General features: G+C 32.8%; 1 protein-coding gene across 1 annotated transcript; it reads left to right on the top strand.

The window, feature by feature from the left end:
• Positions 1-31,191: 31,191 nt before the first annotated feature.
• LOC143226951 (protein HID1-like) lies at positions 31,192-66,183 on the top strand. The gene is made up of 14 exons (XM_076458506.1): positions 31,192-31,213; positions 31,994-32,048; positions 33,956-34,142; positions 37,983-38,180; positions 44,315-44,405; positions 44,895-45,046; positions 45,893-45,971; positions 48,533-48,594; positions 48,950-49,052; positions 49,859-50,098; positions 60,016-60,221; positions 60,914-61,146; positions 62,812-62,970; positions 63,873-66,183. The coding sequence occupies exons 1-14, from the start codon at positions 31,192-31,194 to the stop codon at positions 63,934-63,936; spliced, it is 1,851 nt and encodes a 616-aa protein (XP_076314621.1). The 3' UTR covers positions 63,937-66,183.
• Positions 66,184-72,089: the final 5,906 nt, after the last annotated feature.

Genomic DNA, 72,089 nt, shown 5'->3' with positions numbered 1-72,089 from the left:
ACTACAAATTAGATGAAATACTACAGTCTTACTCACACTACAAATTAGATGAAATACTACAGTCTTACTCACACTACAAATTAGATGAAATACTACAGTCTTACTCACACTACAAATTAGATGAAATACTACAGTCTTACTCACACTACAAATTAGATGAAATACTACAGTCTTACTCACACTACAAATTAGATGAAATACTACAGTCTTACTCACACTACAAATTAGATGAAATACTACAGTCTTACTCACACTACAAATTAGATGAAATACTACAGTCTTACTCACACTACAAATTAGATGAAATACTACAGTCTTACTCACACTACAAATTAGATGAAATACTACAGTCTTACTCACACTACAAATTAGATGAAATACTACAGTCTTACTCACACTACAAATTAGATGAAATACTACAGTCTTACTCACACTACAAATTAGATGAAATACTACAGTCTTACTCACACTACAAATTAGATGAAATACTACAGTCTTACTCACACTACAAATTAGATGAAATACTACAGTCTTACTCACACTACAAATTAGATGAAATACTACAGTCTTACTCACACTACAAATTAGATGAAATACTACAGTCTTACTCACACTACAAATTAGATGAAATACTACAGTCTTACTCACACTACAAATTAGATGAAATACTACAGTCTCACTCCCACTACAAATTAGATGAAATATTACAGTCTCACTCACTACAAATTAGATGAAATACTACAGTTTTACTCACACTACAAATTAGATGAAATACAGTCTTACTCACACTACAAATTAGATGAAATACTACAGTCTCACTCACACTACAAATTAGATGAAATACTACAGTCTCACTCACACTACAAATTAGATGAAATACTACAGTCTTACTCACACTACAAATTAGATGAAATACTACAGTCTTACTCACACTACAAATTAGATGAAATACTACAGTCTTACTCACACTACAAATTAGATGAAATACTACAGTCTTACTCACACTACAAATTAGATGAAATACTACAGTCTCACTCACACTACAAATTAGATGAAATACTACAGTCTCACTCACACTACAAATTAGATGAAATACTACAGTCTCACTCACACTACAAATTAGATGAAATACTACAGTCTCTCACTCAAATTAGATGAAATACTACAGTCTTACACAATTAGATGAAATACTACAGTCTTACTCACACTCAAATTAGATGAAATACTACAGTCTTACTCACACTACAAATTAGATGAAATACTACAGTCTTACTCACACTACAAATTAGATGAAATACTACAGTCTTACTCACACTACAAATTAGATGAAATACTACAGTCTTACTCACACTACAAATTAGATGAAATACTACAGTCTTACTCACACTACAAATTAGATGAAATACTACAGTCTTACTCACACTACAAATTAGATGAAATACTACAGTCTTACTCACACTACAAATTAGATGAAATACTACAGTCTTACTCACACTACAAATTAGATGAAATACTACAGTCTCACTCACACTACAAATTAGATGAAATACTACAGTCTCACTCACACTACAAATTAGATGAAATACTACAGTCTCACTCACACTTTAGATGAAATACTACAGTCTCACTCACACTACAAATTAGATGAAATACTACAGTCTTACTCACACTACAAATTAGATGAAATACTACAGTCTCACTCACACTACAAATTAGATGAAATACTACAGTCTTACTCACACTACAAATTAGATGAAATACTACAGTCTTACTCACACTACAAATTAGATGAAATACTACAGTCTTACTCACACTACAAATTAGATGAAATACTACAGTCTTACTCACACTACAAATTAGATGAAATACTACAGTCTTACTCACACTACAAATTAGATGAAATACTACAGTCTTACTCACACTACAAATTAGATGAAATACTACAGTCTTACTCACACTACAAATTAGATGAAATACTACAGTCTTACTCACACTACAAATTAGATGAAATACTACAGTCTCACTCACACTACAAATTAGATGAAATACTACAGTCTCTCACTCACACTACAAATTAGATGAAATACTACAGTCTTACTCACACTACAAATTAGATGAAATACTACAGTCTTACTCACACTACAAATTAGATGAAATACTACAGTCTTACTCACACTACAAATTAGATGAAATACTACAGTCTTACTCACACTACAAATTAGATGAAATACTACAGTCTTACTCACACTACAAATTAGATGAAATACTACAGTCTTACTCACACTACAAATTAGATGAAATACTACAGTCTTACTCACACTACAAATTAGATGAAATACTACAGTCTTACTCACACTACAAATTAGATGAAATACTACAGTCTTACTCACACTACAAATTAGATGAAATACTACAGTCTTACTCACACTACAAATTAGATGAAATACTACAGTCTTACTCACACTACAAATTAGATGAAATACTACAGTCTTACTCACACTACAAATTAGATGAAATACTACAGTCTTACTCACACTACAAATTAGATGAAATACTACAGTCTTACTCACACTACAAATTAGATGAAATACTACAGTCTTACTCACACTACAAATTAGATGAAATACTACAGTCTCACTCACACTACAAATTAGATGAAATACTACAGTCTCACTCACACTACAAATTAGATGAAATACTACAGTCTCACTCACACTACAAATTAGATGAAATACTACAGTCTCACTCACACTACAAATTAGATGAAATACTACAGTCTCACTCACACTACAAATTAGATGAAATACTACAGTCTCACTCACACTACAAATTAGATGAAATACTACAGTCTCACTCACACTACAAATTAGATGAAATACTACAGTCTCACTCACACTACAAATTAGATGAAATACTACAGTCTTACTCACACTACAAATTAGATGAAATACTACAGTCTTACTCACACTACAAATTAGATGAAATACTACAGTCTTACTCACACTACAAATTAGATGAAATACTACAGTCTTACTCACACTACAAATTAGATGAAATACTACAGTCTTACTCACACTACAAATTAGATGAAATACTACAGTCTCACTCACACTAGATGAAATACAAATTAGATGAAATACTACAGTCTTACTCACACTACAAATTAGATGAAATACTACAGTCTTACTCACACTACAAATTAGATGAAATACTACAGTCTCACTCACACTACAAATTAGATGAAATACTACAGTCTCACTCACACTACAAATTAGATGAAATACTACAGTCTTACTCACACTACAAATTAGATGAAATACTACAGTCTTACTCACACTACAAATTAGATGAAATACTACAGTCTTACTCACACTACAAATTAGATGAAATACTACTTACTCACACTACAAATTAGATGAAATACTACAGTCTTACTCACACTACAAATTAGATGAAATACTACAGTCTTACTCACACTACAAATTAGATGAAATACTACAGTCTTCACACTACAAATTAGATGAAATACACAGTCTACACACTACAAATTAGATGAAATACTACAGTCTTACTCACACTACAAATTAGATGAAATACTACAGTCTTACTCACACTACAAATTAGATGAAATACTACAGTCTCACTCACACTACAAATTAGATGAAATACTACAGTCTTACTCACACTACAAATTAGATGAAATACTACAGTCTTACTCACACTACAAATTAGATGAAATACTACAGTCTTACTCACACTACAAATTAGATGAAATACTACAGTCTTACTCACACTACAAATTAGATGAAATACTACAGTCTTACTCACACTACAAATTAGATGAAATACTACAGTCTTACTCACACTACAAATTAGATGAAATACTACAGTCTTACTCACACTACAAATTAGATGAAATACTACAGTCTTTACTCACACACACAAATTAGATGAAATACTACAGTCTCACTCACACTACAAATTAGATGAAATACTACAGTCTCACTCACACTACAAATTAGATGAAATACTACAGTCTCACTCACACTACAAATTAGATGAAATACTACAGTCTCACTCACACTACAAATTAGATGAAATACTACAGTCTTACTCACACTACAAATTAGATGAAATACTACAGTCTTACTCACACTACAAATTAGATGAAATACTACAGTCTTACTCACACTACAAATTAGATGAAATACTACAGTCTTACTCACACTACAAATTAGATGAAATACTACAGTCTTACTCACACTACAAATTAGATGAAATACTACAGTCTTACTCACACTACAAATTAGATGAAATACTACAGTCTTACTCACACTACAAATTAGATGAAATACTACAGTCTTACTCACACTACAAATTAGATGAAATACTACAGTCTTACTCACACTACAAATTAGATGAAATACTACAGTCTTACTCACACTACAAATTAGATGAAATACTACAGTCTGACTCTCACTACAAATTAGATGAAATACTACAGTCTTACTCACACTACAAATTAGATGAAATACTACAGTCTTACTCACACTACAAAGTAGATGAAATACTACAGTCTTACTCACACTACAAATTAGATGAAATACTACAGTCTTACTCACACTACAAATTAGATGAAATACTACAGTCTTACTCACACTACAAATTAGATGAAATACTACAGTCTCACTCACACTACAGTGAAATACTACACTCACACTACAAATTAGATGAAATACTACAGTCTTACTCACACTACAAATTAGATGAAATACTACAGTCTTACTCACACTACAAATTAGATGAAATACTACAGTCTTACTCACACTACAAATTAGATGAAATACTACAGTCTTACTCACACTACAAATTAGATGAAATACTACAGTCTCACTCACACTACAAATTAGATGAAATACTACAGTCTTAGATGAAATACTACAGTCTCACACTACAAATTAGATGAAATACTACAGTCTTACTCACACTACAAATTAGATGAAATACTACAGTCTCACTCACACTACAAATTAGATGAAATACTACAGTCTTACTCACACTACAAATTAGATGAAATACTACAGTCTTACTCACACTACAAATTAGATGAAATACTACAGTCTTACTCACACTACAAATTAGATGAAATACTACAGTCTTACTCACACTACAAATTAGATGAAATACTACAGTCTCACTCACACTACAAATTAGATGAAATACTACAGTCTCACTCACACTACAAATTAGATGAAATACTACAGTCTTACACTCACACTACAAATTAGATGAAATACTACAGTCTTACTCACACTACACTACAAATTAGATGAAATACTACAGTCTTACTCACACTACAAATTAGATGAAATACTACAGTCTTACTCACACTACAAATTAGATGAAATACTACAGTCTTACTCACACTACAAATTAGATGAAATACTACAGTCTTACTCACACTACAAATTAGATGAAATACTACAGTCTTACTCACACTACAAATTAGATGAAATACTACAGTCTTACTCACACTACAAATTAGATGAAATACTACAGTCTCTCTCACACTACAAATTAGATGAAATACTACAGTCTCTCTCACACTACAAATTAGATGAAATACTACAGTCTTACTCACACTACAAATTAGATGAAATACTACAGTCTTACTCACACTACAAATTAGATGAAATACTACAGTCTTACTCACACTACAAATTAGATGAAATACTACAGTCTTACTCACACTACAAATTAGATGAAATACTACAGTCTCACTCACACTACAAATTAGATGAAATACTACAGTCTTACTCACACTACAAATTAGATGAAATACTACAGTCTTACTCACACTACAAATTAGATGAAATACTACAGTCTTACTCACACTACAAATTAGATGAAATACTACAGTCTTACTCACACTACAAATTAGATGAAATACTACAGTCTTACTCACACTACAAATTAGATGAAATACTACAGTCTTACTCACACTACAAATTAGATGAAATACTACAGTCTTACTCACACTACAAATTAGATGAAATACTACAGTCTTACTCACACTACAAATTAGATGAAATACTACAGTCTTACTCACACTACAAATTAGATGAAATACTACAGTCTTACTCACACTACAAATTAGATGAAATACTACAGTCTTACTCACACTACAAATTAGATGAAATACTACAGTCTTACTCACACTACAAATTAGATGAAATACTACAGTCTACAAATTAGATACTACAGTCTTACTCACACTACAAATTAGATGAAATACTACAGTCTTACTCACACTACAAATTAGATGAAATACTACAGTCTTACTCACACTACAAATTAGATGAAATACTACAGTCTCACTCACACTACAAATTAGATGAAATACTACAGTCTTACTCACACTACAAATTAGATGAAATACTACAGTCTCACTCACACTACAAATTAGATGAAATACTACAGTCTTACTCACACTACAAATTAGATGAAATACTACAGTCTCACTCACACTACAAATTAGATGAAATACTACAGTCTCACTCACACTTACAAATTAGATGAAATACTACAGTCTCACTCACACTACAAATTAGATGAAATACTACAGTCTCACTCACACTACAAATTAGATGAAATACTACAGTCTCACTCACACTACAAATTAGATGAAATACTACAGTCTTACTCACACTACAAATTAGATGAAATACTACAGTCTTACTCACACTACAAATTAGATGAAATACTACAGTCTCACTCACACTACAAATTAGATGAAATACTACAGTCTTACTCACACTACAAATTAGATGAAATACTACAGTCTTACTCACACTACAAATTAGATGAAATACTACAGTCTTACTCACACTACAAATTAGATGAAATACTACAGTCTTACTCACACTACAAATTAGATGAAATACTACAGTCTTACTCACACTACAAATTAGATGAAATACTACAGTCTTACTCACACTACAAATTAGATGAAATACTACAGTCTTACTCACACTACAAATTAGATGAAATACTACAGTCTTACTCACACTACAAATTAGATGAAATACTACAGTCTTCACACTCACACTACAAATTAGATGAAATACTACAGTCTTACTCACACTACAAATTAGATGAAATACTACAGTCTTACTCACACTACAAATTAGATGAAATACTACAGTCTTACTCACACTACAAATTAGATGAAATACTACAGTCTCACTCACACTACAAATTAGATGAAATACTACAGTCTTACTCACACTACAAATTAGATGAAATACTACAGTCTTACTCACACTACAAATTAGATGAAATACTACAGTCTTACTCACACTACAAATTAGATGAAATACTACAGTCTTACTACACACTACAACTACAAATTAGATGAAATACTACAGTCTTACTCACACTACAAATTAGATGAAATACTACAGTCTTACTCACACTACAAATTAGATGAAATACTACAGTCTTACTCACACTACAAATTAGATGAAATACTACAGTCTTACTCACACTACAAATTAGATGAAATACTACAGTCTCACTCACACTACAAATTAGATGAAATACTACAGTCTCACTCACACTACAAATTAGATGAAATACTACAGTCTCACTCACACTACAAATTAGATGAAATACTACAGTCTTACTCACACTACAAATTAGATGAAATACTACAGTCTTACTCACACTACAAATTAGATGAAATACTACAGTCTTACTCACACTACAAATTAGATGAAATACTACAGTCTTACTCACACTACAAATTAGATGAAATACTACAGTCTTACTCACACTACAAATTAGATGAAATACTACAGTCTTACTCACACTACAAATTAGATGAAATACTACAGTCTTACTCACACTACAAATTAGATGAAATACTACAGTCTTACTCACACTACAAATTAGATGAAATACTACAGTCTTACTCACACTACAAATTAGATGAAATACTACAGTCTTACTCACTACAAATTAGATGAAATACTACAGTCTTACTCACACTACAAATTAGATGAAATACTACAGTCTTACTCACACTACAAATTAGATGAAATACTACAGTCTCACTCACACTACAAATTAGATGAAATACTACAGTCTTACTCACACTACAAATTAGATGAAATACTACAGTCTTACTCACACTACAAATTAGATGAAATACTACAGTCTTACTCACACTACAAATTAGATGAAATACTACAGTCTTACTCACACTACAAATTAGATGAAATACTACAGTCTTACTCACACTACAAATTAGATGAAATACTACAGTCTTACTCACACTACAAATTAGATGAAATACTACAGTCTTACTCACACTACAAATTAGATGAAATACTACAGTCTTACTCACACTACAAATTAGATGAAATACTACAGTCTTACTCACACTACAAATTAGATGAAATACTACAGTCTTACTCACACTACAAATTAGATGAAATACTACAGTCTCACTACAAATTAGATGAAATACTACAGTCTCACTCACACTACAAATTAGATGAAATACTACAGTCTTACTCACACTACAAATTAGATGAAATACTACAGTCTTACTCACACTACAAATTAGATGAAATACTACAGTCTTACTCACACTACAAATTAGATGAAATACTACAGTCTTACTCACACTACAAATTAGATGAAATACTACAGTCTTACTCACACTACAAATTAGATGAAATACTACAGTCTTACTCACACTACAAATTAGATGAAATACTACAGTCTTACTCACACTACAAATTAGATGAAATACTACAGTCTCACTCACACTACAAATTAGATGAAATACTACAGTCTCACTCACACTACAAATTAGATGAAATACTACAGTCTTACTCACACTACAAATTAGATGAAATACTACAGTCTTACTCACACTACAAATTAGATGAAATACTACAGTCTCACTCACTCACTCACACACTACAAATTAGATGAAATACTACAGTCTTACTCACACTACAAATTAGATGAAATACTACAGTCTTACTCACACTACAAATTAGATGAAATACTACAGTCTTACTCACACTACAAATTAGATGAAATACTACAGTCTTACTCACACTACAAATTAGATGAAATACTACAGTCTTACTCACACTACAAATTAGATGAAATACTACAGTCTTACTCACACTACAAATTAGATGAAATACTACAGTCTTACTCACACTACAAATTAGATGAAATACTACAGTCTTACTCACACTACAAATTAGATGAAATACTACAGTCTTACTCACACTACAAATTAGATGAAATACTACAGTCTTACTCACACTACAAATTAGATGAAATACTACAGTCTTACTCACACTACAAATTAGATGAAATACTACAGTCTTACTCACACTACAAATTAGATGAAATACTACAGTCTTACTCACACTACAAATTAGATGAAATACTACAGTCTTACTCACACTACAAATTAGATGAAATACTACAGTCTTACTCACACTACAAATTAGATGAAATACTACAGTCTTACTCACACTACAAATTAGATGAAATACTACAGTCTTACTCACACTACAAATTAGATGAAATACTACAGTCTTACTCACACTACAAATTAGATGAAATACTACAGTCTTACTCACACTACAAATTAGATGAAATACTACAGTCTTACTCACACTACAAATTAGATGAAATACTACAGTCTCACTCACACTACAAATTAGATGAAATACTACAGTCTTACTCACACTACAAATTAGATGAAATACTACAGTCTTACTCACACTACAAATTAGATGAAATACTACAGTCTCACTCACACTACAAATTAGATGAAATACTACAGTCTCACTCACACTACAAATTAGATGAAATACTACAGTCTCACTCACACTACAAATTAGATGAAATACTACAGTCTTACTCACACTACAAATTAGATGAAATACTACAGTCTTACTCACACTACAAATTAGATGAAATACTACAGTCTCACTCACACTACAAATTAGATGAAATACTACAGTCTTACTCACACTACAAATTAGATGAAATACTACAGTCTTACTCACACTACAAATTAGATGAAATACTACAGTCTTCACACTACAAATTAGATGAAATACTACAGTCTTACTCACACTACAAATTAGATGAAATACTACAGTCTTATGATGAAATACTACAGTCTTACTCACACAAATTAGATGAAATACTACAAATTAGATGAAATACTACAGTCTTACTCACACTACAAATTAGATGAAATACTACAGTCTTACTCACACTCTTACTCACAAATTAGATGAAATACTACAGTCTTACTCACACTACAAATTAGATGAAATACTACAGTCTTACTCACACTACAAATTAGATGAAATACTACAGTCTACAGTCTTACTCACACTACAAATTAGATGAAATACTACAGTCTCACTCACACTACAAATTAGATGAAATACTACAGTCTCACTCACACTACAAATTAGATGAAATACTACAGTCTCACTCACACTACAAATTAGATGAAATACTACAGTCTTACTCACACTACAAATTAGATGAAATACTAGTCAGATCTACTACAGTCACACTACAAATTAGATGAAATACTACAGTCTCACTCACACTACAAATTAGATGAAATACTACAGTCTCACTCACACTACAAATTAGATGAAATACTACAGTCTCACTCACACTACAAATTAGATGAAATACTACAGTCTCACTCACACTACAAATTAGATGAAATACTACAGTCTTACTCACACTACAAATTAGATGAAATACTACAGTCTCACTCACACTACAAATTAGATGAAATACTACAGTCTTACTCACACTACAAATTAGATGAAATACTACAGTCTTACTCACACTACAAATTAGATGAAATACTACAGTCTTACTCACACTACAAATTAGATGAAATACTACAGTCTTACTCACACTACAAATTAGATGAAATACTACACACTCACACTACAAATTAGATGAAATACTACAGTCTCTCACACTACAAATTAGATGAAATACTACAGTCTTACTCACACTACAAATTAGATGAAATACTACAGTCTTACTCACACTACAAATTAGATGAAATACTACAGTCTTACTCACACTACAAATTAGATGAAATACTACAGTCTTACTCACACTACAAATTAGATGAAATACTACAGTCTTACTCACACTACAAATTAGATGAAATACTACAGTCTTACTCAACCTACAAATTAGATGAAATACTACAGTCTTACACTACAAATTAGATGAAATACTACAGTTTTACTCACACTACAAATTAGATGAAATACTACAGTCTTACTCACACTACAAATTAGATGAAATACTACAGTCTTACTCACACTACAAATTAGATGAAATACTACAGTCTTACTCACACTACAAATTAGATGAAATACTACAGTCTTACTCACACTACAAATTAGATGAAATACTACAGTCTTACTCACACTACAAATTAGATGAAATACTACAGTCTTACTCACACTACAAATTAGATGAAATACTACAGTCTTACTCACACTACAAATTAGATGAAATACTACAGTCTTACTCACACTACAAATTAGATGAAATACTACAGTCTTACTCACACTACAAATTAGATGAAATACTACAGTCTTACTCACACTACAAATTAGATGAAATACTACAGTCTCACTCACACTACAAATTAGATGAAATACTACAGTCTTACTCACACTACAAATTAGATGAAATACTACAGTCTCACTCACACTACAAATTAGATGAAATACTACAGTCTTACTCACACTACAAATTAGATGAAATACTACAGTCTCACTCACACTACAAATTAGATGAAATACTACAGTCTCACTCACACTACAAATTAGATGAAATACTACAGTCTTACTCACACTACAAATTAGATGAAATACTACAGTCTCACTCACACTACAAATTAGATGAAATACTACAGTCTCACTCACACTACAAATTAGATGAAATACTACAGTCTTACTCACACTACAAATTAGATGAAATACTACAGTCTTACTCACACTACAAATTAGATGAAATACTACAGTCTTACTCACACTACAAATTAGATGAAATACTACAGTCTTACTCACTACAGTACAAATTAGATGAAATACTACAGTCTTACTCACACTACAAATTAGATGAAATACTACAGTCTTACTCACACTACAAATTAGATGAAATACTACAGTCTTACTCACACTACAAATTAGATGAAATACTACAGTCTTACTCACACTACAAATTAGATGAAATACTACAGTCTTACTCACACTACAAATTAGATGAAATACTACAGTCTTACTCACACCTACAAATTAGATGAAATACTACAGTCTTACTCACACTACAAATTAGATGAAATACTACAGTCTCACTCACACAAATTAGATGAAATACTACAGTCTCACTCACACTACAAATTAGATGAAATACTACAGTCTTACTCACACTACAAATTAGATGAAATACTACAGTCTTACTCACACTACAAATTAGATGAAATACTACAGTCTTACTCACACTACAAATTAGATGAAATACTACAGTCTTACTCACACTACAAATTAGATGAAATACTACAGTCTTACTCACACTACAAATTAGATGAAATACTACAGTCTTACTCACACTACAAATTAGATGAAATACTACAGTCTCACTCACACTACAAATTAGATGAAATACTACAGTCTTACTCACACTACAAATTAGATGAAATACTACAGTCTTACTCACACTACAAATTAGATGAAATACTACAGTCTTACTCACACTACAAATTAGATGAAATACTACAGTCTTACTCACACTACAAATTAGATGAAATACTACAGTCTTACTCACACTACAAATTAGATGAAATACTACAGTCTTACTCACACTACAAATTAGATGAAATACTACAGTCTCACTCACACTACAAATTAGATGAAATACTACAGTCTTACTCACACTACAAATTAGATGAAATACTACAGTCTTACTCACACTACAAATTAGATGAAATACTACAGTCTTACTCACACTACAAATTAGATGAAATACTACAGTCTTACTCACACTACAAAGTAGATGAAATACTACAGTCTCCCTCACCCTACACATTAGATGAAATACTACAGTCTTACTCACACTACAAATTAGATGAACTACTACAGTCTCTCTCGCACTACAAATTAGATGAAATACTACAGTCTCTCTCACACTACAAATTAGATGAAATACTACAGTCTCTCTCACACTACAAATTAGATGAAATACTACAGTCTCTACTCACACTACAAATTAGATGAAATACTACAGTCTTACTCACACTACAAATTAGATGAAATACTACAGTCTTACTCACACTACAAATTAGATGAAATACTACAGTCTCACTCACACTACAAATTAGATGAAATACTACAGTCTTACTCACACTACAAATTAGATGAAATACTACAGTCTTACTCACACTACAAATTAGATGAAATACTACAGTCTTACTCACACTACAAATTAGATGAAATACTACAGTCTTACTCACACTACAAATTAGATGAAATACTACAGTCTTACTCACACTACAAATTAGATGAAATACTACAGTCTTACTCACACTACAAATTAGATGAAATACTACAGTCTTACTCACACTACAAATTAGATGAAATACTACAGTCTTACTCACACTACAAATTAGATGAAATACTACAGTCTCACTCACACTACAAATTAGATGAAATACTACAGTCTCACTCACACTACAAATTAGATGAAATACTACAGTCTTACTCACACTACAAATTAGATGAAATACTACAGTCTTACTCACACTACAAATTAGATGAAATACTACAGTCTTACTCACACTACAAATTAGATGAAATACTACAGTCTTACTCACACTACAAATTAGATGAAATACTACAGTCTTACTCACACTACAAATTAGATGAAATACTACAGTCTCACTCACACTACAAATTAGATGAAATACTACAGTCTTACTCACACTACAAATTAGATGAAATACTACAGTCTTACTCACACTACAAATTAGATGAAATACTACAGTCTTACTCACACTACAAATTAGATGAAATACTACAGTCTTACTCACACTACAAATTAGATGAAATACTACAGTCTTACTCACACTACAAATTAGATGAAATACTACAGTCTCACTCACACTACAAATTAGATGAAATACTACAGTCTTACTCACACTACAAATTAGATGAAATACTACAGTCTCACTCACACTACAAATTAGATGAAATACTACAGTCTTACTCACACTACAAATTAGATGAAATACTACAGTCTTACTCACACTACAAATTAGATGAAATACTACAGTCTTACTCACACTACAAATTAGATGAAATACTACAGTCTCACTCACACTACAAATTAGATGAAATACTACAGTCTCACTCACACTACAAATTAGATGAAATACTACAGTCTCACTCACACTACAAATTAGATGAAATACTACAGTCTCACTCACACTACAAATTAGATGAAATACTACAGTCTCACTCACACTACAAATTAGATGAAATACTACAGTCTCACTCACACTACAAATTAGATGAAATACTACAGTCTTACTCACACTACAAATTAGATGAAATACTACAGTCTTACTCACACTACAAATTAGATGAAATACTACAGTCTTACTCACACTACAAATTAGATGAAATACTACAGTCTCTACTCACACTACAAATTAGATGAAATACTACAGTCTTACTCACACTACAAATTAGATGAAATACTACAGTCTTACTCACACTACAAATTAGATGAAATACTACAGTCTTACTCACACTACAAATTAGATGAAATACTACAGTCTTACTCACACTACAAATTAGATGAAATACTACAGTCTTACTCACACTACAAATTAGATGAAATACTACAGTCTCACTCACACTACAAATTAGATGAAATACTACAGTCTTACTCACACTACAAATTAGATGAAATACTACAGTCTTACTCACACTACAAATTAGATGAAATACTACAGTCTTACTCACACTACAAATTAGATGAAATACTACAGTCTTACTCACACTACAAATTAGATGAAATACTACAGTCTTACTCACACTACAAATTAGATGAAATACTACAGTCTTACTCACACTACAAATTAGATGAAATACTACAGTCTTACTCACACTACAAATTAGATGAAATACTACAGTCTTACTCACACTACAAATTAGATGAAATACTACAGTCTTACTCACACTACAAATTAGATGAAATACTACAGTCTTACTCACACTACAAATTAGATGAAATACTACAGTCTTACTCACACTACAAATTAGATGAAATACTACAGTCTTACTCACACTACAAATTAGATGAAATACTACAGTCTTACTCACACTACAAATTAGATGAAATACTACAGTCTTACTCACACTACAAATTAGATGAAATACTACAGTCTTACTCACACTACAAATTAGATGAAATACTACAGTCTTACTCACACTACAAATTAGATGAAATACTACAGTCTTACTCACACTACAAATTAGATGAAATACTACAGTCTTACTCACACTACAAATTAGATGAAATACTACAGTCTTACTCACACTACAAATTAGATGAAATACTACAGTCTTACTCACACTACAAATTAGATGAAATACTACAGTCTTACTCACACTACAAATTAGATGAAATACTACAGTCTTACTCACACTACAAATTAGATGAAATACTACAGTCTTACTCACACTACAAATTAGATGAAATACTACAGTCTTACTCACACTACAAATTAGATGAAATACTACAGTCTTACTCACACTACAAATTAGATGAAATACTACAGTCTCACTCACACTACAAATTAGATGAAATACTACAGTCTCACTCACACTACAAATTAGATGAAATACTACAGTCTCACTCACACTACAAATTAGATGAAATACTACAGTCTTACTCACACTACAAATTAGATGAAATACTACAGTCTTACTCACACTACAAATTAGATGAAATACTACACTCACACTACAAATTAGTCTACACTCACACTACAAATTAGATGAAATACTACAGTCTTACTCACACTACAAATTAGATGAAATACTACAGTCTTACTCACACTACAAATTAGATGAAATACTACAGTCTTACTCACACTACAAATTAGATGAAATACTACAGTCTTACTACACTACAAATTAGATGAAATACTACAGTCTCTCACTACAAATTAGATGAAATACTACAGTCTTACTCACACTACAAATTAGATGAAATACTACAGTCTTACTCACACTACAAATTAGATGAAATACTACAGTCTTACTCACACTACAAATTAGATGAAATACTACAGTCTTACTCACACTACAAATTAGATGAAATACTACAGTCTTACTCACACTACAAATTAGATGAAATACTACAGTCTTACTCACACTACAAATTAGATGAAATACTACAGTCTTACTCACACTACAAATTAGATGAAATACTACAGTACAAATTAGATGAAATACTACAGTCTTACTCACACTACAAATTAGATGAAATACTACAGTCTTACTCAAATTAGATGAAATACTACTCTTACAACTACAAATTAGATGAAATACTACAGTCTTACTCACACTACAAATTAGATGAAATACTACAGTCTTACTCACACTACAAATTAGATGAAATACTACAGTCTTACTCACACTACAAATTAGATGAAATACTACAGTCTTACTCAACTACAAATTAGATGAAATACTACAGTCTTACTCACACTACAAATTAGATGAAATACTACAGTCTTACTCACACTACAAATTAGATGAAATACTACAGTCTCACTCACACTACAAATTAGATGAAATACTACAGTCTCACTCACACTACAAATTAGATGAAATACTACAGTCTTACTCACACTACAAATTAGATGAAATACTACAGTCTTACTCACACTACAAATTAGATGAAATACTACAGTCTTACTCACACTACAAATTAGATGAAATACTACAGTCTTACTCACACTACAAATTAGATGAAATACTACAGTCTTACTCACACTACAAATTAGATGAAATACTACAGTCTTACTCACACTACAAATTAGATGAAATACTACAGTCTTACTCACACTACAAATTAGATGAAATACTACAGTCTTACTCACACTACAAATTAGATGAAATACTACAGTCTTACTCACACTACAAATTAGATGAAATACTACAGTCTTACTCACACTACAAATTAGATGAAATACTACAGTCTTACTCACACTACAAATTAGATGAAATACTACAGTCTTACTCACACTACAAATTAGATGAAATACTACAGTCTCACTCACACTACAAATTAGATGAAATACTACAGTCTCACTCACACTACAAATTAGATGAAATACTACAGTCTTACTCACACTACAAATTAGATGAAATACTACAGTCTTACTCACACTACAAATTAGATGAAATACTACAGTCTCACTCACACTACAAATTAGATGAAATACTACAGTCTCACTCACACTACAAATTAGATGAAATACTACAGTCTCTCTCACACTACAAATTAGATGAAATACTACAGTCTCTCTCACACTACAAATTAGATGAAATACTACAGTCTCTCTCACACTACAAATTAGATGAAATACTACAGTCTCACACTACAAATTAGATGAAATACTACAGTCTTACTCACACTACAAATTAGATGAAATACTACAGTCTTACTCACACTACAAATTAGATGAAATACTACAGTCTTACTCACACTACAAATTAGATGAAATACTACAGTCTTACTCACACTACAAATTAGATGAAATACTACAGTCTTACTCACACTACAAATTAGATGAAATACTACAGTCTTACTCACACTACAAATTAGATGAAATACTACAGTCTTACTCACACTACAAATTAGATGAAATACTACAGTCTTACTCACACTACAAATTAGATGAAATACTACAGTCTTACTCACACTACAAATTAGATGAAATACTACAGTCTTACTCACACTACAAATTAGATGAAATACTACAGTCTCACTCACACTACAAATTAGATGAAATACTACAGTCTTACTCACACTACAAATTAGATGAAATACTACAGTCTTACTCACACTACAAATTAGATGAAATACTACAGTCTTACTCACACTACAAATTAGATGAAATACTACAGTCTTACTCACACTACAAATTAGATGAAATACTACAGTCTTACTCACACTACAAATTAGATGAAATACTACAGTCTTACTCACACTACAAATTAGATGAAATACTACAGTCTTACTCACACTACAAATTAGATGAAATACTACAGTCTTACTCACACTACAAATTAGATGAAATACTACAGTCTTACTCACACTACAAATTAGATGAAATACTACAGTCTTACTCACACTACAAATTAGATGAAATACTACAGTCTTACTCACACTACAAATTAGATGAAATACTACAGTCTTACTCACACTACAAATTAGATGAAATACTACAGTCTCACTCACACTACAAATTAGATGAAATACTAGTCTTACTCAGATGAAATACTACAGTCTCTCACACTACAAATTAGATGAAATACTACAGTCTCACTCACACTACAAATTAGATGAAATACTACAGTCTTACTCACACTACAAATTAGATGAAATACTACAGTCTCACTCACACTACAAATTAGATGAAATACTACAGTCTCACTCACACTACAAATTAGATGAAATACTACAGTCTTACTCACACTACAAATTAGATGAAATACTACAGTCTCTCTCACACTACAAATTAGATGAAATACTACAGTCTCTCTCACACTACAAATTAGATGAAATACTACAGTCTCTCTCACACTACAAATTAGATGAAATACTACAGTCTCTCTCACACTACAAATTAGATGAAATACTACAGTCTCTTTCACACTACAAATTAGATGAAATACTACAGTTTTACTCACACTACAAATTAGATGAAATACTACAGTCTCTCTCACACTACAAATTAGATGAAATACTACAGTCTCTCTCACACTACAAATTAGATGAAATACTACAGTCTTACTCACACTACAAATTAGATGAAATACTACAGTCTTACTCACACTACAAATTAGATGAAATACTACAGTCTTACTCACACTACAAATTAGATGAAATACTACAGTCTTACTCACACTACAAATTAGATGAAATACTACAGTCTTACTCACACTACAAATTAGATGAAATACTACAGTCTTACTCACACTACAAATTAGATGAAATACTACAGTCTCACTCACACTACAAATTAGATGAAATACTACAGTCTCACTCACACTACAAATTAGATGAAATACTACAGTCTCACTCACACTACAAATTAGATGAAATACTACAGTCTTACTCACACTACAAATTAGATGAAATACTACAGTCTTACTCACACTACAAATTAGATGAAATACTACAGTCTTACTCACACTACAAATTAGATGAAATACTACAGTCTTACTCACACTACAAATTAGATGAAATACTACAGTCTTACTCACACTACAAATTAGATGAAATACTACAGTCTTACTCACACTACAAATTAGATGAAATACTACTCTTACTCAACTACAAATTAGATGAAATACTACAGTCTTACTCACACTACAAATTAGATGAAATACTACAGTCTCACTCACACTACAAATTAGATGAAATACTACAGTCTCACTCACACTACAAATTAGATGAAATACTACAGTCTTACTCACACTACAAATTAGATGAAATACTACAGTCTTACTCACACTACAAATTAGATGAAATACTACAGTCTTACTCACACTACAAATTAGATGAAATACTACAGTCTTACTCACACTACAAATTAGATGAAATACTACAGTCTTACTCACACTACAAATTAGATGAAATACTACAGTCTCACTCACACTACAAATTAGATGAAATACTACAGTCTCACTCACACTACAAATTAGATGAAATACTACAGTCTCACTCACACTACAAATTAGATGAAATACTACAGTCTCACTCACACTACAAATTAGATGAAATACTACAGTCTTACTCACACTACAAATTAGATGAAATACTAGTCTCACTCACACTACAAATTAGATGAAATACTCACTCACTCACACTACAAATTAGATGAAATACTACAGTCTCACTCACACTACAAATTAGATGAAATACTACAGTCTTACTCACACTACAAATTAGATGAAATACTACAGTCTTACTCACACTACAAATTAGATGAAATACTACAGTCTTACTCACACTACAAATTAGATGAAATACTACAGTCTTACTCACACTACAAATTAGATGAAATACTACAGTCTTACTCACACTACAAATTAGATGAAATACTACAGTCTTACTCACACTACAAATTAGATGAAATACTACAGTCTCACTCACACTACAAATTAGATGAAATACTACAGTCTCTCACTCACACTACAAATTAGATGAAATACTACAGTCTCACTCACACTACAAATTAGATGAAATACTACAGTCTTACTCACACTACAAATTAGATGAAATACTACAGTCTTACTCACACTACAAATTAGATGAAATACTAGTCTCACTCACACTACAAATTAGATGAAATACTACAGTCTTACTCACACTACAAATTAGATGAAATACTACAGTCTCTCTCACCCTACAAATTATATGAAATACTACAGTCTCTCTCACACTACAAATTAGATGAAATACTACAGTCTCTCTCACACTACAAATTATATGAAATACTACAGTCTCTCTCACACTACAAATTAGATGAAATACTACAGTCTCTTTCACACTACAAATTAGATGAAATACTACAGTTTTACTCACACTACAAATTAGATGAAATACTACAGTCTTACTCACACTACAAATTAGATGAAATACTACAGTCTTACTCACACTACAAATTAGATGAAATACTACAGTCTTACTCACACTACAAATTAGATGAAATACTACAGTCTTACTCACACTACAAATTAGATGAAATACTACAGTCTTACTCACACTACAAATTAGATGAAATACTACAGTCTCACTCACACTACAAATTAGATGAAATACTACAGTCTTACTCACACTACAAATTAGATGAAATACTACAGTCTTACTCACACTACAAATTAGATGAAATACTACAGTCTTACTCGCACTACAAATTAGATGAAATACTGCAGTCTTACTCACACTACAAATTAGATGAAATACGACAGTCTCACTCACACAACAAATTAGATGAAATACTACAGTCTCACTCACACTACAAATTAGATGAAATACTACAGTCTTACTCACACTACAAATTAGATGAAATACTACAGTCTTACTCACACTACAAATTAGATGAAATACTACAGTCTTACTCACACTACAAATTAGATGAAATACTACAGTCTTACTCACACTACAAATTAGATGAAATACTACAGTCTTACTCACACTACAAATTAGATGAAATACTAGTCTCACTCACACTACAAATTAGATGAAATACTACAGTTTTACTCACACTACAAATTAGATGAAATACTACAGTTTTACTCACACTACAAATTAGATGAAATACTACAGTTTTACTCACACTACAAATTAGATGAAATACTAGTCTTACTCACACTAGAAATTAGATGAAATACTATAGTCTTACTCACACTACAAATTAGATGAAATACTACAGTCTCACTCACACTACAAATTAGATGAAATACTAGTCTTACTCACACTACAAATTAGATGAAATACTAGTCTCACTCACACTACAAATTAGATGAAATACTACAGTCTCACTCACACTACAAATTAGATGAAATACTACAGTCTTACTCACACTACAAATTAGATGAAATACTACAGTCTTACTCACACTACAAATTAGATGAAATACTACAGTCTCACTCACACTACAAATTAGATGAAATACTACAGTCTTACTCACACTACAAATTAGATGAAATACTACAGTCTCTCTCACACTACAAATTAGATGAAATACTACAGTCTCTCTCACACTACAAATTAGATGAAATACTACAGTCTCTCTCACACTACAAATTATATGAAATACTACAGTCTCTCTCACACTACAAATTAGATGAAATACTACAGTCTCTTTCACACTACAAATTAGATGAAATACTACAGTTTTACTCACACTACAAATTAGATGAAATACTACAGTCTCTCTCACACTACAAATTAGATGAAATACTACAGTCTCTCTCACACTACAAATTAGATGAAATACTACAGTCTTACTCACACTACAAATTAGATGAAATACTACAGTCTTACTCACACTACAAATTAGATGAAATACTACAGTCTTACTCACACTACAAATTAGATGAAATACTACAGTCTTACTCGCACTACAAATTAGATGAAATACTGCAGTCTTACTCACACTACAAATTAGATGAAATACGACAGTCTCACTCATACAACAAATTAGATGAAATACTACAGTCTCACTTACACTACAAATTAGATGAAATACTGCAGTCTTACTCACACTACAAATTAGATGAAATACTGCAGTCTTACTCACACTACAAATTAGATGAAATACTACAGTCTTACTCAACCTACAAATTAGATGAAATACTACAGTCTTACTTACACTACAAATTAGATGAAATACTACAGTCTTACTCACACTACAAATTAGATGAAATACTAGTCTCACTCACACTACAAATTAGATGAAATACTACAGTTTTACTCACACTACAAATTAGATGAAATACTACAGTTTTACTCACACTACAAATTAGATGAAATACTACAGTTTTACTCACACTACAAATTAGATGAAATACTAGTCTTACTCACACTAGAAATTAGATGAAATACTATAGTCTTACTCACACTACAAATTAGATGAAATACTAGAGTCTCACTCACACTACAAATTAGATGAAATACTAGTCTTACTCACACTACAAATTAGATGAAATACTAGTCTCACTCACACTACAAATTAGATGAAATACTACAGTCTCACTCACACTACAAATTAGATGAAATACTACAGTCTTACTCACACTACAAATTAGATGAAATACTACAGTTTTACTCACACTACAAATTAGATGAAATACTAGTCTCACTCACACTACAAATTAGATGAAATACTACAGTCTTACTCACACTACAAATTAGATGAAATACTACAGTCTCTCTCACCCTACAAATTATATGAAATACTACAGTCTCTCTCACACTACAAATTAGATGAAATACTACAGTCTCTCTCACACTACAAATTATATGAAATACTACAGTCTCTCTCACACTACAAATTAGATGAAATACTACAGTCTCTTTCACACTACAAATTAGATGAAATACTACAGTTTTACTCACACTACAAATTAGATGAAATACTACAGTCTCTCTCACACTACAAATTAGATGAAATACTACAGTCTCTCTCACACTACAAATTAGATGAAATACTACAGTTTTACTCACACTACAAATTAGATGAAATACTACAGTTTTACTCACACTACAAATTAGATGAAATACTACAGTCTTACTCACACTACAAATTAGATGAAATACTACAGTCTTACTCACACTACAAATTAGATGAAATACTACAGTCTCACTCACACTACAAATTAGATGAAATACTACAGTCTGACTCACACTACAAATTAGATGAAATACTACAGTCTCTCTCACACTACAAATTAGATGAAATACTACAGTCTCACTCACACTACAAATTAGATGAAATACTACAGTCTTACTCACACTACAAATTAGATGAAATACTACAGTCTTACTCACACTACAAATTAGATGAAATACTACAGTCTTACTCACACTACAAATTAGATGAAATACTACAGTCTTACTCACACTACAAATTAGATGAAATACTACAGTCTGATGAAATACTCAGTCTCACTACACAATTAGATGAAATACTACAGTCTTACTCACACTACAAATTAGATGAAATACTACAGTCTGACTCACACTACAAATTAGATGAAATACTACAGTCTTACTCACACTACAAATTAGATGAAATACTACAGTCTCTCTCACACTACAAATTAGATGAAATACTACAGTCTTACTCACACTACAAATTAGATGAAATACTACAGTTTTACTCACACTACAAATTAGATGAAATACTACAGTTTTACTCACACTACAAATTAGATGAAATACTACAGTTTTACTCACACTACAAATTAGATGAAATACTACAGTCTTACTCACACTACAAATTAGATGAAATACTACAGTCTCACACTACAAATTAGATGAAATACTACACTACAAATTAGATGAAATATTACAGTCTCACGCACCCTACAAATTAGATGAAATACTACAGTCTCACTCACACTACAAATTAGATGAAATACTACAGTCTCACTCACACTACAAATTAGATGAAATACTACAGTCTCACTCACACTACAAATTAGATGAAATACTACAGTCTCACTCACACTACAAATTAGATGAAATACTACAGTCTCACTCACACTACAAATTAGATGAAATACTACAGTCTCACTCACACTACAAATTAGATGAAATACTACAGTCTCACTCACACTACAAATTAGATGAAATACTACAGTCTCACTCACACTACAAATTAGATGAAATACTACAGTCTTACTCACACTACAAATTAGATGAAATACTACAGTCTTACTCACACTACAAATTAGATGAAATACTACAGTCTTACTCACACTACAAATTAGATGAAATACTACAGTCTTACTCACACTACAAATTAGATGAAATACTACAGTCTTACTCACACTACAAATTAGATGAAATACTACAGTCTTACTCACACTACAAATTAGATGAAATACTACAGTCTTACTCACACTACAAATTAGATGAAATACTACAGTCTTACTCACACTACAAATTAGATGAAATACTACAGTCTTACTCACACTACAAATTAGATGAAATACTACAGTCTTACTCACACTACAAATTAGATGAAATACTACAGTCTTACTCACACTACAAATTAGATGAAATACTACAGTCTTACTCACACTACAAATTAGATGAAATACTACAGTCTTACTCACACTACAAATTAGATGAAATACTACAGTCTTACTCACACTACAAATTAGATGAAATACTACAGTCTTACTCACACTACAAATTAGATGAAATACTACAGTCTTACTCACACTACAAATTAGATGAAATACTACAGTCTTACTCACACTACAAATTAGATGAAATACTACAGTCTTACTCACACTACAAATTAGATGAAATACTACAGTCTTACTCACACTACAAATTAGATGAAATACTACAGTCTCACTCACACTACAAATTAGATGAAATACTACAGTCTTACTCACACTACAAATTAGATGAAATACTACAGTCTTACTCACACTACAAATTAGATGAAATACTACAGTCTTACTCACACTACAAATTAGATGAAATACTACAGTCTTACTCACACTACAAATTAGATGAAATACTACAGTCTTACTCACACTACAAATTAGATGAAATACTACAGTCTCACTCACACTACAAATTAGATGAAATACTACAGTCTTACTCACACTACAAATTAGATGAAATACTACAGTCTTACTCACACTACAAATTAGATGAAATACTACAGTCTTACTCACACTACAAATTAGATGAAATACTACAGTCTTACTCACACTACAAATTAGATGAAATACTACAGTCTTACTCACACTACAAATTAGATGAAATACTACAGTCTTACTCACACTACAAATTAGATGAAATACTAGTCTTACTCACACTACAAATTAGATGAAATACTACAGTCTCACTCACACTACAAATTAGATGAAATACTACAGTCTTACTCACACTACAAATTAGATGAAATACTACAGTCTCACTCACACTACAAATTAGATGAAATACTACAGTCTTACTCACACTACAAATTAGATGAAATACTACAGTCTTACTCACACTACAAATTAGATGAAATACTACAGTCTCACTCACACTACAAATTAGATGAAATACTACAGTCTCACTCACACTACAAATTAGATGAAATACTACAGTCTCACTCACACTACAAATTAGATGAAATACTACAGTCTCACTCACACTACAAATTAGATGAAATACTACAGTCTCACTCACACTACAAATTAGATGAAATACTACAGTCTCACTCACACTACAAATTAGATGAAATACTACAGTCTCACTCACACTACAAATTAGATGAAATACTACAGTCTCACTCACACTACAAATTAGATGAAATACTACAGTCTCACTCACACTACAAATTAGATGAAATACTACAGTCTCACTCACACTACAAATTAGATGAAATACTACAGTCTCACTCACACTACAAATTAGATGAAATACTACAGTCTCACTCACACTACAAATTAGATGAAATACTACAGTCTTACTCACACTACAAATTAGATGAAATACTACAGTCTTACTCACACTACAAATTAGATGAAATACTAGTCTCACTCACACTACAAATTAGATGAAATACTACAGTCTTACTCACACTACAAATTAGATGAAATACTACAGTCTCTCTCACACTACAAATTAGATGAAATACTACAGTCTCTCTCACACTACAAATTAGATGAAATACTACAGTCTCTCTCACACTACAAATTAGATGAAATACTACAGTCTTACTCACACTACAAATTAGATGAAATACTACAGTCTCTCTCACACTACAAATTAGATGAAATACTACAGTCTCTCTCACACTACAAATTAGATGAAATACTACAGTCTTACTCACACTACAAATTAGATGAAATACTACAGTCTTACTCACACTACAAATTAGATGAAATACTACAGTCTTACTCACACTACAAATTAGATGAAATACTACAGTCTTACTCACACTACAAATTAGATGAAATACTACAGTCTTACTCACACTACAAATTAGATGAAATACTACAGTCTTACTCACACTACAAATTAGATGAAATACTACAGTCTTACTCACACTACAAATTAGATGAAATACTACAGTCTCTCTCACACTACAAATTAGATGAAATACTACAGTCTCACTCACACTACAAATTAGATGAAATACTACAGTCTTACTCACACTACAAATTAGATGAAATACTACAGTTTTACTCACATTATAAATTAGATGAAATACTATAGTCTTACTCACACTATAAATTAGATGAAATACTACAGTCTTACTCACACTACAAATTAGATGAAATACTACAGTCTTACTCACACTACAAATTAGATGAAATACTACAGTCTGACTCACACTACAAATTAGATGAAATACTACAGTCTGACTCACACTACAAATTAGATGAAATACTACAGTCTCTCTCACACTACAAATTAGATGAAATACTACAGTTTTACTCACACTACAAATTAGATGAAATACTACAGTTTTACTCACACTACAAATTAGATGAAATACTACAGTTTTACTCACACTACAAATTAGATGAAATACTACAGTCTTACTCACACTAGAAATTAGATGAAATACTACAGTCTCACTCACACTACAAATTAGATGAAATACTACAGTCTCACTCACACTACAAATTAGATGAAATACTACAGTCTCACTCACACTACAAATTAGATGAAATACTACAGTCTCACTCACACTACAAATTAGATGAAATACTACAGTCTCACTCACACTACAAATTAGATGAAATACTACAGTCTCACTCACACTACAAATTAGATGAAATACTACAGTCTCACTCACACTACAAATTAGATGAAATACTACAGTCTCACTCACACTACAAATTAGATGAAATACTACAGTCTCACTCACACTACAAATTAGATGAAATACTACAGTCTCACTCACACTACAAATTAGATGAAATACTACAGTCTCACTCACACTACAAATTAGATGAAATACTACAGTCTCACTCACACACTACAAATTAGATGAAATACTACAGTCTCACTCACACTACAAATTAGATGAAATACTACAGTCTTACTCACACTACAAATTAGATGAAATACTACAGTTTTACTCACACTACAAATTAGATGAAATACTAGTCTCACTCACACTACAAATTAGATGAAATACTACAGTCTTACTCACACTACAAATTAGATGAAATACTACAGTCTCTCTCACACTACAAATTAGATGAAATACTACAGTCTCTCTCACACTACAAATTAGATGAAATACTACAGTCTTACTCACACTACAAATTAGATGAAATACTACAGTCTCTCTCACACTACAAATTAGATGAAATACTACAGTCTCTCTCACACTACAAATTAGATGAAATACTACAGTCTCTCTCACACTACAAATTAGATGAAATACTACAGTCTCTCTCACACTACAAATTAGATGAAATACTACAGTCTCTCTCACACTACAAATTAGATGAAATACTACAGTCTTACTCACACTACAAATTAGATGAAATACTACAGTTTTACTCACACTACAAATTAGATGAAATACTACAGTCTTACTCACACTACAAATTAGATGAAATACTACAGTCTTACTCACACTACAAATTAGATGAAATACTACAGTCTGACTCACACTACAAATTAGATGAAATACTACAGTCTCTCTCACACTACAAATTAGATGAAATACTACAGTCTCACTCACACTACAAATTAGATGAAATACTACAGTCTGACTCACACTACAAATTAGATGAAATACTACAGTCTGACTCACACTACAAATTAGATGAAATACTACAGTCTCTCTCACACTACAAATTAGATGAAATACTACAGTCTCACTCACACTACAAATTAGATGAAATACTACAGTCTTACTCACACTACAAATTAGATGAAATACTACAGTCTTACTCACACTACAAATTAGATGAAATACTACAGTCTTACTCAACCTACAAATTAGATGAAATACTACAGTCTTACTTACACTACAAATTAGATGAAATACTACAGTCTTACTCACACTACAAATTAGATGAAATACTACAGTTTTACTCACACTACAAATTAGATGAAATACTACAGTTTTACTCACACTACAAATTAGATGAAATACTACAGTCTTACTCACACTACAAATTAGATGAAATACTACAGTCTCACTCACACTACAAATTAGATGAAATACTACAGTCTCACTCACACTACAAATTAGATGAAATACTACAGTCTCACTCACACTACAAATTAGATGAAATACTACAGTCTCACTCACACTACAAATTAGATGAAATACTACAGTCTCACTCACACTACAAATTAGATGAAATACTACAGTCTCACTCACACTACAAATTAGATGAAATACTACAGTCTCACTCACACTACAAATTAGATGAAATACTACAGTCTCACTCACACTACAAATTAGATGAAATACTACAGTCTTACTCACACTACAAATTAGATGAAATACTACAGTCTCACTCACACTACAAATTAGATGAAATACTGCAGTCTCACTCACACTACAAATTAGATGAAATACTACAGTCTCACTCACACTACAAATTAGATGAAATACTACAGTCTCACTCACACTACAAATTAGATGAAATACTACAGTCTCACTCACACTACAAATTAGATGAAATACTACAGTCTTACTCACACTACAAATTAGATGAAATACTACAGTTTTACTCACACTACAAATTAGATGAAATACTAGTCTCACTCACACTACAAATTAGATGAAATACTACAGTCTTACTCACACTACAAATTAGATGAAATACTACAGTCTCTCTCACACTACAAATTATATGAAATACTACAGTCTCTCTCACACTACAAATTAGATGAAATACTACAGTCTTACTCACACTACAAATTAGATGAAATACTACAGTCTCTCCTCACACTACAAATTAGATGAAATACTACAGTCTCTCTCTCACACTACAAATTAGATGAAATACTACAGTCTCTCTCACACTACAAATTAGATGAAATACTACAGTCTCTCTCACACTACAAATTAGATGAAATACTACAGTCTCTCTCACACTACAAATTAGATGAAATACTACAGTCTTACTCACACTACAAATTAGATGAAATACTACAGTTTTACTCACACTATAAATTAGATGAAATACTACAGTCTTACTCACACTATAAATTAGATGAAATACTACAGTCTTACTCACACTACAAATTAGATGAAATACTACAGTCTGACTCACACTACAAATTAGATGAAATACTACAGTCTCTCCTCACACTACAAATTAGATGAAATACTACAGTCTCACTCACACTACAAATTAGATGAAATACTACAGTCTCACTCACACTACAAATTAGATGAAATACTACAGTCTCACTCACACTACAAATTAGATGAAATACTACAGTCTCACTCACACTACAAATTAGATGAAATACTACAGTCTCACTCACACTACAAATTAGATGAAATACTACAGTCTCACTCACACTACAAATTAGATGAAATACTACAGTCTCACTCACACTACAAATTAGATGAAATACTACAGTCTCACTCACACTACAAATTAGATGAAATACTACAGTCTCACTCACACTACAAATTAGATGAAATACTACAGTCTCACTCACACTACAAATTAGATGAAATACTACAGTCTTACTCACACTACAAATTAGATGAAATACTACAGTCTTACTCACACTACAAATTAGATGAAATACTACAGTCTCACTCACACTACAAATTAGATGAAATACTACAGTCTCACTCACACTACAAATTAGATGAAATACTACAGTCTTACTCCCACTACAAATTAGATGAAATACTACAGTCTTAATCACACTACAAATTAGATGAAATACTACAGTCTTACTCAACCTGCAAATTAGATGAAATACTACAGTCTCGCTTTTGAAATGTGGTTCCTTAGAAGGATGCTAAAAATATCATGGACTGAATGAAAAAATGTGGAAGTCATGGAACTGGCAGTTTACAAAAGGTCCCTCATGAAAACTATAAGAAAGAGACAAATGGTATTTCTAGGACACAATTGTAGGAAGAATGGGATAGAGAAACAGATGCTATGTGGAAAAATAGAAGGGAGGAAAAGCAGAGGGTGTCAAAGAACTAAATATATCGACAGCCTGAATAACTATGTCACCAAGAACTCAATGAGCAACATCGAGTTGATTAGGAGGATTGACAACAGAGAAGTCTGGCATTCCATGGTCGTCAATGTCTGCCGCAGATTTGACACATGAAAAAGACTACAGTCTCACTCAACCTACAAATTAGATGAAATACTACAGTCTTACTCACACTACAAATTAGATGAAATACTACAGTCTCACTCACCCTATAAATTAAATGAAATACTACAGTCTTACTTACCCTATAAACTAATAATTGTAGGGTGTATTTAAGTCTTTTGTGATTGAAGTTTTTCAATACCATGTTGATTGTTGTGAAAGTTCTAATTTTTTTGATGTTTAATTCATGAGAATAGTCCTTCATAGTAGTTTGAAAATAAAACAGATTATGTATTTGTAAATGTCTTCTTTTATATCAAATTTTAACTTTTGACATAAAAATATTCTGACCAATTAGTAAATCATAATGAAAAATTTAAATTTGTTGAATCAGTTTATTTTTTGGTTTTAATTGAGGCTTAAATAAAGGTAACTGATGATTTTCAAAACAACTGGATATAATTCTGTTTTTTAGATAGGAGAGTAATGTTTGTTTTTTGTAACTCTTCTTCCAGTTCATAATGGAATATTGTTTTTTGTAACTTTTCTTCCAATTCATAATGGAATATTGTTTGTTTTGCAGATGCTCATGATACCTCAAACAAATGGATTCAGTTTTTTACTTCTGCTGACAACAGGTAGGCTAAATAGGTGAAGTGATTTATTTTAACATAATTCAAAACATTTGATTTATTGAACTTATTAATCACAATTTGATATCATATTACTGTTTAATTAACTTGCAACTTTCATTACTGATTTATCTAACTAGTAACATTGATTCGGTACTGCTATTACTTTTGTAATTAACCATCCTTTGTTGTTGTGTGTGTGTGTTAATATTTTTGTTCAAAACTAAAGATGTCTTCCATAATTAGTTATATAACAGTAAACTTGTGTCTACTAGCTTCATCCCTGGAAGATTTTCACACAGAATAAAATGTTCAAAAAAATGGTACAGGTTTCAAAATTATTGTAGAAATTACATTAATGTTTAGCTTGGTGTACTTTCATAATATGTACAGTAATAGGGAGCTTATGTTTTATAGTATATATAGTAAAAGGTGTGGTAAAAGGCTTGGCACCCCGAGTACCTGGTGATGAATAAACACTGTTAATTACAGACAAGCTAAACATTATATTGTGTGCAGAATGGTAAATAAATTATACCTTATTTTGTCATTAAATGGAAAAAGGAATCTTTGTTTCTCCTCCTCTGTGGTGGAGTGGTGCATTGTATGTTTGAATTAACATTGAATATGTAATGATACACACTATTCCTTGTTGTTCAAATTATAGTAACCATTATCACTCTTATCTTGTGGTTAACTTTAATGTTATTTCAGGCAAACTTTGTTGTTAAACAGATTCCAAGATTTTTCTGCAATGCCTTAATTTGTAGTTTGTGGTTCTGTAGATCTGTACATTAATTTCTTATAAGTTATGTAAAATTTGTGAATAAAGTTAATATTTTTCAGTTACCTGAGGTCTACAGTCGTGATAAACTTGTTTACTCTTCTGTATTTATCTGAGGCCTACACTAGTAATAAACTTGTTTACTCTTCTGTAGTTGTCTGAGGCCTACAGTATCAATAAACTTGTTTACACTTTTGTAGTTATCTGAGGTCTACAGTAGTAATAAACTTGTTTATTCTTCTGTAGTTATCTGAGGCCTACAGTAGTAATAAACTTGTTTACTCTTTTGTGGTTATCTGAGGCCTACACTAGTAATAAACTTGTTTACACTTTTGTGGTTATCTGAGGCCTACACTAGTAATAAACTTGTTTACTCTTCTGTAGTTATCTGAGGCCTACAGTATTAATAAACTTGTTTACTCTTCTTTTTAGTTATCTGAGACTACAGTAGTTCTCAACATCATTGAGTAATAAACTTGTTTACTCTTCTTTTTAGTTATGTGAGACTACAGTAGTTCTCAACATTACTGAGTAATAAACTTATTTACTCTTTTTAGTTATCTGAGACTACAGTAGTTCTCAACATTACTGAGTAATAAACTTGTTTACTCTTCTTTTTAGTTATTTGAGATTACAGTAGTTCTCAACATCACTGAGTAATAAACTTACTTACTCTCTTTTTAGTTATCTGAGACTACAGTAGTTCTCAACATCACTGAGTAATAAACTTACTTACTCTCTTTTTAGTTATCTGAGACTACAGTAGTTCTCAACATCACTGAGTAATAAACTTGTTTACTCTTCTTTTTAGTTATGTGAGACTACAGTAGTTCTCAACATCACTGAGTAATAAACTTGTTTACTCTTCTTTTTAGTTATGTGAGACTACAGTAGTTCTCAACATCACTGAGTAATAAACTTGTTCACTATTCTTTTTAGTTATGTGAGATTACAGTAGTTCTCAACAACACTGAGTAATAAACTTACTTACTCTTCTTTTTAGTTATCTGAGACTACAGTAGTTCTCAACAACACTGAGTAATAAACTTGTTTACTCTTCTTTTTAGTTATGTGAGACTACAGTAGTTCTCAACATCACTGAGTAATAAACTTATTTACTCTTTCTCAGACATGCTCTGCCATTATTCACTTCCCTTCTGAATGTTGTGTGTGCATATGATCCTGTAGGCTATGGTCTACCTTTTAACCATCTGATTTTTAATGATTCTCGAGAGCCCCTGGTTGAAGTTGCACTGCAGGTATTGATTGTATCCTTGGATCACAACTTCAAAGAACTACTTGATGATGTGAATGGGGTAAGTCAACATATATTAACACATTAATAACATCAATGTTACAAGTCAACATGTATTAATACAGTGATGACATCAGTGTGATGAATCAACATATATTAACACATTAATAACATCAATGTTACAAGTCAACATATATTAATACAGTGATGACATCAGTGTGATGAATCAACATATATTAACACATTAATAACATCAATGTTACAAGTCAACATGTATTAATAGTGATGAGTCAAGGTATATTAATACAGTGACAACACCAGTGTGATGAGTTAAGGTATATAAATACAGTGACAACACCAGTGTGACGAGTCAAGGTATATTAATACAGTGACAACACCAGTGTGATGAGTTAAGGTATATAAATACAGTGACAACACCAGTGTGACGAGTCAAGGTATATTAATACGGTGACAACACCAGTGTGACGAGTCAAGGTATATTAATACAGTGACAACACCAGTGTGATGAGTCAAGGTATATTAATACAGTGACAACACCAGTGTGACGAGTCAAGGTATATTAATACAGTGACAACACCAGTGTGACGAGTTAAGGTATATTAATACAGTGACAACACCAGTGTGACGAGTCAAGGTATATAAATACAGTGACAACACCAGTGTGACGAGTCAAGGTATATAAATACAGTGACAACACCAGTGTGACGAGTCAAGGTATATTAATACAGTGACAACACCAGTGTGACGAGTTAAGGTATATTAATACAGTGACAACACCAGTGTGACGAGTCAAGGTATATAAATACAGTGACAACACCAGTGTGACGAGTCAAGGTATATTAATACAGTGACAACACCAGTGTGACGAGTCAAGGTATATTAATACAGTGACAACACCAGTGTGACGAGTTAAGGTATATTAATACAGTGACAACACCAGTGTGACGAGTTAAGGTATATTAATACAGTGACAACACCAGTGTGATGAGTTAAGGTATATTAATACAGTGACAACACCAGTGTGACGAGTTAAGGTATATTAATACAGTGACAACACCAGTGTGACGAGTTAAGGTATATTAATACAGTGACAACACCAGTGTGACGAGTTAAGGTATATTAATACAGTGACAACATCAGTGTGACGAGTTAAGGTATATTAATACAGTGACAACACCAGTGTGACGAGTTAAGGTATATTAATACAGTGACAACACCAGTGTGACGAGTTAAGGTATATTAATACAGTGACAACACCAGTGTGACGAGTCAAGGTATATTAATACAGTGACAACACCAGTGTGACGAGTCAAGGTATATAAATACAGTGACAACACCAGTGTGATGAGTTAAGGTATATTAATACAGTGACAACACCAGTGTGACGAGTCAAGGTATATTAATACAGTGACAACACCAGTGTGATTAGGTAAGGTATATTAATACAGTGACGACACCAGTGTGATGAGTTAAGGTATGTTAATACAGTAACGACACCAGTGTGATGAGTTAAGGTATGTTAATACAATGACAACATCAGTGTGATGAATCAACATATATTAATACATTAATAACATCAATGTGACGAGTCAACATATATTAACACAGTGATGACACCATTGAGATGAATCAACATATATTAATAAATTGATGACATCAGTGGGATGAGTAAACATATATTAATAAATTGATGACATCAGTGGGATGAGTAAACATACACTGCTGGCCAAAATCTTAAGGCCAATGAACATGAAGAAAAAATATGCATTGTGTGTTATTAGACTCAACCACTTACCTGAGTAGAGCTTTGAAAGATGAAAATAAGAAAATAAAAAATAAAAATAAAAAACATTTTTAGCATTTAATAGCGAAAATGTGAACATTATGAAATTAACCTAAATATTAGCTGGTCAAAAGTTTAAGACCATACCAAAAAGATGTCCTAAACAGGGTAGGAAATGCCCAACAAGAGGTCTCAGTATAGAGTTGCACAGCTGTCATTACGAATAACTTCAAACATTCGCTTTGGCATGGTTGATATAAGCATTTGCAGAAGGCTGGCTGAAACGTTATTCCAAGGGGTTGAATATGGCTTCACGAAGATCATGCACTGTTTGAAATTGACGTCCATTTCTATAGACTTCCCTTGCCATTCACCCTCAAACATTTTCAACGTGGTTCAGTTCGGGCGAACACGCTGGATGGTCCAAAAGAATCGCGTCATTCACCATGAAAAAGTCCTTTGTCCTGCAGGCATTGTGGATTGCAGCATTGTCCAGTCATTTCTACACAAGCAAGAGCCTTCAGTCAATAAGGATGCTCTCTCCAACATGTCAGTGTAGCCAGCTACTGTTTGACACCCCTGTATAACCTGAAGCTCCATTGTTTCATGGAAGGAGAAAGCACCCCAGATCATGATGGAACCTCCTTCACTGTGTCGTAGAAAATGTCTCTGGTGGGATATCCTTATTGTGCTAGTAACGTTGGAAGCCATCTGGACCATCCAGGTTAAATTTTTTCTCATCAGAGAACAAAAGCTTCATCCACTTTTCTACGTCTCATGTTTGTTGCTTCTCAGCAAAGTTTAATTGAGCTGTTTTGTGGTGTGGAAGGATACATGGCTTTTGAAGACGTTTACAGTTTCTAAAGCCTTTCTCTCAGATGCTGTCTTGTTGTCTTGAGCTGCATTCTGCATCCGTAGGGCCTTAATCTGGTTCAACAATCGGCTGGTGTCTTGGTGGACAACCCATCGAATCCTCCTGCTCAACGCCAGCAAAATTATCTTGGGCTGACCACTTGAAATTCTTGTTACGTGTCCCTCAGGGGCTTTTAAGAAATTTGCAACAGCAGTTTTACTACGCCCAATCTCGCCAGTGATGGCACGTTGAGAGAGACCTTGCTTTTGCAGCTCAACAATTCTGCCACGTTCAAACTCTGTCACCGTTTTAGCCTTTGCCATGTTTTTACCCAATGTAACACAGGAGATGTCAGTGGGAGATGTTGACAACGCTAATGCTTGAACACAAATGACTAAATTTCTTTATGTGTTTACCGATTAACGCTTCATTTCAGTATGGTTTTAAACTTTTGACCAGCTAGTATTTAGGCTAATTTCATAGTGTTCACATTTTCCCCATTAAATGCTAAGAAGTTTTTTATTTTTATTTTCCCTTTTCTTATTTTCATCTTTCAAAGCTCTACTCAAATAAGTGGTTGAGTCTAACAACACAAAATGCATATTTTTTCTTTATGTTCATTAGCATTAAGAATTTGACCAGCAGCGTATGAATACAAAAATGGCATCAGTGGGATGAGTCAACATATAATAATACAATGATAACATCAGTGGGATGAGTCAATTTATATTAATACAAAGATGACACCAGTGGGGTGAGTCAACATATATTAGTACAATGATGAGATCCCAGTATGTTTTTATTTATTTTTATAATATACTAGGTTTACTAGATGCTATATTATTTAAGAAAAAAGGTTTTTTGATTACAGGAGTGTAGTTATGATACAAAAACAGTTGTATAATTACCAAACTTTCTACCATGTCTTTTCCACAAATACCCACATATGTGTTTGTTAAAGTAACTTTCTTTCAGATCACTAAATCTAAAACAATAAATTAAGATTAGGTGGAATCTATTTATAAATATTTAATATCTAGAATGGAACCACAAGAAAATTTTAACATAATTTTTATTTAATTTAGTCCGTACCTTGTTTTTGTTATTTATAATAACATTCAGAGATGCATGATAAACATAATACATAATGATTTTGGTGCTTTATTCAGGTGTAGCATTTTTCTATTAATTGTATCTTTTATTGAACAGATAACACTAATATTTAATACATTTTTAAATTTCAGAGTGCCATGTTTGATAACCTGTTTGTAAACTATCTTTCTCGAATACACCGAGAAGAAGACTTTGCATTTATCTTGAAGGGGTTTACTCGCCTTTTGAACAATCCACTAGTCCAAACATATTTACCCAATTCTTCAAAGAAGATCCAGTTTCATCAGGAACTGTTGGTGTTTTTTTGGAAAATGTGTGATCACAACAAGGTATCTTTATATATGTAAAAATGTGTGATCACAACAAGGTATCTTTGTACATGTAAAAACTGCTGGTATGGGTAGAGAAAGCACTATGTAGAGGAGCGAACAACCTTTTGACCTTCTTCGGTCATCGTCAGGTTCACAAAGAAAGAAAGAGGTAACTGACCGATAGCTGACCACATGTTTGAAGGCAGTTGTGTAATTGAGTGTAGGAATGTGAAGGGTGTGCTTAGATGTTTGAATATATTTATTAATATAGGTATGAAGGTGTTCCTTTATATTGAGTTGTTGGGCTTCTTTAATTTTGCATTTGTTCATGTTTGTTCATTTATTATTTGGGCGTTTTCTATGGTTATGTTGTGTTTATTTGATTTGCAATGTTTGAAAATATGTGAAGGCAACTTTTTTATGTTCTGTGAAACTGGTTTCCATTTTTCTACTTGTTTCTCCAATATAGAAGAAGTGGCAGTTATCACATTGTATTTTATAAATAATGTTGGTGTGGTGTTTGTCAGTGTAGTCAGACCTTAGTTTTGTGACTAGTTTTTGAATAAATTTGGTATTAACTGGAATGTCATACTTTGTTTCTAGTTTTTGCCAAATGTTGGTTATTTTTCTGCTGATGTCGGAAATATATGGTATGCAGCAGTATATGGTTTTGTGATTTTTTTTAAATCGTGGCGTAGATTTACTTTTGTCAATTGATTTTGCTTTCTCTCTAGGTGTGTGCGTATAATGTTTTCTACAGTTTGTGGAGAAAACTTATTGGTGTTGATGAAGTATTGTTTTATTTTGTCTAATTCGTCGTTAATTTTATCTGGTGAACGTAGTTTTATGGCTGTGTTTATTAGGTTTATTAGTATGTTGAGTTTTTTTTATTTTTTTCATGTGCTGAGTCCCAAGGAATGTGTAGTGTAGTATGGGTGATTTTTTGGTGGATTCCTGTTTTAAATTGTGTATCTGTTCTTGTAATTTTGAGGTTAAGAAATGATATTTGATTGCTTTCTTCCTGTTCAACAATGTAGAAAGGAACAACTAATCCCTAATTTTGTAAAGGTAAAACTATCAAAAAATCTTAATCAATGCACAAACATTATCCAAAATTTACAGACAAAACTACTTAAAGCCATGTTGAACATGAAATACAAAGAACTACAGAAACAAAAAATGAACCTAGAGCATCAACTGGCATGTTGCATTAAACCAGATATTTACAGAATTATACAACAAAAACATCAACCAAATCAACATGAGGAACGACGGAGATCAAAATATCTGCCATAAGAAAAAACTGGAGAAACTAAGATGCAAACAACAGAAAAGACACCACCATGACAAACCATTGAATAACTTCATAATTAACAGATCCAACTGACAATTAAACACAGACAAGCTACACCTACTTAACAAAGCATTCAACTTTGCAATAGCACCTAGGTACATTCCAACCTCAGAAATTAAAGTATGTTTAGAAGACCTAGCCAGGAGACTTGTGATACTTTCCACAGAAAACAAAAACAACAGAAAGAAGACAACTTCGACAATTCTGTTGACATCTTTCAGCCATACTTTCCAGAAAAAAATCGAAAATGTATGTATTCCAGAAACACCTAAAAACAACATCTTAAACGATTTTTTCAAAGAATTTTCTCACAGAACCATCAACATAATTTCACAAAACAGAAAACTAAAACATAACCTTATAAAAAGACATTAATTCCATTAAAAACCTAAAACAAGACAAAAACATAAATTCTAAAAGCAGATAAAGGACACACTATAATCATAATGAAAACGAATGAATACATCCAAAAAATGAAGAACATCCTATCAGACAAACAAATTTAAACCAATACACACAAATCCAACAAAGACACATGAAATGCAACTAAACAAAATACTACTACAAATGAAAAAAGCCAACACAATTTCACAAACACTTTATTCCTACCTACGTAAAACCGACTCACGCACACCACAAATATACGGCATCCCCAAACCTCATAAACCAGATTGTCCATTACAACCAATAATGTCCACATATGAATTGTTTAATTACAATCGTGGTAAATACATAGCATGAGCATTCTCCAAATATGTAACATCAGCCAGCTCATTCATCAAAGACTCTTTTAATTTCAAGTCTAATCTAAATCAACTTAATCATAAAGCCTTAATGGCCAGTTTCAATGTCATATCCCTCTTTACAGAAGTCCCAACCACTGAAACCAGCAAAATAGCCTTAGAACTATCTGAGACCATCACCCATCAATAGACATTCCCAGCAACCAATTAGCAACCCTCATAGAATTCACCACAATGAAGACAAACTTCCTGTTTAACAACCACAACTATATACGAACAAATTACCTAAGCATGGGCAATCCAGTATCACCAGTTTTAGCCAATATTTTTATGACACAAGTTGAAACACAAGCAATTAACACAGCATTACATCCACCACTATACTGGTACAGATATGTAGGCAACATGATTGTGGAATTCAAATATACTGAACACATAATTAATTTTTTCAATCACATTAATGCTATACATCACAACATTAACTTCACATGTGAACAGGAAGAAAATAATCACATATCATTTCTTAATTTCAAAATTACAAGAACCGATGCACAATTTAAAACAGAAATCCACCAAAAATTCACCCATACTGGGACTATACATTCCTTGGGAGTCAGCACAAGAAACAAAAAAACTCAACATACTAAGAAACCAAATAAACACAGCCATAAAACTATGCTCGCCAGATAAAATTAATGATGAATTAGACAAAATAAAACAATACTTCATCAACGTCAATGAGTTTCCTCCACAAACTGTATATAACATTATATGCACACGCCTAGACAGAAAGCAAAATCAGCTAACAAAAGTAAATATACCTCACGATTTAAAAAAATCCTGAAACCATATAATGCTGCATACCATATATTCCCAACATCACCAGAAAAATAGCCAATGTTTGGCAAAAACTAGCAACAAAATATGGTATTCCAGTTAATACCAAAATTATTCAAAAACCAGGCACAAAACTAAGGTCTATACTATGTAAAAGCTATACTGACAAACACCACACCAACATTATTTATAAAATACAATGTAATAACTGCCACAACTTCTATATTGGAGAAACAAGTAGAAAAATGGAAACCAGATTCAAAGAACACATTTATGAACACTGGAAATCAAATGAATACAACATGACCATAGAAAACACTTGAATACTAAATAAAGAAACAAACATAAACAAACACAAAATTAAAGAAGCCTTACTTATGCAACAACTTAAGCCCAAAATAAACCAATATAAAGGAACACCTTTCTACCTATATTTATAAATGTAATCCAACATCTAAGCATGCCCTCCACATTCCTACACTCAATTACACAACCGCTTTCAAACATATGGTCAGCTATCAGTCAGTTACCTCTTTCTCTCTTTGTGTACCTGACAATGACCGAAGAAGGTTGAAACGTTGTTTGCTCCACTACATAGTGCTTTCTCTACCCATACCAGCCATTTTTATACTTATAATTCTATCTACAAGTGGGTTATTTCATCATCAAGGAAGGTATCTTTGATTTAAAATAAAGATTGATGCATCCAATTTCAAAATTCTAGAAAAATATATTCTATTTATTCTTTCTTGACATGAGACTAATTATTATGTCTAAGTAGTTGTTATATGCTTCATTTTTCCTTGATAGTCTTTTGACAAAAGTCTGTTTTCCATGTTACCATTCTTTGAGAAGTCAGCTCAGTTTTTCTTATCTAACTATGGAATCTAAATGCAATGTTTTGCATCCAATAAAAGTTGTGGAATTGTTCCATCTCACAGTATAAATGCCTTCTTTGATTAATTAATTTCATTTTTTTTTAAACTTCACAGAGTATATCTAAAGGTGAAACTTACTTTATTATTATATTATTCTAAATGTATGGTTATTTTCAATGCCCCTTTTCAAATATTGAATATTTTAATATTAGTGTTGCTGGTACTGTTAGCTAGATGTTTATCTTTGTTGTCACTAGTTCTTTTCGTTCTGACTTCTGGCTGTTTTAGCACTTAAGAAAATATTTTTGTTACTAACATCTCATTAATTGGAATTCCGTAGGTAATCACTGATTTCCGAGACACTTTTGGCCACCATTGTGTACAGCTCTCTAGAGAAAACTATGAAAAAGTCAGTGTTTATACCAGTTAACAATAGACCTCTAGGATCTTTGATTTGTTACAAACAGTTGAAGTCATGAATGACGGGAAGTTAAAGTTTTAGAAGTCCAATTGGTTATTAGTAACAGGAAATTATTAGAAGTTTATTTGTTATTGCCGACAGAAATTGATAGAAATATTGTTGGTTGTTGCTGACCTAAATACAGGTCTTTGTGTTTGTTGATAATGGGAAAATAAAATTTTCTGTGTTTCTACTGACAGAAAATTAGCAGAAGTGGTTGTTATTGGCTGTAAACTAACAAGTCTTGGTTGTTTAAGCAGAAATATTTATTGTTATAGACACAAAATTGACAGAAGTCTTGATTTGTTTGGTTGCTAACTAGACATAAACGGATGTTTACGTGTCTGTTGTTGAGTAGATATTAACAAATTCCATGTGGTTGCTACCAGGAAATTAACAAAGGTTTTTTGTTTTTTTTTATAATTACAGTTGAAAAGGTGTAATAGGTTATATTTTATGAAAGCAAACAAAAAAAAAATAGTGTCTTAAAAAATGTGACTTCTTTATTGACTGGAAATGTTTGTTATGTAATGTAAAACCTTGAACAAAACATTGAGTGAAAATACAGTGGTACCTTGGTTCTCGAATGACTCCCTTCTCAAACAATTCGGTTTTTGAACATATTGTTTGAGAAAAAAAATGTCAAACATAAACTCTGTTCCCGAACCAAGCTGTCATGGCTTGAAACCCTGAATAACCTGACTGATGACACAAACGACTTTTCGACCATTTTCAGCCCACGCCAAGCTTGCCCAAAACATTTTACTCTCACCTGTCACTCAGTCCACACCCCCATAAAATCTGCTGTGAACGTTCTCGTTTGTTTTTTTTTCTAAATATTCTGATTAAATGAGCCATCATGGGGTCAAAGAAGGATAATGAAAGCAGCAAACCAAAAGTTGTTAGAGCCACAATAGAGGTGAAAAAAGATCTCATAGCGAAGTATGAGTGATGTTCACGTGTCTGATCTTGCTACACAGTTTGGTATGGTGAAGTATACAGTCTGCACCATACTGAAAAATAAAGAGGTCATCAAAGGAGCTGATGTTGCTTACGAAACAAAGACCACAAACAATGGAAGAAATAGAAAAACTGTTGTTGATTCGGGTAAACGAAAAACAGTTAGCTGGTGATAGCATTTCTGAGCCCATCATTTGTGAGAAAGCAAAGCAGTTGCATTCTGACCTCCTGAAAAACACCCCCTGAAACGAGTGCTGATATAAGTTATGCCTTTAAGGCTAGTAGGGGGTGGTTTGAAAAATTTAGGAAGAGAAGTGGCATACATAGTGTGGTGAGACATGGGAAGGGTGCCAATTCTAACAACATTTTAAAATGCTGGCAGAAACAAACCTTATTAGACAAGTTTTTAGTGAGAAATAGGTCCAGTGAGTCTCAAGCAGGTTGTAGCGTTGCTAAGAGACAGAAAAGAGAAAGAACCCCAGAAGGAGAGTTACATGACGTTTTTATGGAAGGTGACTCCCCTTCCAAACAATAATAACCCTCCTACTCTCCACGTTTCTCACCACCTTTCACTTATGCCATCAGCTCTCCTCAGCACAGGTAAAGTGCAGTTAAATTTTCATTTGTATTTTTTATTGCGTTTATAGTTTTTGTGGTTGATATGTAAGTATTATTATACAGGTATAAATAAGCAATATTTTTACTTAAAATGCCTCATAATGCATAATTTTTGGAGGTCTGTAACAGATTAATTTAATTTACAGTATTTCTGATGGGAAAAATTGATTCCGTTTTCGAACAGCCTTCTGGAACAGATTAAGTTTGAGAACCACTGTATTGTAGTTTCTTGAAATATTATGTGGATGAATTGAATGAACCTCAGAATGAAGGCTTAAGATACAATTCTTGTATTATTACAGAAATTCATGTTTTATGTGTTGAAGAGCAGTCAAGTGTTGGAAGTACTTGTTCCGGTCCTGTATCATCTGAATGATGCCAGAGCTGACCAATGTAAGATGTTTCAACTTATTGATGTTTCACAACGAGATGACCATTTTTATCCTTCATAATCAGTAAATTAATGGGGAATAGTTTGTGTTATTGTAATATAAAACAATAGAAGACTGTATTAATAGAGAATTATTTTAAAATAACATTGGATTTTTAGTCATCTATATTTTAACCCTGTGAATGATTTAACAGTGAGATTTAGGGGTATATATCTTGATGCCATCAGTAATTTAACATTGGGTTTTTAGTAGTCTTTGTCGTGTCTCCATCAATGATGTGTCAGTGTGTTTTCACTGGTCCATATCTTGACCCTGTGAATAACTGAATAGTGAGTTTATATTGGTCTGCATCATTGTAGTCATATCAAAAATTGAACATAGTTTGGTAAATTTGGACTGAAACTCTTGTTAGTTATTACAAAAATATGATAAATTTATTGTGGAAAAATATTATTGTTTACACAAGGAGACTCATGAATTTTCTTTACAGCTAGAGTCGGACTGGTCCACATTGGAGTTTTCATTCTTCTGCTTCTCAGCGGTGAACGTAATTTTGGAGTTCGCTTGAATAAGCCCTACACAGCCAGTGTGCCGATGGACATTCCTGTGTTTACTGGCACTCACGCAGATCTGCTGATTATTGTATGTTTCATTATCTGTTGTCAGATCTTTGTAAACATTACGTACTTTTTACTACATTTTTACTCACATACAAAACATAGTGTATATGGAAAGGATATTTTATGTTTTGTGACACTAATATTATGGTGTTTTGTGACACTAATATTATGGTGTTTTGTGACACTAATATTGTGCTGTTTTGTGACACTAATATTGTGCTGTTTTGTGACTAATATTATGGTGTTTTGTGACACTAATATTGTGGTGTTTTGTGACACTAATATTGTGCTGTTTTGTGACACTAATATTGTTGATTGGGTCCACACTTGTGATTTTAATGGTTAAAAAGTCCTTTAATAATGTACAAGTCACACACAAATAAACATGCAATTGTTACTGTTGGTTCTATTTTATGTGGAAAATGAATGGTTTCTCCCAATTTATTTTGTAAGAAATATTATAATAGCTAAGAAACATTTGGACCTCACCAGTAGAAAGAGTGGTTCATAATTTAATAGTCAGATAATAAGAAATAGATAAGTGCTAAAACATTCATCTCTGAGAGTCACCTGTTGATAAGGTGTTTTGGTATTTTCTAGAGGTATTAATTACTTGTGTTATCATTTGCCAGCTTGTAAATTAAAACATAACTTTGGGCTTTATATAAAACTTTTTAAAATCTTATTTCTTAGAAAGCTTTGTCTAAAGTTACAAATACTTTGGATGAAGCTGTGAGGTTTGAACTAACTGACAACTTAGGTTGGTTGAGATCTTAGAGTGAATTACAGTGTACAGCAAGTTCTTTATTTATTTCACATGTAAATTTTCAGAATTGAAAATCTCATTTACCACATTACTTTCTTGTAGGTTTTTCATAAAATTATCACCACTGGACACCAAAGGTTACAACCTTTGTTTGATTGTCTCTTAACCATCATAGTTAATGGTGAGTTGAAACCTGCTTGTAGGAACCATTGTTTGTTGATTTAATTATTGGGAGATTCAAAACTACTTTCTGTAGCTATGCTACCATTAATTCATTTTTTATTGTATTCTGAGTAATCAATGTATTTTATATTTCTTTTTTTGAAGGTTTTCTTTGATAAATGAATTAGTTTCAGAAATGTGGATTGTTATTGAAATGAAGAGGATAGTATTCTTTGTTATCACTTGTATTAAAGTTGTGTTCTTGTTGAAGAAAGTTTAATGTACGTATTTACTTAGGGTTAATATTTGTAATATATTAGACTTATTTCACTTTAATTTTTATTTAGTCTGTGTCTCATTTCCATGATAGGTTCTTTTTTTTTCTTTAGTGCAGAGTTGTTTCTTGTCCACTATTTCAGTAGTGCTGAAATTTTTAAAAGTAACATTTTTTTTTAATAACTTGAGGCACATGACATCACTGAATTAGTACTTATTTGGTATCATTGTATTGTTTTACATCTTCTTGACAGGTTCTTTACCCTACGTAGATGTCCGTGCACTCAGTATATAAATTATCTTTGACCCGTTCATCACATCAGGCAGAGTTAGTTTGATTTGTAGTTTCTATTGTTATTATTGTCTCTGTGGTTTATTCCACCCTTATTTTCTGGTTTCATTGATGAAGATAGATTCTTGTTTTATAAGAACTTCCGTAATGCATGCAAATACTGAAAATCTGACGCTAAATTAATTGAAATGCATTCAGTAGATTATAGCAAGGATAACAGATGTCTCTTAGAACAAGGATTACAGCAAGGACAAAGGATGTTTCTTAGAACAAGGGTTACATCAAGGACAATAGATGTTTCTAAGAACAAGGATTACAACAAGGACAATAGATGTTTTAGTTAGAATAAATATGACAAAAAAGGCAATGGATGTCTTAGTTATAACAAGATTTACAACAAGAACAGTGGATGTCTATTAATTAGAACAAAAATTACAACAAAGACAATGGATTTCTCTTAGATCAAGGATTATAGCAAGGACAGTGGATATCTCTTGGAACAAGGATTGCAACAAAGAAAATGATTGTCATGGTTAGAACAAGGATTACAACAAAGAAAGAGGATGTTTTATTTAGAACAAGGAGTACATAAAGGACAATGGACATCTATTAGTTAGAAGAAGGGTTATGAAAAGGATAGTGGATATCTTTGTTTGAACAAGGATTACAGGAAGGAAATTAGATATCTTAGAACAAAAATTAGATCAAGAATCGTGGTTGTCTTATTTACAACAATGATTACAGCAAAGACAATGGATATCTCAAGCAAGGACAATAGATGTCTCTTAGTTAGAAGAAGGATTACAAGGAAAACAGATATTTCTTAACATATTTTGGAACAACACAGGACTTATTGGTCCATCTTAGCTATTCCACTGTAACTTAAAAACAAAACACCTTAAATTTATCATTCATGTGCTTATCACACATTTTCTTAAGCTCATTTAAATTTACAGCCACTACAACATCTGAAGACAATCAATTCCAAAGGTCAACTGTCCTGTTAGAATAATAAAACTGTCTTATGTAAGATGACTGATACCTTTCCAAAATTTGTATTTTTGTTTCCTAGTCCAACTATTCTAAGATGTGTTCATTTAGTGTGTTTCATCCGATAAGGTAAGTTGTTCCAAAACAATGTGAACATTCTCACTACTCTGTTGAATCTGTTTTAATGGGAAGATGTATTGCCAAATTATGATTTGTCCTGTTTTTCTTTAGTGATAAAACAATGTGAACATTCTCACTACTCTGTTGAATCTGTTTTAATGGGAAGATGTATTGCCAAATTATGATTTGTCCTGTTTTTCTTCAGTGATAAAACAATGTGAACATTCTCACTACTCTGTTGAATCTGTTTTAATGGGAAGACGTATTGCCAAATTATGATTTGTCCTGTTTTTCTTCAGTGATAAAACAATGTGAACATTCTCACTACTCTGTTGAATCTGTTTTAATGGGAAGATGTTTTGCCAAATTATGATTTGTCCTGTTTTTCTTCAGTGATAAAACAATGTGAACATTCTCACTACTCTGTTGAATCTGTTTTAATGGGAAGATGTATTGTCAAATTATGATTTGTCCTGTTTTTCTTCAGTGATGTGATTGACTTTTAAAAATACATTGTTGAAGCACTTTACAATGAAACTTTAATTCACAATGTTTTCTTATTCAGTGCCAGCACCAGAATATTTTATTCAAAAAAATTAATTTTGTAAATATTGTATATCTGTATACACATAAAAATAACAGTTACACAGATGATCAAGAAAGGTTACAAAGCAAGGAGAAAGCTGACCCTCAGACTTTATACTGTTTTATTAATTCCACTTTTTATGTTTGGGTATACAATGACCAAGATGAAGTAACTGACAGCTACTGTAGAACCAGGAGTTTAATGTTTGTTACTAATTAATATACATAATTTTGTGGAAGAAACAAGAAGTGTAATTTTATCTTACTCTGTATAATCTGAGTATTCTGATTTTAATTATTTTTTTGAATTACTGCAGTTTCCCCTTACCTGAAAACCTTATCTATGGTAGCAAGTACAAAACTGCTACATTTACTGGAGGTAAGTCCAATGAAGTTTTACAGAGTGTTGGTTTGAAACAGTCATTATCTGTCTATATCTTCATGTTTTACAACTTTTACTGAATTGTTTAGTTGTGATGTTTTAAAATTGTCTGTTTAATGTATTCTGTAATTATGCTTTGAATTATTTGGGAATCATGTTTGGAAATTGACTTTTACTGTATTATTTGATTGTCATGTTTTGAAATTAAGTACTTACTGAATTATTTTATAAGAGAATTGTTTGAAAGAACAAATATTTAAACATGACCTCTAAGTGTTCAATATATGAGCTCTTGTAATCTAGTCTATTTAACTGCCATGAATGATAGGATATCATTTGATGTTGTTTCTAGGCCTTCAGTACACCCTGGTTCCTATACTCTAGTCCAACCAATCATCACCTGGTGTTTTTCCTTCTTGAAATTTTCAACAACATTATCCAGTATCAATTTGATGGTGAGTTTTATCACGTGACAATAGTAATAAGTGTCACACTTCCTTCTGTAATTATTAACTTTTCTCAAGTGTTTTAATCTGTTTCACTGGTTGGATAGAACTAATGTGCTTTTATGGTTTTTAACATTTCAGTTTCATATGATAAATGTATATTATTTTCATAATTAATTCTACTGCTGTATAAATGTGAAAACTATTATTACTAAACATGTTAAAATCATGTCCAGTTAAATTATAATAGTTCAGATTATTGTTGTATAATGAAAATATTAAAGATCAGTTAGATTATTAAATATCCAGGTTTTATTGTGCTGTATAACATAGATAACTGGTTTGATTATTAAATATCCAGGTTTTATTGTGCTATATAACATAGATAACTGGTTTGATTATTAAATATCTAGGTTTTATTGTGCTGTATAATATAGATAACTGGTTTGATTATTAAATATCTAGGTTTTATTGTGCTGTATAACATAGATAACTGGTTTGATTATTAAATATCTAGGTTTTATTGTGCTGTATAATATAGATAACTGGTTTGATTATTAAATATCTAGGTTTTATTGTGCTGTAAAACAGATAACTGGTTTGATTATTAAATATGTAGGTTTTATTGTGCTGTATAACGTAGAGAACTGATATGATTATTAAATGTCTAGGTTTTACACTGACTTACAACTAAGTTGTGCTTTTATACCCTTCTATCCATTTAAAATTATAGGCTATCATGTATGTCCTTCAGAATGACTTGTGTAACAGTATGAAACAAAAGTGGTTTACTTTTGTTTTTTCTTTAATTAAAGGGAATTCCAACTTGGTGTACACTATTATTCGAAAACGAAATGTGTTCCATGCTCTAGCTAATCTCCCCACAGACCATGCCACCATTCAAAAGTCTCTGACCAAACGAAGTAAATTAACGCCATCTATGAGCAGCACCAGCCTAACTGGTGTCACAAGCAACAGTCAGAGTATGGAAGGAGCTGTGTCAGCCACACCTGCAGAGAAAGGAACTCTGAATGCCACACTCGCTGCTACACCATGTAAGGAAATTGACATTTTCATGTAATGATGTTTCACAAAGTAACTAGTAAGTTGTGGATGTGTTGCTGACATTGCTGGTAAAGGCCATATTGTTATAATGTATTATGATAGAGTAAGTTAATGATGTTTCACAAAGTAACTAGTAAGTTGTGGATGTGTTGCTGACATTGCTGGTAAAGGCCATATTGTTATAATGTATTATGATAGAGTAAGTTAATGATGTTTCACAAAGTAACTAGTAAGTTGTGGATGTGTTGCTGACATTGCTGGTAAAGGCCATATTGTTATAATGTATTATGATAGAGTAAGTTAATGATGTTTCACAAAGTAACTAGTAAGTTGTGGATGTGTTGCTGACATTGCTGGTAAAGGCCATATTGTTATAATGTATTATGATAGAGTAAGTTATTTCTACAATTCAGTCAACAAACTCTGTTTTATATTTCTTTTCAAATCGATAACCATTGTAAAAAGATTTACATAATGAAGTTGTTGATAAAATTAACTGTGTTATTTGCCTGTCTGAGAGACAGTACTGAAAGATAACAAGTAAAGTCTTTTTTTATTTCTCTGATTAAAAACTCGAACATGTGTATTTTCTGACTGTTTATTCATTCCAGAAGGTATATCAAGAAAGATGTGTGTAATATAACAGAACTTGGGATTAACACAATATTTCTAAGTGGTAACACTCTCTGTTCAGTGACCTGTATGTTCTATGCAACAAATGTTTATTTTTGTTTTTGTAGAAGAGTATCCTGTTTGTAAATTATGGTACATAGTTATTTTATTTGAAAGTAGAATCTCAGGTACTTCACAAATATGTATGAATGAAAAAAAACCAAAAAAAACTTTGCTTGGTTCCATTATCACCTTGTCCCTCATAGTTTATGGCCAAGAGTTAATGTGCTGCATAATAAAACTTACAAGGTGACTATTAGTTTTAATAATAAAGTTAATTACAAAATGTTAGGTTAGATTTATCTGAAACTAACTTGGTTGTAACATGTTTGACAGAGTTTGAAATTACATGAAATGAAACAAAATAGGTTGAATTTTCAGTTTACACTTAAATACTTCAGAGACAAAAATAGTTGTGTTTCAACTTTCATCTCCATTACAGTTTTATTGTTATTTAGTATTTTTATCACAATGTTTTTATCCTAAATTATCAAATGTCAACATGTATAAACTGATTAAGAGCTGTTCAGGTTAGCTTGACTCAGTGTCAACATGTACAAACCAGTTAAGAATGTTCTGGTTAGCTTGACTCAGTGTCAACATGTATAAACTGGTTAAGAGCTGTTCAGGTTAGCTTGACTCAGTGTCAACATGTATAAACTGGTTAAAAGCTGTTCAGGTTAGCTTGACTCAGTGTCAACATGTATAAACCAGTTAAGAGCTGTTCAGGTTAGCTTGACTCAGTGTCAACATGTATAAACTGGTTAAGAGCTGTTCAGGTTAGCTTGACTCAGTGTCAACATGTAAAAACCAGTTAAGAGCTGTTCAGGTTAGCTTGACTCAGTGTCAACATGTATAAACCAGTTAAGAGCTGTTCAGGTTAGCTTGACTCAGTGTCAACATGTATAAACTGGTTAAGAGCTGTTCAGGTTAGCTTGACTCAGTGTCAACATGTATAAACTGGTTAAGAGCTGTTCAGGTTAGCTTGACTCAGTGTCAACATGTATAAACCAGTTAAGAGCTGTTCAGGTTAGCTTGACTCAGTGTCAACATGTATAAACTGGTTAAGAGCTGTTCAGGTTAGCTTGACTCAGTGTCAACATGTATAAACTGGTTAAGAGCTGTTCAGGTTAGCTTGACTCAGTGTCAACATGTATAAACTGGTTAAGAGCTGTTCAGGTTAGCTTGATTCAGTGTCAACATGTATAAACTGGTTAAGAGCTGTTCAGGTTAGCTTGACTCAGTGTCAACATGTATAAACTGGTTAAGAGCTGTTCAGGTTAGCTTGACTCAGTGTCAACATGTATAAACTGGTTAAGAGCTGTTCAGGTTAGCTTGACTCAGTGTCAACATGTATAAACTGGTTAAGAGCTGTTCAGGTTAGCTTGACTCAGTGTCAACATGTATAAACTGGTTAAGAGCTGTTCTGGTTAAGAGCTGTTCAGGTTAGCTTGACTCAGTGTCAACATGTATAAACTGGTTAAGAGCTGTTCAGGTTAGCTTGACTCAGTGTCAACATGTATAAACCAGTTAAGAATGTTCAGGTTAGCTTGACTCAGTGTCAACATGTATAAACTGGTTAAGAGCTGTTCAGGTTAGCTTGACTCAGTGTCAACATGTATAAACTGGTTAAGAGCTGTTCAGGTTAGCTTGACTCAGTGTCAACATGTACAAACCAGTTAAGAGCTGTTCAGGTTAGCTTGACTCAGTGTCAACATGTATAAACCAGTTAAGAGCTGTTCAGGTTAGCTTGACTCAGTGTCAACATGTATAAACTGGTTAAGAGCTGTTCAGGTTAGCTTGACTCAGTGTCAACATGTATAAACTGGTTAAGAGCTGTTCAGGTTAGCTTGACTCAGTGTCAACATGTATAAACTGGTTAAGAGCTGTTCAGGTTAGCTTGACTCAGTGTCAACATGTATAAACTGGTTAAGAGCTGTTCAGGTTAGCTTGATTCAGTGTCAACATGTATAAACTGGTTAAGAGCTGTTCAGGTTAGCTTGATTCAGTGTCAACATGTACAAACCAGTTAAGAGCTATTCAGGTTAGCTTGACTCAGTGTCAACATGTATAAACTGGTTAAGAGCTATTCAGGTTAGCTTGATTCAGTGTCAACATGTACAAACCAGTTAAGAGCTGTTCAGGTTAGCTTGACTCAGTGTCAACATGTATAAACTGGTTAAGAGCTGTTCAGGTTAGCTTGACTCAGTGTCAACATGTATAAACTGGTTAAGAGCTGTTCAGGTTAGCTTGACTCAGTGTCAACATGTATAAACTGGTTAAGAGCTGTTCAGGTTAGCTTGATTCAGTGTCAACATGTATAAACTGGTTAAGAGCTGTTCAGGTTAGCTTGACTCAGTGTCAACATGTATAAACTGGTTAAGAGCTGTTCAGGTTAGCTTGACTCAGTGTCAACATGTATAAACTGGTTAAGAGCTGTTCAGGTTAGCTTGATTCAGTGTCAACATGTATAAACTGGTTAAGAGCTGTTCAGGTTAGCTTGACTCAGTGTCAACATGTATAAACTGGTTAAGAGCTGTTCAGGTTAGCTTGACTCAGTGTCAACATGTATAAACTGGTTAAGAGCTGTTCAGGTTAGCTTGATTCAGTGTCAACATGTACAAACCAGTTAAGAGCTGTTCAGGTTAGCTTGACTCAGTGTCAACATGTACAAACTGGTTAAGACCTGTTCAGGTTAGCTTGACTCAGTGTCAACATATACAAACTGGTTAAGAGCTGTTCAGGTTAGCTTGATTCAGTGTCAACATGTACAAACCAGTTAAGAATGTTCAGGTTAGCTTGATTCAGTGTCAACATGTACAAACCAGTTAAGAATGTTCAGGTTAGCTTGACTCAGTGTCAACATGTAAAAACTGGTTAAGAGCTGTTCAGGTTAGCTTGACTCAGTGTCAACATGTATAAACTGGTTAAGAGCTGTTCAGGTTAGCTTGACTCAGTGTCAACATGTACAAACTGGTTAAGAGCTGTTCAGGTTAGCTTGATTCAGTGTCAACATGTACAAACCAGTTAAGAATTGTTCAGGTTAGCTTGACTCAGTGTCAACATGTACAAACCAGTTAAGAATGTTCAGGTTAGCTTGATTCAGTGTCAACATGTACAAACCAGTTAAGAATGTTCAGGTTAGCTTGATTCAGTGTCAACATGTACAAACCAGTTAAGAATGTTCAGGTTAGCTTGACTCAGTGTCAACATGTATAAACCAGTTAAGAATGTTCAGGTTAGCTTGACTCAGTGTCAACATGTATAAACTGGTTAAGAGCTGTTCAGGTTAGCTTGACTCAGTGTCAACATGTATAAACTGGTTAAGAGCTGTTCAGGTTAGCTTGATTCAGTGTCAACATGTACAAACCAGTTAAGAGCTGTTCAGGTTAGCTTGATTCAGTGTCAACATGTACAAACCAGTTAAGAGCTGTTCAGGTTAGCTTGACTCAGTGTCAACATGTATAAACCAGTTAAGAATGTTCAGGTTAGCTTGACTCAGTGTCAACATGTATAAACCAGTTAAGAATTTTCAGGTTAGCTTGATTCAGTGTCAACATGTACAAACCAGTTAAGAATGTTCAGGTTAGCTTGACTCAGTGTCAACATGTATAAACTGGTTAAGAGCTATTCAGGTTAGCTTGATTCAGTGTCAACATGTATAAACTGGTTAAGAGCTGTTCAGGTTAGCTTGATTCAGTGTCAACATGTACAAACCAGTTAAGAGCTATTCAGGTTAGCTTGACTCAGTGTCAACATGTATAAACTGGTTAAGAGCTGTTCAGGTTAGCTTGATTCAGTGTCAACATGTACAAACCAGTTAAGAGCTATTCAGGTTAGCTTGACTCAGTGTCAACATGTATAAACTGGTTAAGAGCTATTCAGGTTAGCTTGACTCAGTGTCAACATGTATAAACTGGTTAAGAGCTGTTCAGGTTAGCTTGACTCAGTGTCAACATGTATAAACTGGTTAAGAGCTGTTCAGGTTAGCTTGATTCAGTGTCAACATGTATAAACTGGTTAAGAGCTGTTCAGGTTAGCTTGATTCAGTGTCAACATGTACAAACCAGTTAAGAGCTGTTCAGGTTAGCTTGACTCAGTGTCAACATGTATAAACTGGTTAAGAGCTATTCAGGTTAGCTTGACTCAGTGTCAACATGTATAAACTGGTTAAGAGCTATTCAGGTTAGCTTGACTCAGTGTCAACATGTATAAACTGGTTAAGAGCTGTTCAGGTTAGCTTGATTCAGTGTCAACATGTATAAACTGGTTAAGAGCTGTTCAGGTTAGCTTGATTCAGTGTCAACATGTACAAACCAGTTAAGAGCTGTTCAGGTTAGCTTGATTCAGTGTCAACATGTACAAACCAGTTAAGAGCTGTTCAGGTTAGCTTGACTCAGTGTCAACATGTATAAACTGGTTAAGAGCTGTTCAGGTTAGCTTGACTCAGTGTCAACATGTATAAACTGGTTAAGAGCTGTTCAGGTTAGCTTGATTCAGTGTCAACATGTATAAACTGGTTAAGAGCTGTTCAGGTTAGCTTGATTCAGTGTCAACATGTACAAACCAGTTAAGAGCTGTTCAGGTTAGCTTGATTCAGTGTCAATATGTACAAACCAGTTAAGAGCTGTTCAGGTTAGCTTGACTCAGTGTCAACATGTATAAACCAGTTAAGAGCTGTTCAGGTTAGCTTGACTCAGTGTCAACATGTATAAACCAGTTAAGAGCTGTTCAGGTTAGCTTGACTCAGTGTCAACATGTATAAACTGGTTAAGAGCTGTTCAGGTTAGCTTGACTCAGTGTCAACATGTATAAACTGGTTAAGAGCTGTTCAGGTTAGCTTGACTCAGTGTCAACATGTATAAACTGGTTAAGAGCTGTTCAGGTTAGCTTGACTCAGTGTCAACATGTATAAACCAGTTAAGAGCTGTTCAGGTTAGCTTGACTCAGTGTCAACATGTATAAACTGGTTAAGAGCTGTTCAGGTTAGCTTGACTCAGTGTCAACATGTATAAACTGGTTAAGAGCTGTTCAGGTTAGCTTGATTCAGTGTCAACATGTATAAACTGGTTAAGAGCTGTTCAGGTTAGCTTGACTCAGTGTCAACATGTATAAACTGGTTAAGAGCTGTTCAGGTTAGCTTGACTCAGTGTCAACATGTATAAACTGGTTAAGAGCTGTTCAGGTTAGCTTGACTCAGTGTCAACATGTATAAACCAGTTAAGAGCTGTTCAGGTTAGCTTGACTCAGTGTCAACATGTATAAACTGGTTAAGAGCTGTTCAGGTTAGCTTGACTCAGTGTCAACATGTATAAACTGGTTAAGAGCTGTTCAGGTTAGCTTGATTCAGTGTCAACATGTATAAACTGGTTAAGAGCTGTTCAGGTTAGCTTGACTCAGTGTCAACATGTATAAACTGGTTAAGAGCTGTTCAGGTTAGCTTGACTCAGTGTCAACATGTATAAACTGGTTAAGAGCTGTTCAGGTTAGCTTGATTCAGTGTCAACATGTACAAACCAGTTAAGAGCTGTTCAGGTTAGCTTGACTCAGTGTCAACATGTACAAACTGGTTAAGAGCTGTTCAGGTTAGCTTGACTCAGTGTCAACATATACAAACTGGTTTAGAGCTGTTCAGGTTAGCTTGATTCAGTGTCAACATGTACAAACCAGTTAAGAATGTTCAGGTTAGCTTGATTCAGTGTCAACATGTACAAACCAGTTAAGAATGTTCAGGTTAGCTTGACTCAGTGTCAACATGTAAAAACTGGTTAAGAGCTGTTCAGGTTAGCTTGACTCAGTGTCAACATGTACAAACTGGTTAAGAGCTGTTCAGGTTAGCTTGACTCAGTGTCAACATATACAAACTGGTTTAGAGCTGTTCAGGTTAGCTTGATTCAGTGTCAACATGTACAAACCAGTTAAGAATTTTCAGGTTAGCTTGACTCAGTGTCAACATGTACAAACCAGTTAAGAATGTTCAGGTTAGCTTGATTCAGTGTCAACATGTACAAACCAGTTAAGAATGTTCAGGTTAGCTTGATTCAGTGTCAACATGTACAAACCAGTTAAGAATGTTCAGGTTAGCTTGACTCAGTGTCAACATGTATAAACCAGTTAAGAATGTTCAGGTTAGCTTGACTCAGTGTCAACATGTATAAACTGGTTAAGAGCTGTTCAGGTTAGCTTGACTCAGTGTCAACATGTATAAACTGGTTAAGAGCTGTTCAGGTTAGCTTGATTCAGTGTCAACATGTGCAAACCAGTTAAGAGCTGTTCAGGTTAGCTTGATTCAGTGTCAATATGTACAAACCAGTTAAGAGCTTTTCAGGTTAGCTTGACTCAGTGTCAACATGTATAAACCAGTTAAGAATGTTCAGGTTAGCTTGACTCAGTGTCAACATGTATAAACCAGTTAAGAATTTTCAGGTTAGCTTGATTCAGTGTCAACATGTACAAACCAGTTAAGAATGTTCAGGTTAGCTTGACTCAGTGTCAACATGTACAAACTGGTTAAGAGCTGTTCAGGTTAGCTTGACTCAGTGTCAACATGTACAAACTGGTTAAGACCTGTTCAGGTTAGCTTGACTCAGTGTCAACATGTACAAACTGGTTTAGAGCTGTTCCGGTTAGCTTGATTCAGTGTCAACATGTACAAACCAGTTAAGAATTTTCAGGTTAGCTTGACTCAGTGTCAACATGTATAAACCAGTTAAGAATGTTCAGGTTAGCTTGATTCAGTGTCAACATGTACAAACCAGTTAAGAATGTTCAGGTTAGCTTGACTCAGTGTCAACATGTATAAACTGGTTAAGAGCTGTTCAGGTTAGCTTGACTCAGTGTCAACATGTACAAACCAGTTAAGAATGTTCAGGTTAGCTTGACTCAGTGTCAACATGTACAAACCAGTTAAGAATGTTCAGGTTAGCTTGACTGAGTGTCAACATGTACAAACCAGTTAAGAATGTTCAGGTTAGCTTGACTCAGTGTCAACATGTAGAAACTGGTTAAGAGCTGTTCAGGTTAGCTTGATTCAGTGTCAACATGTACAAACCAGTTAAGAGCTGTTCAGGTTAGCTTGACTCAGTGTCAACATGTACAAACCAGTTAAGAGCTGTTCAGGTTAGCTTGACTCAGTGTCAACATGTACAAACCAGTTAAGAATGTTCAGGTTAGCTTGACTCAGTGTCAACATGTATAAACCAGTTAAGAATGTTCAGGTTAGCTTGACTCAGTGTCAACATGTACAAACTGGTTAAGAGCTGTTCAGGTTAGCTTGACTCAGTGTCAACATGTATAAACCAGTTAAGAGCTGTTCAGGTTAGCATGACTCAGTGTCAACATGTATAAACGGGTTAAGAGCTGTTCAGGTTAGCTTGACTCAGTGTCAACATGTACAAACTGGTTAAGAGCTGTTCTGGTTAGCTTGACTCAGTGTCAACATGTTTAAACTGGTTAAGAGCTGTTCTGGTTAGCTTGACTCAGTGTCAACATGTACAAACTGGTTTAGAGCTGTTCAAGTTAGCTTGATTCAGTGTCAACATGTACAAACCAGTTAAGAATGTTCAGGTTAGCTTGACTCAGTGTCAACATGTATAAACCAGTTAAGAATGTTCAGGTTAGCTTGATTCAGTGTCAACATGTACAAACCAGTTAAGAATGTTCAGGTTAGCTTGACTCAGTGTCAACATGTACAAACTGGTTAAGAGCTGTTCAGGTTAGCTTGACTCAGTGTCAACATGTACAAACCAGTTAAGAATGTTCAGGTTAGCTTGACTGAGTGTCAACATGTACAAACCAGTTAAGAATGTTCAGGTCAGCTTGACTCAGTGTCAACGTGTATAAACCAGTTAAGAATGTTCAGGTTAGCTTGACTCAGTGTCAACATGTACAAACCAGTTAAGAGCTGTTCAGGTTAGCCACTAGATAGAAGATGTTTAAGAAAGTCAAAGTTTCTTCATAATATAAACTATGAAGTCAATCAAAACCAAAAGTGAAATAAGAATTTCTGAACAACAGTTTTTTTTTACATAATATATTAGTTTACAACAACCTTTTGGTACAACTTACCATGTTATGAAAACAATGTTTAATTTACTGTTTACATGATCTGATGTGATTACAGTGATGATGAATAGAGTGTCTGTAAAACAGGTATTGTGGTTTACAGAGTGATGATGAATAGGCTGTCTGTAAAACAGGTATTGTGGTTTACAGAGTGATGATGAATAGGCTGTCTTTAAAACAGGTATTGTGGTTTACAGAGTGATGATGAATAGGCTGTCTGTAAAACAGGTATTGTGGTTTACAGAGTGATGATGAATAGGCTGTCTGTAAAAAAGGTATTGTGGTTTACAGAGTGATGATGAATAGGCTGTCTGTTAAACAGGTATTGTGGTTTACAGAGTGATGATGAATAGGCTGTCTGTAAAAAAGGTATTGTGGTTTACAGAGTGATGATGAATAGGCTGTCTGTAAAAAAGGTATTGTGGTTTACAGAGTGATGATGAATAGGCTGTCTGTAAAAAGGTATTGTGGTTTACAGAGTGATGATGAATAGGTCTGTCTGTAAAAAAGGTATTGTGGTTTACAGAGTGATGATTAGGCTGTCTGTAAAAAGGTATTGTGGTTTACAGAGTGATGATTAGGCTGTCTGTAAAAAAGTTATTGTGGTTTACAGAGTGATGATTAGGCTGTCTGTAAAAAAGGTATTGTGGTTTACAGAGTGATGATTAGGCTGTCTGTAAAAAAGGTATTGTGGTTTACAGAGTGATGATGAATAGGCTGTCTGTAAAAAAGGTATTGTGGTTTACAGAGTGATGATGAATAGGCTGTCTGTAAAAAGGTATTGTGGTTTACAGAGTGATGATGAATAGGCTGTCTGTGAAACAGGTATTGTGGTTTACAGAGTGATGATGAATAGGCTGTCTGTAAAATAGGTATTGTGGTTTACAGAGTGATGATGAATAGGCTGTCTGTAAAACAGGTGTTGTGGTTTACAGAGTGATGATGAATAGGCTGTCTGTAAAACATGTATTGTGGTTTACAGAGTGATGATGAATAGGCTGTCTGTAAAACATGTATTGTGGTTTACAGAGTGATGATGAATAGGCTGTCTGTAAAACATGTATTGTGGTTTACAGAGTGATGATGAATAGGCTGTCTGTAAAACAGTTATTGTGGTTTACAGAGTGATGATGAATAGGCTGTCAGTAAAAACAGGTATTGTGGTTTACAGGCATCGATAAGATGACAGAGAGGGAGCATGCTCATCCACCTCAGAATCAAGGTGACATATCAGCAACATCTGAACCCTCACCCAGTGGTGCCATTGGTTTAGACAGCTATGGCCCAGAGCCTGAAGGCCAAGAACAAGGCCCGACAGTTAATGATAAAACTGAAGGTGACCAGGTGCCTGCAGAGGACTGTCCCAGTGACAAACAGGTATGTGTGTATGTTCACATTCTGTTGTTATTTTTACTGTAACAGAAAGTAAACAATGATTTTATCGTGCATTGAATGTTAGCTACTCGTACCTTGAGTTTAAACTTTATCTTTGACTTCTCTGAATAAAGTTTATACTATGTTACGTTAGAAATAAATAAAATGATTAATTACTTAAATATAAACACTGCTAATAGTTATTTATGGTAGAGATAATTAAATAAAATTGAGTAAAATTGTGAAATAAAACAGCTTTTGTGGATGTTAAAGTAAAAAGTTGTCTGGAAAAGTCTGCAAATGTTTTGTTGAACTTTGACCCCTTTTCTAATTTCTGATGTATTCAGTTATATGGGATCTTAATTCTTCTAAAATATTGATTTAAATACCTGTTGAAACCTGTGAAGTATGTAAGATATTAGTGACAAACACAAATAAAATGTTTTATTAATTCAAAGTATTACAATTAGCTTTCCTACAATAGAAGAAAAAATAATTTTTTGAAAATATTTTTTAAATTTTGTTGTCAAATTTGCTCAAATTTAGTAGAAGGTATTAACTTAAGAATTACCATAAAGTGATTAGTATTAATACAAAGTCTTAATAATTACAATGCTGTCTGCTTCATTACAGTACTTTAATTTTTTATTAGAAATGATTTTAATGTGATGTTAGAAGCAACGTTCTCTCTCTAGTCTTCCCCTCCTGTAAGTCCCAGTCACTCTACGGCATCATCTGGATCAGACCTTGGGTCATCGCAAACAGAGATCCGTAGGCAGCCTAGCTCAGTATCTTCAAATGCTAGTAATGCACAGTGGGTTCCCAGTCCTGATTGGGTGTTGTCATGGAAACAGAAGCTTCCTCTCCAGACCATCATGAGGCTACTTCAGGTTTTGGTCCCCCAAGTGGAGAAAATTTGTTTAGATAAGTAAGATAATATTTATCTTTTTTTGGTGGAGAGATGTAACAGATATGAAAATACTCAAACAGTCGACATTTTTAATACACTGTTAAAACTTTATTCTAAGACCTGTCAACGGTCGTAAAGTAGACACATTACATATTTCAACATCCAATCACATCATCCTCGTCAATGTGCAAGCTATATACATGCAAATAACCTTTAATTATAAGTATCTCAATTATATTTACATAACTACTTTCAGTTGTAACCTTTCAGTAGAGTACCATATATTTTAATCTCAGGATGTGTAACAGGCTAAGTATACCTGTTGAGTTTATTATGAGATGATAGTCCTAGAGGTTGTACCAAAAGGTTTTGTCTTTTCCATGGGAAAGTTGGCTATCTTGCAAGAGTTAGAAGAAAACTCCTTGACTGATGTTGGTCTTTTTTAATATGCCCCTCAAGTGGCACAACAGTATGCTTGTGGATTTAGTGCTAGACACTGGATTTCACTACCTGTGATGGGCAGAACACAGATAGTCCATTGTGGAGCTTTATGCTAAATTTATGCAACAACCTTTTCATATAGTATAAAGTTTTAAACTGTTTAAATAGCTACTAATGATATGAAATCATCCATCTGAAGCTTCTTCTAGTTTTAAACTGTTTGAATAGCTACTAATGATATGAAATCATCCATCTGAAGCTTCTTCTAGTTTTAAACTGTTTGAATAGCTACTAATGATATGAAATCATCCATCTGAAGCTTCTTCTAGTTTTAAACTGTTTGAATAGCTACTAATGATATGAAATCATCCATCTGAAGCTTCTTCTAGTTTTAAACTGTTTGAATAGCTACTAATGATATGAAATCATCCATCTGAAGCTTCTTCTAGTTTTAAACTGTTTGAATAGCTACTAATGATATGAAATCATCCATCTGAAGCTTCTTCTGGTTTTAAACTGTTTGAATAGCTACTAATGATATGAAATCATCCATCTGAAGTTTCTTCTGATTTTAAACTGTTTGAATAGCTACTAATGATATGAAATAATCCACCTGAAGCTTCTTCTGGTTTTAAACTGTTTGAATAGCTACTAATGATGTGAAATCATCCACCTGAAGCTTCTTCTGGTTTTAAACTGTTTGAATAGCTACTAATGATGTGAAATCATCCACCTGAAGCTTCTTCTGGTTTTAAACTGTTTGAATAGCTACTAATGATATGAAATCATCCATCTGAAGCTTCTTCTGGTTTTAAACTGTGTGAATAGCTACTAATGATATGAAATCATCCATCTGAAGCTTCTTCTAGTTTTAAACTGTTTGAATAGCTACTAATGATATGAAATCATCCATCTGAAGCTTTTTCTAGTTTTAAACTGTTTGAATAGCTACTAATGATATGAAATCATCCATCTGAAGCTTCTTCTGGTTTTAAACTGTGTGAATAGCTACTAATGATATGAAATCATCCACCTGAAGCTTCTTCTTAACCAAAGTGAAAAATCTATAGTTTTAATATCATTCTTAAACTGTATTTTCAAGTTCTTAGATTTTATTTATTATGTTGTGTATAAGGAATACAAACTGTAAATCACAGCTCAGTCAGTTTGTTTTGTTATCATATTGATATGTAGACTTGTAGATTACATAACTCAGAAGTTTGTGGTTCAATTTTGTAACAGGGGGTTGACAGATGAGAGTGAGATTTTGAAGTTTCTTCAGCACGGAACATTGGTGGGGCTACTTCCGGTGCCTCATCCAATTCTGATTCGAAAGTACCAAGCTAACAGTGGCACAACTATGTGGTTTCGTACGTACATGTGGGGTGTTATCTATCTAAGGTATGTAATGTTGAACATTTATGGTTTCGTGTTGACTTGCATGTGAAATGTGCAAATTTTATGGAAAATTTAATATACATAAATATTGATTTTACAGTATATAGAAGTAATCTGTTACCTCAGTTCAAACAATTAAACCAATCACTATTACACGTAATAATGTTCTTTAACTGAACAACAGTCACTGTCACATGTGATTGTGTTCTTTTAACTGATCAACAGTCACAACAGGCATAATGTAAATGTTTCTTAATCTAGCAGCCCTTCTGGGCTAGTAATATTGTAGTAGTAATCTAGCAGCCCTTCTGGGCTAGTAATATTGTAGTAGTAATCTAGCAGCCCTTCTGGGCTAGTAATATTGTAGTAGTAAACTAGCAGCCCTTCTGGGCTAGTAATATTGTAGTAGTAATCTAGCAGCCCTTCTGGGCTAGTAATATTGTAGTAGTAATCTAGCAGCCCTTCTGGGCTAGTAATATTGTAGTAGTAATCTAGCAGCCCTTCTGGGCTAGTAATATTGTAGTAGTAAACTAGCAGCCCTTCTGGGCTAGTAATATTGTTGTAGTAATCTTGCAGCCCTTCTGGGCTAGTAATATTTTAGTAGTATACTAGCAGCCCTTCTGGGCTAGTAATATTGTAGTAGTATACTAGCAGCCCTTCTGGGCTAGTAATATTGTAGTAGTAATCTAGCAGCCCTTCTGGGCTAGTAATATTGTAGTAGTAATCTAGCAGCCCTTCTGGGCTAGTAATATTGTAGTAGTAATCTAGCAGCCCTTCTGGGCTAGTAATATTGTAGTAGTAAAGATCTATAGTTTTAAACATTAAGTTTACAAACTTGCTAATTTATTCAACAATATTGTTGTTTTTTATTGGTTTGTTAACAATTAATTTGATGTATCTTCCAGGAATGTAGATCCTCCAATATGGTACGACACTGATGTGAAACTTTTTGAAATACAGCGCATCTAGTCTCTGAGGTGTATGATGGTTCCAGAAATGCTGTTGCTGTTATTGTTTTGAGTTGTATTTTATTTGCAGAAACATATATATATGAACTAGTTGACGTTTTGGTTCAGTATTTGTGTTATATCAAACTATATCAGAAAACATGCTGTTTATCACAAGTACGTGATTCTATACTGTAGGTTATGTAAAATTGATAATTCTATATACGCCTCTCATCCTTGTTACCTGTAATCTATATAAAATAATCAATGTTACACATTCCTCTCTTTTCATTCAGAAGAAAACTGATTTCTTCTAAAACAGTTATAGGAAATTCTTATGAGAATAATTTTTAGGCTTTGAAAGTCTAAATATTATTACATTCAAATTTCTACAGGTTCGAGTGGTTCAGCAGTAATTAAGAAGGCTTATAACACCAACAATTGGGTTTCAATACCCATAGTAGGTACAATACAATATTGCTTTGTGCTAAACTACAAACATCCAGTTTTCTACAACAGAATGTTTCAAACTGGAGCTTAATGTAAGCAGTAATAAACCTGACTATCCAGTCTGGAGCTGTTCTTAAGACTTTGTCCCAGAAGGTTTCATAATTTTAATACTGCTGTAAATGCTAAAGTTTCATTACAGTAATGTTTTCTTTAATGTAACCGTAAAAACGACCTTGGGTGTTATCATAATGACACACTTTTGAAAAATAGTTTTCTGGTGATGAATAATAATGTTTTGGAAGAGAACACCTCAAACAGTGGAAGTAAAATTTTAAGGCAACACACACTAAAGAAAAGTTTTTAATTTTCTAGTGTCTCATAATGTTCATTTTGTGATGGGAATTTGTAAAGGCCAGTTTAAGTGGATGTTTTACGCCTTTGTACACTAATATCGAAGTGGTTTATTTCAGACACTGTACGTAAAGAATTCTTTAAAACATTTGCATTCTCTCTTTTTATTATTCTTGGGTGTTTTTCACCACCATGAATATAATGTTTGACATTTTTAATTTTGTGTTTCTTTTTAAACTAATAAATTCTTGATGTTATAAAGTCCTCAAAAATAACTTTTTAGGTTGTATAATTTTTTAGTTATTTCATGTAGCACCTGAGTCGATTACTGTTAGAAACAAAATGTCCAGAGTATGTTTTGATATGTTTAGAAATGTAACAAGACATACTTTACTACTAGAATTAAGACACAATAAATGATAGTTTTCTGAGAATCGGGTTCATTACAATTTGTGTGAAAATGAAATCAGAGAAAGCTGTATGAAAACATTCTTAATTACAGTAAGCTTAAACAAAGATATCTTACGTTCATCGTGGAAATTCACACTTTAAAGGATTTCTGCTAATTATAATCGGGTTTCTAAAACATTGTAATTAAAGAATATTTCTCACAATAAAATGTTAAAATATTGTTACTTAAGTTTCTGTTAATCTCCAGTGAACCAATATAAACTGTAATTAAATTTTCAGTGTAAGTGACCACATCTCAGTTTTAATAGACAGTGTAGAGTTTGTATGGCAGAAAGTTAACGTGAAACCTTTAGAACAAGTAGCGTATCTCAGTAAAGGGTATAAAGTCATTGTGAAACTTTTATTTGGGATTAAAAAGTGGAAAAGTAATAGACAGTAAGTAGTATCTTACATGTCCTGTTGTTGTTATTAATGTGTTTTGGAAATCAAGTTAGATCACAGGAAGTTGTTGTGTAATTAATTCTTATGACTTTAGGATTTTAAATGAAGTGTGAAACAGTTACTAGATTTTATCCTCATAATAATTCTAATTATTTATTATTAATTAATTAATTAAAAACAATAATTTGTGATAATTAAAAGTTGCTTCAGAAATAGTGAGTAGCATATTATTAACATTTTCTGACAGGTGTAAAAGAATGAAAACAAATTTTTATTTCCACAACAATCCCCAGTTTTATACTGACTGTCCTTTATAAACTGTTACTAAAGCTAGATTTTTTAATGAAGCTCACGATTAGTAGTTCATTGGTAAAGTCAGTTAAGCATACTTCAGTGGTAATGTTTTCAAATTTGTGTACTTATGTTATGTGTATAATATATAAAACACACATATATCTATATATTACTATCATTAACCAATATGTATTCAATAAATGCACTATGTTTAAATTTACATTGTAAATTGTTGTATGCAATGCCTGGCTTAGTATGTAACCAACTCCAAATGTTAGACATAAATATCTAAAAATCAATAAATGTTTGTTTATGATATGTATTTAGAACTTTATTATTTCCATAGAAATTATCTGTAACCTAACATTAAAATGCTGTGAATAATCAATTTCTATACTCATGATCTTACTGTAAAGGCATTAAGTTCAAACAACCTTGTTTAATGTAGGGGGAAGTTTCAGAAATCAGGAAAGTAGCCTGTCTTCTCAAATCGTCAAGGAACAAAATGAGTTAACATCAGTAACAAACAATCTTTGTTTAGTTTCACTGCAACTCAGTAAATTTAATTTTTAATATTATTGTTTGGTAATGTTTATTACAGATTAGTAAGTATTTCAGTATCGACATTAAAGATAAGTATATTTGACCACCACAACTGATATCTTATGAGTTGCACTGTTATTTTGATATTTCCTCACACTACGATATGCCTTATGTTGAAATGTATTTTGTTTTCATCATTCTTGTATGTTATGTATCCATGTGTTTTCTCTAGTTTAGACACTTTCCTGTTTCTTAAACCAGTTATAATAGGGTCTGTGATGACAGAGTTTGATTTGGTTTACACTTTTCTACTTTTATCAGATATATTTAGTTTTTGTTTTGATTACTTATGTTCCTTTTGTGTTTCCTTAAATATTGTTACATTGGCATTTAATTAGTTCTCTAGTAACAAGTGATAACATCTCAAGCTTTCTTGTTGCCAGTCAGAACCTACAGATTAACACGTTTGGACTGTAGACTTAATTATCACTGGATTGTGATAATTATTTTTTATCTACTCGGCACTTCGAGATTGAGGGCAGGCTACAAAAATGATGATAAAATCCTGCTGTGTAGTCAGATGTAGAAGAAACATTGTCAGTGGGTGATGTTGACAAGGTGCCTTTCGTCTCGTATCTCCATTCAAATAAGCGATGGGCAACTTTACATTGCGTTCTTGTGTAGTTTTGCACAAAAGTAAAACAAAACAAAACAGGCTTACACACTTGTAGTAGACATTTAATGTGTGTTTTATATTGCTTTGATTTAATGTTGGAAAATATATAACAGTTTGTCAAAGAAAAAAATGTATTGTTATTGAATGTATTACTAAATATTTCTGAAGTCAAGTGAATCAAATAATCTTAAAACTGTACAATTAATACTGTTGCAATTAATAATAAATATGTTGTGATGTCATTATTACCATTGGAATCTTTTTAAACACAGGTAATTATAGTTCCAGGTGTCATAATAATTGTTAGAAGTAAAAACAACTTTGGTGTTAAGGGTACGACACCAAATTAATACTGGTGTTAGATTCAAGACTGTCTATAATTACAGCTGTCATGCCAGTATTAGATCAAACAATAAGATTTTAAGATTGGTGTTATATTCGAGATTGTCTGTAATTACAGTAGTCATGCCAGTATTAGATCAAACAAGAAGATTTTAACACTGGTGTTATATTTAAGACTGTGTGTAATTACAGCAGTCATGCCAGTATTAGATCAAACAAGAAGATTTTAACACTGGTGTTATATGTAAAACTGTCTGTAATTACAGCAGTCATGCCAGTATTACATCAAACAAGAAGATTTTAACATTGGTGTTAGATTCAAGACTCTGTGTAATTACAGCAGTCATGCCAGTATTAGATCAAACAAGAAGATTTTAGCACTGGTGTTAGATTCAACACTGTATAATTACAGCAGTCATGCCAGTATTAGATCAAACAAGAAGATTTTAACACTGGTGTTATATGTAAAACTGTCTGTAATTACAGCAGTCATGCCAGTATTACATCAAACAAGAAGATTTTAACATTGGTGTTATATTCAAGATTGTCTGTACTTACAGTAGTCATGCCAGTATTACATCAAACAAGAAGATTTTAATACTGGTGTTATATCCAAGACTGTCTGTAATTACAGCTGTCATGCCAGTATTAAATCAAACAAGAAGATTTTAACACTGGTGTTATATTCAAGATTGTCTGTAATTACAGTAGTCATGCCAGTATTAGATCAAACAAGAAGATTTTAACACTGGTGTTATATTCAAGATTGTCTGTAATTAGAGCTGTCATGCCAGTATTAGATCAAACAAGAAGATTTTAACACTGGTGTTATATTCAAGATTGTCTGTAATTAGAGCTGTCATGCCAGTATTAGATCAAACAAGAAGATTTTAACACTGGTGTTATATTCAAGATTGTCTGTAATTACAGTAGTCATGCCAGTATTAAATCAAACAAGATTTTAACACTGGTGTTAGATTCAAGACTGTGTGTAATTACAGCAGTCATGCCAGTATTAAATCAAACAATATTTTAACTTTGGTGGTAGTTTTGGTACTGTAGAAACTGTAAGAGAGCTTGTGACATGTAGTGAAGCTACAGTGTAACGTTAATAACATGACTACAGTCATGATATTCTGGAAGTTATTGGTGTTAGAATACCACAGCCAGTCTTTGTGCTCTGGGAACTGTAACAGGGCTTGTGACATATAGTATAACTACGGTGTGTAACGTTGGCAACATGACCCACAGTCATGGTATTCTGGAAAGTAATGGTGTTAGAATGACTACAGTCAGTGTTGAGACTTGAATCTACACTGGAGATTCAGAAGAATCGTTTTTGTGTTCCCAGTAAAGTCATCATCGTGTTTGTTTTCATGGTGACCATATGGCTTACCTGAGAATCAGTTTCGTTATTGTATGAAATTCTTACAGTTTTAGGAATTACTTGCACAGGAGTTTATTTATGTGACCAGTCTGTCTTCTGGTTAAAGTAAACTTGACATTGAACTACTTTATAAGAATTTATGCATGATATTATAAACTCTGTCTAGTTTTCAACAGTTCTCTGTGCACATCAGTACCTTTGACTGGTCCAACGGTCGTCTCTGTGCACATCAGTGCTATATGAGTGGTTCAACAATTCTTTCTACTCGCATCAGTACGTTATGATTGGTCCAACAGCCCTAGTCAAGTACATAGTGTAAAAATCTTTTTTAGCTCCATAACGAAATTTACAAACACATATCAATAACGCATTTTTAGGTCAAGACTTTACACGTCTTATTATAGGATGTGTTTATAACGATGCAATTAACAGATTTTGAAGAAAGTTTCGTAACATTTAAAATATTACACAATTACTTTTATGGCAATCAGTGTGGATGGACAACAAATTCCTTCTCGACTCTACAGTTCTATTATAATGTTTTACTGCATGCACAAAGCTGTGAAACATTATTTAGTGGAACGCGAAAACAATTTAAAGATTAAGGAATTGTTTGTTTGTTTTGAATTTCGCGCAAAAGCTACTCAAGCATTATCTGCGCTAGCAGTCCGTTTTAGTTTTGTTAGTACTAGAGGGAAGGCAGCTAGTCATCACCACCCACCGCCAACTCTGGGCCATTATTTTACCAACGACTAGTGAGATTGACCGTCACATTATAACGCCCCACACGGCTGAAAGGGCGAGCATGTTTGATTCGTCAAAGAATTGATATAAGATACGATGAATACACGGGAAGATACACATTCTTTGTCTTCAATCCAACGATCGTTCTTTCTGCTGAGGCCCGGCATGGCCAAGCGTGTTAAGGCGTGCAACTCGTAATCTGAGGGTCGCGGGTTCGCATCCCGGTCGCGCCAAACATGCTCGCCCTTTCGGCCGTGGGGCGTTATAATGTTACGGTCAATCCCACTATTCGTTGGTAAAAGAGTTGGCGGTGGGTGATGATGACTAGCTGCCTCTCCTCTAGTCTTACACTGCTAAATTGGGACGGCTAGCACAGATAGCCCTCGAGAAGCTTTGTGCAAAATTCAAAAAAACAAACAATTACCCACCTCTAAAAAATTAGTAGTTCAGGAAAAGAACAAATAAAACGAGAGGAAATCCTCAATAGTTGCAGCACTTACCTTTGAGGCAGGCTTAGAGTAAATTAATTTATGAGATCTATGTACCAGCAAATACCAAGAGTAGGGCGTTCATATACCAGAATCAATTTGAATATTCGTCAAGATATCTACACGTCCAGCATTAACGTGAAAATATTTTAGACATGATTATAGTAAATTAATCTATGAAACCTGAGCGCTATCAAATATTTTAATCGAAAAGGTTGAGCCTCGAGTCCAAAACTGTATTTAAATTTCGAGAGATGACGAAGTGTGAGCTAAATGTTTTAATTGTAAAAACGAAACAAACTCAGAACCATTCTATGAACTGCAGTTAAAAAAGTGAATGTTAGATATAAAGAAAGGATTAGACATACCAAAAAACAACGTATAATTATATATATAAATAATATATTCTTTAAATTATTCTCTATTGATATTTACTTTATTATATATTCATATATTGACTGCAATTTAATCACAACGAATAGTATTTTCAGGGTACTGGATCCAACATGTAAGTTTTAAAACCTTAGTACTGGGAGGCGTATTAGAATTTGTTGCGGGAATGTAAATAAGTTTAAATCGACCAAAACTTAAAATAATAAAAAGAAATATTTGAAAATAAACCTTTTTTCATGATTCTTCAAATTCTTTACCAAATAATATATGGTAATGAAATGCCTATAGTATTTTTTCTTCCGCTGGAAAGGCTATTTGGTTTGCCTACCTGGAGTGGTCTACAGCCATAAGCTGAAACTTTGAGTTTAGAAAAGTTTTACAAGTAATGTTAAGCCCACTAATGCAATCGTTTGACAACTGTAATTGATTATAATCATGTATTGCCAGTAGAAGAAGATCACGGCTTAACAAAAAGATATATTAAAACAAAAAAAAAATACTATTATGGGGTGGTTTGAGTATTTCTTAATTAAAAACGTATACCTAAATTAATTTAGGTGTGTGAATAATATTAAGTCATTGCACTTAATTTATTATTGTATATCATACATACTTGTAATCCGAGGGCCCTGGATTCGAATCCCCGTCACACCCAACATGCTCGCCCATTCAGCCGTGGGCATTATTATGTGATGATCAATTCCACTATTCGTTGATAAAAGAGTAGCCCAAGAGTTAGATAAGGTGATGATGAATAGTTACCTTCCCCTAGTCTTACACTGCTAAATTATGGACGGTTAGCGCAGATAGCCCTCGTGTAGCTTTGCGGAAATTAAAAAAACAAACAAACTATATCATACAGCGGAATAACTGTTTAAGCAGTTTTACTTATTCAAGGTTTATACTGTACAGCTTGGTCAGCAAAGAAAAACTTTAGGGTACTTTTAATGTTCACTACATAATATCACACTAAGCAGCGTTGTGCTTAATATGTAGGGATGAGTTAAGAAAAATGGCCTCCCATTCAATCCGTTACTTTATAATACTTTCAAATAACTACTAAAGTTGAATTATATCCTTATTTCAGCAACTAATTTACATTATCGAGTTTTATAACTTGTATACAAATAATATTATTTTGTTTTTCTACCACATGTATTTTCTAAACAAATAATGAAAATGGAAAATTACTACTTAGCAGCGATTTAAGTTTCTAAGCAAATAGTATTTCCATAAGTTACTTAAATAACATTTTAAATTATTATTACTAGATGGCAGCAAAAACGTCTTATATAACTACTGTTTGTGACTTTTCAGTGTATAAACATAACATTTGCCAAACAATTCCAGCAAAAAAGAGATAAATAAATAAAGAATAACCCAAATTAATACTGAAAATATCAAGAAGTTCAAGTATTTATGCCACTGGCATAACTGTGTGCATGTTATTGATGTCTGAATTTTAAAAAAACGAGTTTCATAAGTATCAAAAAATACATTGTGGCTGGTCTACTTTTCTTCAAAGTGTTAGTGGAGCCTGACATCTGTATGTGTATGCATGGTATCATATTTCATGGTGTGATGTCTTTATCAATCGACATGAAGCTAGCACATGATGGAGTTGATTGTATGCACATGTTGTAGGTTGGAAAGCG

Source organism: Tachypleus tridentatus, chromosome 9 (assembly GCF_004210375.1).
Source record: "Tachypleus tridentatus isolate NWPU-2018 chromosome 9, ASM421037v1, whole genome shotgun sequence".
NCBI classification, from domain to species: Eukaryota; Metazoa; Arthropoda; class Merostomata; order Xiphosura; family Limulidae; genus Tachypleus; species Tachypleus tridentatus.
This window is presented reverse-complemented; position numbering and strand designations above follow the sequence as displayed.

What these genes read in the sequence shown, in the direction of transcription:
- LOC143226951 (XM_076458506.1), top strand. Translation starts at nt 31,192, where the DNA reads ATGGTATTTCTAGGACACAATT. An exon ending in ACGCAGATCTGCTGATTATT is followed by an intron (nt 45,047 to 45,892) that starts GTATGTTTCATT and finishes ACTTTCTTGTAG; the next exon opens with GTTTTTCATAAAATTATCAC. An exon ending in CTTAACCATCATAGTTAATG is followed by an intron (nt 45,972 to 48,532) that starts GTGAGTTGAAAC and finishes GAATTACTGCAG; the next exon opens with TTTCCCCTTACCTGAAAACC.